Genomic DNA, 72,089 nt, shown 5'->3' on the forward strand with positions numbered 1-72,089 from the left:
ATCGCTTGTACAGGGTAAGTGGTGGAGTTCTGATCCGCGTTGATAACAATCTAAGTGCTATAATGATAAGCAAAGTAAACACACACACACACACACACACTTACGACTCTCTTTATACTGACACACACTTCTATACTGACATTACCAACAAGTTCAAAAGTAAACTACGTCTCGGCGTTATTTACACACCTCCAAAGCAAAAAGACGACAGTAAGATATTATACAATGAAATCAAAACTATAATAAACAGTAAAGAGGTTATAATAGTGGGAGACTTCAACAGTCCAAACATAAACTGGCACACTTTAACAGGTGACCGAGACGGAACAAGACTAATAGAAATTATTGAAGACACTTTTCTAGAAGTTAATGAAAAAAACAACTAGAAGTTAAAACATTCTTGATCTTGTCCTCACAGTGACACAAACTTAATCAACTCTTGCAAAGTAGGCGAGAGTTTGTCAAACAGCGATCACAGTTTGATCAGATTAGAGAGAAATTTAGATCATGAAATAAATGACAACAAACTCTTGATCCCAGACTACAGGTGAGCAAATTTTGAAAACATTAGACAAGAAATCCGCAGTACCAATTGGACAAAACTTCTTGACGTTCATACAGTAGAGGAAATGTGGAATAATTCTAAAAACACACTACTCGAGATTGAAAAAAAATTCCACGAATTACGAAGAGAACTTGCAGAGCAGCGGGGAGTCGGTGATACTTAAAAAAAAAGGAAAAAAAAAAAATAGCGGAATAACGTTTTCTTGTGAAGCTAAACTCGCCCCCCACCCCCCACTAGACAACCCAGTCGTGGGGTAGTCAGGCCTCCCGATGTCTGTCTTTCTCATGTATACAAACATTCAGTCTCTTACAGCTAGTCATCTCAGGTCTGTCAACTGCTGGAGTCAACATCGTTATGATGACAGCTGGAAATGAGGTATGACAATGTCTCTTAACTGCTGCTTAAACTCCAGGATTTTGTTTATCTTTTTTTTTGGGGGGGGGGACGAAAAATGTTGCTAGAGAACTCTGCAATACGGAGGATAAGAAAGCTTTATCTCAGTGTGCCACACAGGCTACAACATTACAGGAATTTTTAGCAATTAACTGATGACGTGAAGTTCATTTCGCCAACAGATAGGAAGGTAATCATTTCAAGTATATATCTATAAATATGTACTGTAGTAGCTGAAAACTTATCATTTTCTACAAAACATTAATTACAATAACTAGAAATTTTAACAATAAAACAGGAAACTTAAATTCTAACAAACTGGATCGATCTGGCTGCAGTGTATTAAAGGATTTTGTCAAATGAAAAAGCCTAGCTTGGTGGTATGTGTTTCCTTGATGTTCGAAGGATTTACTGATAACCTAAGTCCAGACAACCAAGGAGAATTTATGTAGTGTTTCCATCCAACACCCTGCACATGGGAACATAACATATTAAAGAAGGTTCGAAGCTGCAGTTCCTGGGCACACATCGAAACGAAGTGCCACTCCAGCACCACACAGACGAAATTGATCGTCGTGGTCTTAATCAGTATTACTTCGCTAACTGTATAACAAACACGTACAACAACATTTAACAAACATTTTGGTGTTGATAAATTCATAATTACAGGAGGAATATGGTAAATTATTAGCTTCTATAATTTTTTTTCCCCTACGGTGGCGCAGTTAAGGTGGGTCGATGGAGCGAAGCGCTTAGGCGACGTCAGTTACCAGTTGTCCTCGCGCGCCCACACCACCTCGTGCCATATGCTTGCCTGGCGTGCGTGGATCAGCTTAAACCCATGACATCGGAGCAGCTGGTAGTAGAACCAGAAGTGCTGGTAGAGCGTTTTGGGTCCCAGATCACCGGCTGACGGCAGAGAAAAAGATATCTGTTATTCATGTTGGTCTATGGCTTATCGATATTAGAATGAGTTACATCCTATGGGGTATTCACAAGCCGGCCAGGGTCGAGGGCGTGGGTTCGAAATCTTGGAAGAGGCATTTGGCCACTGAGATGGCCTGGACTTAGATTAAAGCTTTAACCGCCAGTGCCGTCTTAGTCAACATAACCAATAAATATCATGCGTAGAGAAATCGGGGTTTTTAACATTTGCCTACACTTGCGATTTCCAAGTTTATCTCCATTACTGAAAATAAATAAATAAATAAATAAATATATATATATATATATATATATATATATATATATATATATATATATATATGAACATTTGAGACAACCCATGAGTACATTTGGTATTTCTATGTAAGGCTTATTTCCTCGAGTGTGTGAAAAATGCGAGTTCCCCATGAAATAGTTCAAGGTCATTCGGGACCTTTTTGTTTCCAGAAGTCTCAGGTTCTTCTCACGCCATTATCTCCAGATTATCAACGAACTCTCACGAGTGAAATTGTTAACTAATCAAAATCGAATGATCTTGGGGTGCAATGCAGATGACATAATTCAGCTTAAAACAATGTGTTTCTGCGTTGAGTATTGTCGGTATGTATTCCATAATTCATTTTGTACTTGTCACATTGTTAGCTGTAACACAGTCTTGTGCTAGAGCGTGGATCATCACCACGTTATCTATTGTTCGAAAGATCCGAAACTTAGTTCATTTAAGTTAGTAATAATGTAATTTATCCCAGGGTAATACAAACAACTAACTTCCACCTTCCCACACCAGTTGGCAGCACCTCCCGGTGTCCATGTGTTTGTGTGTGTGTGTGTGTGTGTGTGTGTGTTCCCAAGTGCACTTTCGTATAATGACACGTCAGGGGAGATACAGGAATGAGATAGAAGACGTAGAACAGTCTGCTGATATACAAGGAAGAGACGTAGTTAAGACGTCACTGGTAAACAAGCGTTACCGGACGTTGGTGAACGGGTCATAAAATTTTCATGATGTGGACTGGAAAATAAAGTTTTAATATTTTGCCTACGACAAATCTAACCAGTTTGTGTAGAGCTTCACTAATGATAATGTCGCAATTCTTTGTGTATTTGATAACAGAAGATTCAATGATATTTCTCGTAGTAAAGAAGGTGGTCATTAATTGAATTAGCGTTACACCAGTGAATACAATGGTCATAAGTTTTAACATAATCAAACAAAGCATTTGATTCTTGTCCGGTTCTTATGCTACATTTATGTTGCTTAAGTCTACCATAAAAAATCCTAACCAGTATGCCCAACATAAAATATATTATAGTTTCTACAGGGGACTCCGTAAATACAGCCCGCAGAGTTTTCTGGTGAGTTTTTGATTAAGATATTCTTTATAGTATTGTTATTGCTGGAGGCTACATTTACACTAAAAGATTTAAGCAGCCTGGTAAGTAATGTAAAATTATCACTAAAAGGGAGAACGAAAAGATTCTTGGGAGCAAAGGGAGGTTTGAGTCTCTGTTTTGAAAATATTGTTTTACTGCTAAATCTGGAATGAAAATTGGGGATTTAGCACAAAAAAGAAAATCAAAACAGTGACAACAGCACGAATGCCAGTGTAGTATACAAGATACCATGTGCAGGATGTAGCAAATCATATCATGGCAGGTAAGGACGGGGCTCGACCAAAATATGAGGACACAAAAGGGACATACGATATCGTAGAACCTGTAATGCGACTGTCGTGCACGTGGACGAAGAATCTCACCTTCCCCAAGATGGGAAAATGCACAAGTGGTAAAGAAGGGCCTTAACAAGAGGTCAAGGAAGGCACTAGAAGCAGCATACATACGTCTAGAAAATTCCATCAGTCCGAGAGCTGGTAGCGTCACCTGGGGCAGAGGCGTGGGCAGCCTTACATGAGCGGAAGAGAGAGAGAGAGAGAGAGAGAGAGAGAGAGAGAGAGAGAGAGAGAGAGAGAGAGAGAGAGAGAGAGAGGGGGGGGGGGGGGCAGTCAGGCCGAGAGAGCCGGACCACCAATCAACGGACGGGAGACTTTGGCAAGAACACGGCTGACGGCTGGACGCCTTTCTTGACCTGTATTCTTTGCTAGTCCACTGAGGAAGTCAGCCGTCTCCAGACGTATGGGTCACACTCTCCACTCTCGCTTGTTGTTGTCAGTTATATCACCTTCCCTCCAACACAAGGAATAAAACGACCACCACATAGGCCTCGCCCACCCTTCAGTTGCCCACGGCCACGCACACACTAATCATGTGATACAACGTCTTTTTGTCAAGTAGTTTCGCTAATGGCCGGGACACGTGAGTGACAAGTTTTCGGGATGGAATCCTGAATGGTATCTACTGGGAAGAGAGGAGAATAGCAAGGCTGCGGCGGCGGTTTGACAGGAGGGTCAAATTATGAGGCTAGTCTAAACGCGTCAAATTTGCTTCGGACTCGCCTCTTGTCAAGTATGTACGTCCAGTTAAATGTGAGGGAGGTAGTACCCAAGTCAAGGACCAGTCAGTTATGCATGCATTATCAGGGCAACACCTAAGAAGAATTTTCCGCTTCAGAACGGGACTCCCAAAATCTGAAAGGCAGAATTAGATATTTGTGTACTGTGAGGTTCCTCAAATAAACGAGACGTTAATGTGGTATAAAACATAGTGGGTGATACGTATACTACTAACCCGAATCGCCGTCGTGGATCTCCATCCCAATTTGCTTAATGTTCTTGAGGAGATGCGGGGTGTTGAAGAACATGTCCTGGAAGAAGTCCAGCTCGGACCACTCCACGTCCATCTTCACGTAGTCGATGGGAGTGTGGGTGAGGTTGAGGCGTTCCAGGATCGTGACAAAGCGACTAACCTGAAAGGATTCAAACGACAGTGACGAGCTTCCAGGGCGATGGTGAGGATTAAGCTGATAATCTCTGGCGACAGTGGAACCCGGGAGTGTTCCCCAGTCTCTGACCTCGGGAACAGCGATGGATCAAGATCCTCAAAAAATGAAGGAGGGAAAAAAATCTACTTTACACAAATACAGGGCACCACGTACAGGAGGTTGGCAGAGTGCAGGGGGCTAAGAGAAGGTGGTGGTGGTGGTGGTGAGGTGTAGGGGTTACGTTATACAACGATATCAACATCGTTTACACATGTGGGAGACCACGGTCGGCAGGTGTGGTGGTGTGGACAGATGGATGGCTCCTTTATCAATCCAGAACCCAGGTGATGACATCCGCACTGGCTATGAGAGGGGGACGTGTCTCCACGGTAACTAGAACACAACAGCTGGTGTGGTAGAGGCCTGCAGGATCTCATTGAAGCTCACGAGGAGGAGTTACCATCGAAGTTCCCTCCGTCAGGAGCGTGTTGGAGCCGGATGTGGCGACGTTAGCCGAACTAGAATGACTCCTGCCGAAGACAGGACGAATGCCGTCGCCAAAATGACCAATTCTTTAAGGAATACAATCACGCCCTCGAGTATCGACTACCGCCTGAAGCACCTGGGTGACGGGGACGAGTCCAGCCAGACGACATCTTAGCAAAACGATCAGAGTAAAGACGTAAACATCCTGAAGGCAAGGTTGTACACAAAGACGTTTCCAGCCGGGAACTGAAGAGCCCTTGCCCGTCAGGAAGGTCCTCAAAGTCAATGTAGGGATGGTAAAGATACCATGGTGGTCACAAGGGTTCCCCCCTTCTTCCCCCTCAGTAAGTACGGGGTGACCCATCCACTGTGTTATCAAGGTAGGACGAGGACGCTGTGTTTATGGGAGGCCTCATACGATAGGCTGAGTTTGCCTGATCCTGGTGCTGTGGTTGGCTCAGGGGAAGTGGCACTAGGCCCCTCTAGGCGAATCAACAAGAGGAGGGTAACACACGACTTAGCGAGGTCAGCAGTGGTCATAATCAACACCGGTGTCGTGGAGTTCTAAGGGGTGAAGGGTCAGGTTAGTGTGACCTTGGGTCACGTTTTAATCTTTCTGTTGGCCGGGTCAGATTAGTGTGACCTTGGGGTCACGTTTTAAGCTTTCTGTTGGCCTGTCAAGAACATGTTATGTTGACCCCAGCTACATGTATGGATGCGGCATCTGGGTGATATGGCAAGAACCAAGAAGAGAGGATAGAAACCCTAACATACAGGATCACATTTATTGTAGAATCAAACTATCTTTTGGTCCTGGAAATTGAGGATAGTATCTTATGACGATGTCTACTTATAATGTAATATTCCATGGCGGATCTATCCATCTTAAAAATTCTATGGTGGATCTATCTATCTTAAACATTCTATGGCGGATCTATCTTAAAACATTCTATGGTGGGTCTATCTATCTTAAACATTCTATGGCGAATCTATCTTAAAACATTCTAGGGTGGGTCTATCTATCTTAAATGGAGGATCTATCTATCTTAAACATTCTATGGTGAATCTATCTTAAATATTCTATGGCGGATCTATCTATCTTAAATGGAGGATCTATCTATCTTAAACATTCTATGGTGAATCTATCTTAAAACATTCTATGGTGGGTCTATCTTAAATGGAGGATCTATCTATCTTAAACATTCTTTGGTGAATCTATCTTAAAACATTCTATGGTGGGTCTATCTTAAATGGAGGATCTATCTATCTTAAACATTCTATGGTGAATCTATCTTAAATATTCTATGGCGGATCTATCTATCTTAAAGTTTCAATCATTACGAGTCACAAAGATCTTTACAAATTATGATTCAACAATGAGTAACTGTATCGTATGACAGTTAGGGACGTATTGTGGAACAGATTACACTCTCTCTCTCTCTCTCTCTCTCTCTCTCTCTCTCTCTCTCTCTCTCTCTCTCTCTCTCTCTCTCTCAGCTGCCTGGTCATAACTTCTCACCTTATGAGGTTTGAAGTTTGCGTCCATTCCCACCGTCCTGATGCTGTCAGCGTTGCTGATCCCAAGACTGAGGAACTTGATGTTTCTGGAGCGGTCGTGGTCTTCCTTGCCCATGGTCGGGTCAAACGAGTACACCTGAGGAAGGGAGGTCAGGTCAGGTAAGTTTAAACTCAGGGTCAGGTCAGGTAAGTTTAAACTCAGGGTCAGGTCAGGTCAGGTCAGGTAAGTTTAAAATCAGGGTCAGGTCAGGTCAGGCCAAACCGGCGTGGCTGGCCCTGAAATTGAGAAGGTCGGGGTCACGTAGAGGGTAGGTCAGGTCAAACATACATAACTCCCCAGAGATGGGAAGGTGTCTACTTGATCATGCTATAGATGGAGAGGAGTTTGGCTTCCATAAGTTACCAAAGTCACTCCAGTGTTACTTGTAATGTTGGTCAACACAACAGCTGAGCGATATATATATATATATATATATATATATATATATATATATATATATATATATATATATATATATATATATATATATATATATATATGTCCCTGGGGATAGGGGAGAAAGAATACTTCCCACGTATAACCTGCGTGTCGTAGAAGGCGACTAAAAGGGGAGGGAACGGGTAGCTGAAATCCTAACCTCTCTCTCTCTCTCTTTTTTTTTCTTTTAATTTTTCAAAAGAAGGAACAGAGAAGGGGGCCAGGTGAGGATATTCCCCCAAAGGCCCAGTCCTCTGCTCTTAACGCTACCTCGCTAATGCGGGAATGTCGAATAGTATGAAAGAAAATATATATATATATATATATATATATATATATATATATATATATATATATATATATATATATATATATATATATATATATTATATTATATTATATTATACTTTGTCGCTGTCTTCCGCGTTTGCGAGGTAGCGCAAGGAAACAGACGAAAGAAATGGCCCAACCCACCCCCATACACATGTATATACATACGTCCACACACGCAAATATACACACCTACACAGCTTTCCATGGTTTACCCCAGCCGCTTCACATGCCTTGATTCAATCCACTGACAGCACGTCAACCCCGGTATACCACATCGCTCCAATTCACTCTATTCCTTGCCCTCCTTTCACCCTCCTGCATGTTCAGGCCCCGATCACACAAAATCTTTTTCACTCCATCTTTCCACCTCCAATTTGGTCTCCCTCTTCTCCTCGTTCCCTCCACCTCCGACACATATATCCTCTTGGTCAATCTTTCCTCACTCATTCTCTCCATGTGCCCAAACCACTTCAAAACACCCTCTTCTGCTCTCTCAACCACGCTCTTTTTATTTCCACACATCTCTCTTACCCTTACGTTACTCACTCGATCAAACCACCTCACACCACACATTGTCCTCAAACATCTCATTTCTAGCACATCCATCCTCCTGCGCACTATTACATTATTACACGAGAGTGCACTTGTGAACTTATCGTGTTTCATTTTCCCTGTGGACTCGTAAGAATATATATATATATATATATATATATATATATATATATATATATATATATATATATATATATATATATATATATATATATATTCTTACGAGTCCACAGGGAAAATGAAACACGATAAGTTCACAAGTGCACTCTCGTGTAATAATCACATCATCAGGGGACACACAAGAGAGAAATGTCAGATAATATACAACGAAGAGACGCAGTTAATTTCCATTTCAATAAAGAACTGAAGTTGTTGTTGAAAGGTAATGGTTCTCTTATCAAAGGTTTGTCGTCTTTGTCCACTTCATTGCCATATATGTATGGACTTATCAAAACACATAAACAAAATTTTCCAGCAAGACCTATAGTGACTTCAGTAGCCTCCATCACATATAGATTATCAAAATGGTTAGTTTCTTTATCAAGCCCTTTAGTGGGTAAGATATCTAATTCTAATATCATGAACGATGTAGATTTAGTTAAGCTTAACAATATCAATGTTAATTTTGATTTCAAACTTGTTAGCTTTGATGTTTCCTCACTTTTCACAAAAGTTTCAATTGATGACCCTTTAGAACATTTAATTGATGTTTTGGATGATATTCTTTTACCTGTTTCAAAGTCTGTTTTCATTGAACTGATAAAATTGTGTATAAAGGACTGTGTATTTCAATTCAATGGAGATTATTATGCTCAAAAATTTAGTATGGCAATGGGTAACCCTCTTTCACCTGTACTAAGTAATCTTTATATGGAATTTTTTGAAACAAAATTACTAATGGATAACTTACCTTCTAATGCAATTTGGTTTAGGTATGTTGATGATATTCTTTGTGTTTGGCCAACAAATGAAAATTTACAAGCATTTCTCCCCTTACTTAACAATTTAGTACCTTCCATCAAATTTACTGTAGAAAATGAAAATAATGGTATGTTACCATTTTTAGATTGCATGATCCATAGGCAAGGAAACAAGTTTAAGTTTAGCATATACAGAAAACCTACCAATGTATGCTCATATATCCATTATTACTCATCTCAACACGACAGAGTTAAATTATCATCATTTCAATCTGTTCCTTAGAGCATTACGTACTTGCAGTCCAGAGTATATCGATGATGAGTTTGCGAAGATATATTCTATTGGATCTAAGTTAAAGTACCCTAGATTTTTCATTGATAAATCCCTTAAATTAGCAATCATTTTATAGAGTTGAGCCCAAACCTCCTATTGACACCAAGAATCTTATAGTTCTCCCTTTTAATAATAATTTCACTTCACTTCTCATGTTGCTTAAATCCTGTAATGTAAATGTTGCCTTCAGCAACAATAATACTATAAAGAATATCTTAATCAAAAACTCACCAGAAAATTCTCCTGGGTACAGTTATAAAGTGCCATGTAGAAATTGTGCTAAGTTTTCTGTTGGGCAGATTGGTAAGGATCTTTCTGTTAGACTTAAGCAACACAAATATGGTATAAGAACGGGACAAGAATCAAATGCCTTGCTTAAACACGTTATAAACTATGATGATTGTATTGACAGGAGTAATGGCATCTCAGTTATTAACTCTAACTCCAGTACCACGAAAAACAATCGAATCTTCTATTATTGAATACACAAGGAATTATAATCTTAATAGTAGTGAAGGTCTATACAAAGTAGATAACTTTATTGTCGATTAAATTTGTAAACAATCCCCTTCTTGTCCACATAATAAGTTTATGATACGCTCGTTGTCTGTCTTGGACAATCATCTGTTTATCAAATGGCGTCCTAGCTACGTCTCTTCGTTGTATATCAACTGACTGTTATATTTCTCTCTTGTGTCTCCCCTGATGATGTGATTATTACACGAAAGTGCACTTGGGAACTTATCGTGTTTCGTTTTCCCCGTGGACTCATAGGAATATACTTGATCACGCGTAAAATTGTGATTCTTTCCAATATATATATATATATATATATATATATATATATATAATTTGGTCTCCCTCTTCTCCTCGTTCCCTCCACCTCCGACACATATATCCTCTTGGTCAATCTTTCCTCACTCATTCTCTCCATGTGACCAAACCACTTCAAAACACCCTCTTCTGCTCTCTCAACCACGCTCTTTTTATTTCCACACATCTCTCTTACCCTTACGTTACTCACTCGATCAAACCACCTCACACCACACATTGTCCTCAAACATCTCATTTCCAGCACATCCATCCTCCTGCGCACAACTCTATCCATAGCCCACGCCTCGCAACCATACAACATTGTTGGAACCACTATTCCTTCAAACATACCCATTTTTGCTTTCCGAGATAATGTTCTCGACTTCCACACATTCTTCAAGGCCCCCAGAATTTTCGCCCCCTCCCCCACCCTGTGATCCACTTCCGCTTCCATGGTTCCATCCGCTGCCAGATCCACTCCCAGATATATATATATATATATATATATATATATATATATATATATATATATATATATATATATATATTTCATACATATTCGCATTTCCCGAGGTAGCGTTAACAACAGAGGACTGAGCCTTAGAGGGGATGTCCTCATTTGGCTCCCTTCTCTGTTCCTTCTTTTGGAAAATTAAAAACGGGAGGGGAGGAATTCCAGCCCCCGCTCCCTCCCCTTTTGTCGCCTTTTACGACACACAGGGAATACCTGGGAAGTATATTTTCTCCCCTATCCCCAGAGATAATATCTGGGAGTGGATCTGGCAGCGGATGGAACCATGGAAGCGGAAGTGGGGAAGGGGGCGAAAGTCCTGGGAGCCTTGAAGAATGTATGGAAGTCGAGACCATTATCTCGGAAAGCAAAAATGGGTTTGTTTGAAGGAATAGTGGTTCTAACAATTTTGTATCGTTGCGAGGCGTGGGCTATGGATAGAGTTGTGCGCAGGAGGGTGGATGTGCTGGAAATGAAATGTTTGAGGACAATATGTGGTGTGAGGTGGTTTGATCGAGTAAGTAATGTAAGGGTAAGAGAGATGCGTGGAAATAAAAAGAGCGTGGTTGAGAGAGCAGGAGAGGGTGTTTTGAAATGGTTTGGGCACATGGAGAGAATGAGTGAGGAAAGATTGACCAAGAGGATATATGTGTTGGAGGTGGAGGGAACGAGGAGAAGTGGGAGACGAAATTGGAGGTGGAAAGATGGAGTGAAAAAGATTTTGAATGATCGGGGCCTAAACATGCAGGAGGGTGAGAGGCGTGCAAGGAATAGTGTGAATTGGTACGATGTGGTATACCGGGGTCGACGTGCTGTCAATGGATTGAACCAGGGCATGTGAAGCGTCTTGGGTAAACCATGGAAAGTTCTGTGGGGCCTGGATGTGGAAAGGGAGCTGTGGTTTCGGTGCATTATTACATGACAGCTAGAGACTGAGTGTGAACGAATGTGGCCTTTGTTGTCTTTTCCTAGCGCTACCTCGCACACATGAGGGGGTAGGGTGTTGTTATTCCATGTGTGGCGGGGTGGCGATGGGAATAAAGGCAGACAGTATGAATTATGTACATGTGTATATATGTATATGTCTGTGTGTGTACATATATATGTGTACACTGAGATGTATAGGTATGTATATTTTCATGTGTGGACGTGTATGTAAATACATGTGTATGTGGGTGGGTTGGGCCATTCTTTCGTCTGTTTCCTTGCGCTACGTCGGTAACGAGGGAGACAGCGACAAAGCAAAATAAATAAATAAATAAATAATAATAATAATATATATATATATATATATATATATATATATATATATATATATATATATATATATATATATATATAACATCACCCAGTTCTTGAAATTCGTTTATTTTGCAAAAATAAGCAAAAGCGGTGGAATAATGACACAAAAAACAAGCGCTTCTCGTTCAAGTTGGTAACCCATGAACCTTGCCAAAACCTACAGGCATCTATAGCTATTTAGAAACAAAAGAGGAATTACCCCAGTCAGCTGGTTCTTTACTCTTAGAAAACGGCTATTTGGTTGAAAACAATTGGTAAAGTTCTTAAATTATTCATTTTCCTTCGTACTTACCACTAAAGGCCCATCTCGTGGTCCACTTTTCTCCAAAACCCACTGATAACAGGGGAGAACATTTTGGACCATACTAACTTATAAGACACAATGTTATCATTAAATGAAATAAGAAGAATAAAAATGGCGAGTCTTGGATACGTTGTATCCAAGAAAAAAAAATCATACCAAATATAATGCAAGTTAAGCCTTTGACTGCCCTCCTCAGTATGTTGGTTGATACTAGGAAAATCCAACAGGATTCAAATTCTACATTATGCATCACTGGTATTCAAAACAGGGGATTTAGTCTCTGTTCGGTATTCATCGCCTAATTAGCTTAACGTTCGTAGGTGGTGAACTTACGGAAACCATCATTTAGCTGGAACAGAAATAGAATTCAAACGTCTATAATTGCAATCTGCTACAATACGTTGCTAGGCTGGGCTCAGAGATGGCAAATTATATGCTACGCTGGGCTCAGAGATGGCAAATGAAGTTTTGAGTATTGTTTGTTAAAAAAAATGAAAAGCAAATCTATGGTAAGAATTCTGTTGATTTAGTAAATATAAATTAGTTTAGAAAGACACATCTGCAACAATCTTAGATGAATGAAAGCCAAGTAGGCAGTGCAAAGAAGTATTAAAAAAGAAGAGGCGAACGAAATTCTTGGCGTAAGGCATTCGAATTCAAGGGGGGAAAAAAAAATCCCAATTTTCACAGTCTTTGTAATTCATTGGTGCTTCCCGACCTTAATCAATCTGTTCAGGTCTGGTCACTGTACTTGAGGAAAGAGAATTAATAGACAAAGTACTGAGGCGAGCTACCTAGATGATTCTAGGACTGAGGAACAAATTCTATGTGACCCCTCTATTACAGCTAAGATGATTTAACTTAAAAAAAAAAAAAAAGAAGAGTGAGAGTTGATATGAAATAGGTATTCACATGATTGAGGACTTTGCTAATCTTAATTTCGTTAGCTATATCAGTCTAGATCATTCTGATTTCCCCCGTAGTACTATTGGATTCATATAAACTCGTGGAGGACCGTTTTACTTCGAAGAATGAGAAGTACACTTTCCTCAGTGGGACTGTTAACGTATGCAGAGATTTACCAGCGAGAGCAACTGAAAGTAACGCCACAAATACGTTTAGAAAAAAGACTTGACTGAGATAATTTAGCTTCAAGTCCACGGAAGGGCGGGGGTGAGGGAATCGTTATTTACGGCTTCGCAAATTTCAAGTTTCTGAGTATTTCTCCTTTCGAATCTCGTCTACTATCACAACTATCTTGGAAAGGCATCCAACGGTACGTTTCTGTTAATATCTGCACCTCTTTTTTTCAGTTCCTTATCTGTAGCGGATTCATCTCTGGTGACAATTCCAGTCACTGATAAGCAATGCTGATAACACACAGCTCTCCTAACTTTGTGGCCCCCTCCAGAACTGGAGCGATGTGGTATACGGTGGGCGACGTGCTGTCACTAGGGTGAACCAGGGCGTATGAATCGGTCAGGGGAAACCACGCAGAGGTGTGTTGGGGGGCTAGTTGTGGGTAGCGGGCTGTGTTTTCAGTACATCACACATGACATAAGGACTGGATGTGAGTGAATGAGGGTCGTTCTTCGTCTGTTTCTGGCGTTACCCCCGATATTCGGAGGAAATTTCGAGCGAGTATAATAATAATATAAATAATAATAATAATAATAATAATAATGCTGATAATAATAATGATAATAATAATAATAATAATAATAACAATAATAATAATAAATAATAATTTTGCCGATTTTCATTACTATCAACAAGTATGTCTATAAGCAATGTGAACAGATTTAAAAATTTTCAAATACGGATGTGCACTTGTAGTTTTGATTATTTTATCGTACGTTCCTATGGGGGTAGGGGAACAGGCCTTTCGTGCTGTACAATATACAATAGATCTACTCAATGATAATGATAAATGATACATTTTAACAATCATTCTAACCCCTTTCGTTCCTCGAAAGGAAGAAGAAACGTATACCTATATATACGTAATGTTCCAGTAAGACATGCAAAGTTTATGTAGTCTTAGAATTACTATAACACCAGAAGGTGTTAGATTTGTATTTTTCGGTTGGTGGGTGTAGTAAATTACGTTGACGACCTTAATGACCCTCCCTGGCAGTTGATAGGCTTAACTAACTAAAGCCCAACCAACCAATTCACCACCCTCTCAAACCAATGACATTTTTAAGATAACGTAATTTTCTCAACCTTAATATTAAGGAGTATTATTTTGCGTCATTAAACATAACTCCGTGGTTATTGTTATGAGCTGTTTTATGTTATGTTTCATAAACTTAATTCAGAACTGGTCGTCGCCACGGCAGTCTCATGATAAACTTAATTCTGCACAACAGCTGTATTCAGTTTCATGAGAATCTGACGAATGTTAGTGATTAAATCTGATATCCAAAATTTACGCAAAAAAAAAAAAAGTTCTCGCACATACCATCCATGCTTAGTTTTCAATACCGTCTTTGCGAGTTCATGATTCGCCATACCCATCTCTCCTCACCTCACGAGACTATGGATAATGCGCCTGTAGGAACTATTTTGATACCTTAAATTCTTATTGTTATCCACTGCAGGAGTGGGGGAGCTGCAGCCCCTCCACCCCTGCTGATCCTCACTCATCCCTGGTGAAGGTAGGTTGGATCACATAAGTAAACGTGGCACAAGGTTTGGCTAGGCTTGTGATTTCCCCGATCCCGGCCATATGCTCGAAATACAGTTACCAGCCGCGAGGCAGTGTGGAGGTCAGACCGCCCAAAGTTAAGTCCTGCGTCAGGAATATACCTCTCAGAGACTCAGGGCTGGCAGGACTTCCTTACCTTGCAGCCAAATGCGTCGAAGTCGTCGTCGAAGGACCACTCATTGTCGATGCCGAAGGAAAGGACGGTGCAGTTGCCTGGCCGGATGTTAAACTTGGGGTCTAGACATACATATTTGAGGCCTCCCCACGGCGCCCCCTTGACGCCAAATTTCTCCTGGAGGGGTAAATGAGATACTTATATTGATAACTTTTTAAGTCTGCTGCTGGTTTTTATTTTGTTTTGTTTTGTTTCTAGTTTAAACATTTGCAAGTTTTGTTTTTATAAGCCATCCATAAATGAATCATACGATTACATATACATGTGGCAAAAGGAATACAGGCTGTGGATCTCTTACTGTTTTGCATTCAATCAGTCATTCATCCAAAAACCGATCCATTTAAGCAACCTGGATCTTATGACCAACACGACGTAGTGGTTCATCATGTCTGGTGTGTGTGTGGGGGGGGGGGGCAGATTTTGGCCTACTGATCATTGCTCGTGTTAGCTATAGAACACAAAATAAGTTCGAAACCTGATTGCAGCAGTCGGTCCACAGTCATCCCAGTTGTTCATCCTTTCCTAAGGGGCTGGTCAAAGTGCTGGAAGCAGTGAAAAGTTTTACATGTAAGGCATGTGTACGGGTGGGAAGAGAGGAGAGCGAATTGTTCCCACAGGAACCTAACTTAACCTAACCCACGGGAGCCTAACCTAACCCACAGGAACCTAACCCACAGGAACCTCACTTAACCCACGAATCCTAACCTAACCCATAGGAACCTAACCTAATCCACAGGAGCCTAACCTAACCTAACGAACCCACAGGAACCTAACCTAACCCACAAACCTAACCTAACCTAACCCATGGGAACCTACCTTAACCTAAGCCACGGGAACCTAACCTAACCCACAAACCTAACCTAACCTAACCCATGGGAACCTACCTTAACCTAAGCCAAGGGAACCTAACCTAACCTAACCCAAAAGAAGTCTATCATCATCATTACGGTAAGCTTCGGACTCATATTTTCCTCTGGCCTAATCCTAACCCAAAGTTATTTAGCCAAAATTAAACCCTAAATAGTATACAGTCTCGACAAATACGTACGTGGAGAACACCATGTTATTTGCCTCTCCGTCGTTGTAAAGCTTACGTTCACCATCTTACAGTGGCTACTGCTGGTGGTACGATGATAAACACCCTCACAGCTGATCCAGTGGTCTGTCTTTTGTTTGCCCTTCTTTCTAAAGCATTATATATCCAGTCAAATCATCAAGATTTTTCTCTTTTATCACCACTTTTTTTTTTTCTTTTCTTTCGCCGAGGCTTCAAGAAGAACAAACCTGAAACCCTCTATCAACCACCGACTTACAAAAGTATTTGAAATTTGTTTAACGAGTGTGAGCCTCATCCTCGTTACTCACACGCGCGGCGGAACGTTGACCAAACGCCCGCCCGTGGGTGTCATACGAGGCTACAGCGTCACATTTTTTTTTTCTTTTTTGCTGGACTTGCAAGTAATGACACCATCTAGTAATGCAACCACGTAGGGGGGGGGGGGGTTGGTATATGCAACGAGCAGAGTTCTCGTGTTTTGTTTTTGCATATGTGGTTCTGACGTGCTCGACTGGCTCACTGCTGTATGACCGGCAGCAAGTGTGTGTTAGCTTAGCTAGTTCTGCTGTTATTAGATCCACAATGAGAGTTTGTCACATGTACAATGTACCCCGGCCACCCTGTGTTATGTGTTATTATAAGCAATCAACACAACATGTGAGGATCCTGTCGCTTATATAGATTTCCCTAGTACCCCGTAACGGACCGAAACTCCACACTTCGCCAATTTTTAGTAAGACCAAAACATACTTTTCAAAGGTTTAACACCTCGACACACACACACACACCATCCAAGGCTCTGGGGTGGAACACCATGCACCACTGTCTGTGGTGGACGTGGTAGCAGTGTCCCCTAGTCTACTGACCCATCTGGAGCAGGTGCCCTCCATCTTGGTGAAGTAGTCGTGGTATTCCTTCGCGCTGAACACTGGTTGGATGAAACACCTCGGGTAGCACACCACGTCGGCAACCGCATCACCTTTTTTAGCGACTGAAAAAAAAAATGAGATTTAAGAACTAGCTGATGAAAACTAGGTAAGATCAACAGCATTTTCTTTTTCTTCTCAGCGAGATGCAAATATGAATTGTATGTATTTTGTTGAATATATACTAGGCTGAATATCATTTACCTAGAATCCGTGCTATGCACTTCAATATATACTAGGTTGAATGTCATTTACCTAGAATCCGTGCTATACACTTTCTATATATACTAGGTTGAATATCATTTACTTACAATCCGAGCTATACACTTACAGTCTTAAAGTAAAGTTAATAGAAAATAATCTACAAAGGAAAACATGATATTCCAAATACAAACTTACCAGATAGTGCATCGTTCATCTCTGAAGAAGTCTTTCTAAGAACGTTCGGCTGCTCCACAAATCTGTACATATATACATAAACAAATTCATGATGATGTTATGTGTCAGTATCATTATGTAAAATCTAATAAACCTGATATATGCATACCTTGAATCTTAATGTACTTCTGTCGTTAAATTTGATATATTTATACTATTAAATCTAACAAGACTACACTGCCAAAGACTTTAACCATTTTTACCTTCAAGTTTCATATCTTTGCCTCATTTTTCCCATCGTCTCATACTGGTATTGGTAACAGGTATTGTAACAAGTAATGGTAACAGGTAATCGGTGATTCTTATGGGATACTAAAGTAGTTAACAAGCCAAAGAATCCAAACCACTAGGGGTAGATGCCAGAATAATGAGGACATCTTTGACGTTTAACACTGCTTGACTGGCGTTTAGCCATTTCACTGAAGATTTTTGTACCACAAATTTCTGATATCAACAACTTGTATGGGGGGAGAGGGGGAGGGGTTGTGAGCGAATAATGCCACAGTTACTGATACTCCTGACTATACAGACATGCTAAGATTATGTGCTATAGGATGACAGAACATATTGGTGAGGTGATATGATGATCAATCTTGAGTGCTGTGGTTGTATGTTGTAGTCTGGCTCTGCAAAATATTGTTAAAATGTTATGGTTGTGTATCGTCGTGGTTGCGTGTGCCAAGGTTCGACAGGCTGGGCGGTGGCGTGTTGTGATCAAGTATTGCTCCGTGAGGGGAAGAAATATATGTGGCATAAATCTATTATGATCAGGTGTTCACTTCTTTGAAGACATGGCAGGGTTTATGTTGCAACGTACAGCATCACATGTGGTATAACTGTGCGAATATATATATTGTTGTTTGCTGCTGATAACGTATGTTGACCGTTTTTGTTTGTTTGTTTGTTTTTTGCTGTTTTATCTGTAGCAGTGGTTTTTTTAACAAGTCCCCCGCCTAGGAAACTTACATGATGTAGAACAAGAGGGTCATGAGTGCTGTGATTGCTGTAGGGAGAGACCTTTTCAAGGCTTGTAGGGAAGTCCTCATCTTGGTGGTTGCGTGTTTAAAACTTCCTGGGGATAGAATAAGTAAGAAACTTTAGATTAAAGCATTTTTTCTTTCTTTCTTTCTTTTACATGTAATGAAAGCACAGCGAAGGGAATGCCTCGCTAAAGCAGAGATATCGTCTCGTACAATGTGGTCAGTCACTTGGGTGCTCTCACAATCAGCACACTTCAGAATCATTTCTCCAAGAGGTGATCAACTTCACCTGTGTCGTCATCAGTCGCCCGCCACACCTGCCCCGTTACTCTCTCTCTCTCTCTCTCTCTCTCTCTCTCTCTCTCTCTCTCTCTCTCTCTCTCTCTCTCGCTTCCCTACGCCACAGCAACGCCGCTCGACTCTAAAAAGCCGTCGTAAGGCAGGCAGCGACGCCCCTCCTGCATCGCTCTTTGAGAGGATCCTTCTCACCGAAGAGCCACGGTCCACCTGGGATCTTCCCCGTGCTGGCAACACTGGTGTGGCAAGGCCTGGTGTCCCATGAGGTGTAATGTAGTCACTCCACACCGCAGTGTTCCACCACATCCACCCTCACTCCCTAGGACTCCACACCGCAGTGTTCCACCACATCCACCCTCACTCCCTAGGACTCCACACCGCAGTGTTCCACCACATCCACCCTCACTCCCTAGGACTCCACACCGCAGTGTTCCACCACATCCACCCTCACTCCCTAGGACTCCACACCGCAGTGTTCCACCACATCCACCCTCACTCCTTAGGACTCCACACCGCAGTGTTCCACCACATCCACCCTCACTCCCTAGGACTCCACACCGCAGTGTTCCACCACATCCACCCTCACTCCCTAGGATCGCCACGTAGCCCGACTCGCTCCCATCCCCACATTTCACGTCCTAGCCACACGTTACCTTCCATCTTTCCTTACGCTCTTCCTTACGCGTAGCACGCACAGTGCACACCACACCCCGCCATGAGCGGCGCAGGTGCGAGCGCTCCTGCGCAGCCCTTGCGAGACGCCCTTTGTCACCAGCGTGGTCGCAGGACCCTAACTACATACACATCAAGCACATCCCCGCCCGAAAACATCTCGGCCTCGCCTTCTGCAGTAGAAGCAGTGGTGTCTCTGCAAAGCCCCTTCTGTCTTGCAGCAGATCCATATGATCTCGGCAGCGCCATACAGTGAGTGTGGGGTGAGGGGTGTCTGGGGAGGAGAGGGGAAGGCCTCACGGGAGGAGGGGAGGCTCATGGAAGGGGAGGCAAGGGGTTGTGTAACACCTGGGGGTCGGGGGGAGGGGATGGGAGGACTGTACAAGGGGGTGGGGGTGGTGGGAAAGGGGGACGGTGTAACAGGCGGGGGGGGGGGAGGGGGGGGGGGAGTAAAGGTCATTGAATCACCAAAAAAGAACGACTCAAGCTTCGAATCCCAAAACGACCGAGGCTTCGAAGTGCAAAAAAAAGAACGAGATTTCGAAGCAGGGTTTCAGGGTCGGCAGAGGAAGCCATTAGTGTCGTAATAATAAGTAACGTAATCATAGATGACGATGCGAAGAAGAGCTTCAGGGCTACAGTGTTTTTCTTTTATATATATATATATATATATATATATATATATATATATATATATATATATATATATATATATATATATATATATATATATATGGGAATCATGTGACGTGTTTTGTGACGTTATCCTTGTATCACTGCTGGCCAGTCACCAATATGGGTTAGTAGCTGGATCAAGATTTCCAGAAATGTTTCGTTTTACCATCATCGAAAACCTCTCAGAGCAGATGTGGAAGATGAGGCCACCACCACCCCAACCCCGGACAATATGATGTGGCCACAGATCAATCCCACCAGCATCCAAACCCCAGGCAACGTGATGTGGCCACAGATCAACCCCACCAGCACCCAAACCCCAGGCAACGTGATGTGGCCACAGATCAACCCCACCAGCATCCAAACCCCAGGCAACGTGATGTGGCCACAGATCAACCCCACCAGCACCCAAACCCAAGGCAACACAGACAACATGATGGCCACAGATCAATCCCACCAGAACCCAAACCTCAGACAACATGATGGCCACCAGCACCCCAAACCCAGGCAACAGCACTGGACTAGGGGCTAGGGTAGCTAGGCTGGTGTGAGGGCGACCAACTAATCTTGTCATTCACTGGTAGGTGATGAGACCGTCTGATGCACGGGTCTCCCTCCCTACCACAAATCGCATCATAGTTAGCGTTTCACGCTACACAAGCACGATTTCCTCAACCGCTAACACCAATGGTCGATAATAATGATACAGTCCTTGCATGATGTGAACGACAGCTTTTCTTATGGAATACACACAATATAGCGTTCCTGACCGGGATGAATTCACGGGCCGGCTAGGATCGAGAGAGCATGCGTTCAAATCCTAGTCGTTGGCAGTCGGTCCACAGGCAACCCAGCTGATGATACAGCGCTGCTGGCTGATTCAAGTGAGAAACTGCAGAAGCTGGTGACTGAGTTTGGTAAAGTGTGTGAAAGAAGAAAGTTAAGAGTAAATGTGAATAAGAGCAAGGTTATTAGGTACAGTAGGGTTGAGGGTCAAGTCAATTGGGAGGTGAGTTTGAATGGAGAAAAACTGGAGGAAGTAAAGTGTTTTAGATATCTGGGAGTGGATCTGGCAGCGGATGGAACCATGGAAGCGGAAGTGGATCATAGGGTGGGGGAGGGGGCGAAAATTCTGGGAGCCTTGAAGAACGTGTGGAAGTCGAGAACATTATCTCGGAAAGCAAAAATGGGTATGTTTGAAGGAATAGTGGTTCCAACAATGTTGTATGGTTGCGAGGCGTGGGCTATGGATAGAGTGGTGCGCAGGAGGATGGATGTGCTGGAAATGAGATGTTTGAGGACAATGTGTGGTGTGAGGTGGTTTGATCGAGTAAGTAATATAAGGGTAAGAGAGATGTGTGGAAATAAAAAGAGCGTGGTTGAGAGAGCAGAAGAGGGTGTTTTGAAATGGTTTGGGCACATGGAGAGAATGAGTGAGGAAAGGTTGACCAAGAGGATATATGTGTCGGAGGTGGAGGGAACGAGGAGAAGAGGAAGACCAAATTGGAGGTGGAAAGATGGAGTGAAAAAGATTTTGTGTGATCGGGGCCTGAACATGCAGGAGGGTGAAAGGAGGGCAAGGAATAGAGTGAATTGGGGCGATGTGGTATACCGGGGTTGACGTGCCGTCAGTGGATTGAATCGGGGCATGTGAAGCGTCTGGGGTAAACCATGGAAAGCTGTGTAGGTATGTATATTTTGCGTGTGTGGACGTATGTATATACATGTGTATGGGGGTGGATTGGGCCATTTCTTTCGTCTGTTTCCTTGCGCTACCTCGCAAACGCGGGAGACAGCGACAAAGCAAAAAAAAAAAAAAAAAAAATATATATATATATATATATATATATATATATATATATATATATATATATATATATATATATATATTATACTTTGTCGCTGTCTCCCGCGTTTGCGAGGTAGCGCAAGGAAACAGACGAAAGAAATGGCCCAACCCCCCCCCATACACATGTATATACATACGTCCACACACGCACGGATTCCTCAGAGGAGTCTTTTGAGTCTAGCGAGGCTCAGTACAACTTCAACTGGGCTGTACATACCTATACATTTCAACGTATACATATATATTACATACACAGACATATACATATGTACACATATACATTATTCATACTTGCTGTCTTTATTCATTCCCGTCGCCACCCCGCCACACATGAAATGACAACCCCCTCCTCCCGCAAGCGCGCGAAGTAGCGCTTGGAAAAGACAAAAAAGGCCTCATTCGTTCACACTTAGTCTCTAGCTATCATGTATAATGCACCGAAACCAGGCCCCACAAAACTTTCCATGGTTTACCGAAGACGCTTCACATGCCCTAGTTCAATCCAATGACAGCGCGTCGACTCCGGTATACCACATCGTTCCAATTCACTCTATTCCTTGCACGCCTTCCACCCTTCTGCATGTTCAGGCTCCGATCGCTCAAAATCTTTTTCACTCCATCTTTCCACTTCCAATTTGGTCTCCCACTTCTCGTTCCCTCCACCTCTGACACAGATATCCTCTTTGTCAATCTTTCCTCACTCATTCTCTCCATGTGACCAAACCATTTCAAAACACCCTCTTCTGCTCTCTCAACCACACTCTTTTTATTACCACACATCTCTCTTAACCTTTCATTACTTACTCGATCAAACCACCTCACACCACATATTGTCCTTAAACATCTCATTTCCAGCAACCTTCTCCGCACAACTCTATCTATAGCTCACGTGTCGCAACCATATAACATTGTTGGAACCACTATTTCTTCAAACATACCCATTTTTGCTTTCCGAGATAATGTTCTCGACTTCCACACATTTTTCAACGCTCCTAAAACTTTTGCCCCCTCGCCCACCCTGTGATTCACTTCCGCTTCCATGGTTCCAAATCCACTCCCAGATATCTAAAACACTTCACTTCCTCCAGTTTTTCTCCAGTCAAACTTACCTCCCAATTGACTTGACCCTCAACCCTACTGTACCTAATAACCTTGCTCTTATTCACATTTACTCTTAACTTTCTTCTTTCACGCACTTTACCAAACTCAGTCACCAGCTTCTGCAGTTTCTCACACGAATCAGCCACCAGCGCTATATCATCAGTGAACAACAACTGACTCACTTCCCAAGCTCTCTCATCCACAACAGACTGCATACTTGCCCCTCTTTCTAAAACTCTTGCATTCACCTCCCGAACAACCCCATCCATAAACAAATTAAGTAACCATGAAGACATCATGCACCCCTGCCGCAAACAGACATTCACTGGGAACCAATCACTTTTCTCTCTTCCTACTCGTACACATGCCTTAAATCCTCGATAAAAACTTTCCACTGCTTCTAGCAACTTACCTCCCACACCACGTACTCTTAATACCTTCCACAGAGAATCTCTATCAACTCTATCATATGCCTTCTCCAGATCCATAAATGCTACATACAAATCCATTTGCTCTTCTAAGTATTTCTCATATACATCCTTCAAAGCAAACACATGATCCACACATCCTCTACCACTTCTGAAACCACACTGCTCTTCCCCAGTCTGATGCTCTGTACATGCCTTTACCCTCTCAATCAATACCCTCCAAATTGATTTCCTAGGAATACCCAACAACTTATACCTCTGTAATTTGAACACATCTTTATCCCCTTTGCCTTTGTACAATGGCACTATGCATGCATTCCGCCAATCCTCAAGCACTTCACCATGAGCCATACATGCATTGAATATACTCACCAACCAGTCAACGACACAGTCACCCCCTTTTTTAATAAATTCCACTGCAATACCATCCAAACCCGCCGCCTTGTCGGCTTTCATCTTCCGCAAAGCTATCACTACCTCTTCTCTGTTTACCAAACCTTTGTACAATCCTGACCCTCTCACTTCGCACACCACCTCGACCAAAACACCCTATATCTGCCACTCTATCATCAAAGACATTCAAAAACTTCAAAATTCTCAATCCATCTCCTCACTTCACAACTGCTTGTTATTACCTCCCCATTAGCCCCCTTCACTGATGTTCCCATTTGTTCTCTTGTCTTACGCACTATATTTACCTCCTTCCAAAACATCTTTTTATTCTCCTTAGAATTTAATGATACTCTCTCACTCCAACTCTCACTTGCCCTCTTTTTCAACTCCTGCACCTTTCTCTTGATCTACTGCCTCTTTCTTTTATACATCTCCCAGTCATTCGCACTATTTTCCTGCAAAAATCGTCCAAACGCCTCTCTCTTCTCTTTCACTAATAATCTTATTTATTCATCCCACCACTCACCAACCTTTCTCTTATCCATCTGTCTTTCTATCTATCTATCTATCTATCTATCCATATATATATATATATATATATATATATATATATATATATATATATATATATATATATATATATACGACCTCGATTAGGGATCCATATACCCCTGCCGTCTCAGATCATTTAATGTATAAAACAAATGCAAATGGCGTTTCCTCCTAACTGTGTCTACCGGTGTGTTTTCTATCTTCACTGCACAACCTTGATGTTTCCGGCTATAGACCACAGACCTCTATATATCTATGCTGCTTCTATGTTTCCCTCCAGCAGACGAGCGGTCTCACTCACCTCGGGTGGCAGGCGCGCGCGCCCCTCAGCAGCTCCTGGCCTACCCTGTAATGGACCGCGTAGGCGGTTATGGCTGGTAGACGAGTGAGGTACGGTGCCAACGCATCGCCCCTCCTCCTCTCCCCTAAGGGTGTGGCAACAGGCGCAAGAGCCAGGCAGGTGTATGATCAGACAGACGGATAGATATATAGCTATTACCACCAGAGTCATCATCATCACCTTTACGACCCGTCGCTAAGGTCACCCTACTGTTTACGACCGTCGATAAGGTCACCCAAAGGCTTTACGGTCGTCGCTAAGGTCACCCCGACGCTTTACGGTCGTCGCTAAGGTCACCCCGACGCTTTCCAACCGTCGCTAAGGTCACCCCGACGCTTTACGGTCGTCGCTAAGGTCACCCGACGCATTATGGTCGTCACTAAGTTCACCCGACGCTCTACGGTCGTCGCTAAGGTCACCCCGACGCTTTCCAACCGTCGCTAAGGTCACCCCGACGCTTTACGGTCGTCGCTAAGGTCACCCGACGCATTATGGTCGTCACTAAGTTCACCCGATGCTCTACGGTCGTCGCTAAGGTCACCCGAGTCTTTACGGCCGTCGCTAAGGTCACCCGACGCTTTCCAACCGTCGCTAAGGTCACCCCGACGCTTTACGATCGTCGCTAAGGTCATCCGACGCTTTACGGTCGTCGCTAAGGTCATCCGACGCTTTACGGTCGTCGCTAAGGTCACCCCGACGCTTTACGATCGTCGCTAAGGTCATCCGACGCTTTACGATCGTCGCTAAGGTCATCCGACGCTTTACGGTCGTCGCTAAGGTCATCCGACGCTTTACGGTCGTCGCTAAGGTCATCCGACGCTTTACGATCGTCGCTAAGGTCACCCGACGCTTTACGACCGTCGCTATGGTCACCCGACGCTTTACGGCCGTCGCTAAGGTCACCCGACGCTTTACGGTCGTCGCTAAGGTCACCCGACGCTTACGACCGTCGCTAAGGTCACCCGACGCATCATGGTCGTCGCTAAGGTCACGCGACGCTTTACGACTGTCGCTAAGGTCACCCGACGCTTACGACCGTCGCTAAGGTCACCCGACGCATTACGACCGTCGCTAAGGTCACCCGAAGCTTTCCGGCCGTCGCTAAGGTCACCCGAATCTTTACGGCCGTCGCTAAGGTCAACCGACGTTTTACGGCCGTCGCTAAGGTCACCCGACGCTTTCCGACCGTCGCTAAGGTCACCCGACGCTTTCCGACCGTCGCTAAGGTCACCCGACGCATTACGACAGTCGCTAAGGTCAACCTACGCTTTACGGCCGTCGCTAAGGTCAACCTACGCTTTACGGTCGTCGCTAAGGTCACCTGACGCATTACGACCGTCGCTAAGGTCACCCGAAGCTTTCCGACCGTCGCTAAGGTCACCCGAATCTTTCCGACCGTCGCTAAGGTTACCCGAATCTTTCCGAGCGTCGCTAAGGTCACCCGAAGCTTTAAGGCCGTCGCTAAGGTCACCTGACGCTTTTGTGTCTCTTTCTCTAAGTCATTCTAAGCGTTCCCACCCCCGCCCCCGTGTGACTTCAAGTGGTCGTGAGTAGCCAGTAAACGCAACGAAGAGCGGCCACCAGTACATACCGGTTCGTCTCGACAGGTGTGTGTGTGTGTGTGTGTGTGTGTGTGTGTGACATCTGTACGTAGCAGGTGTGCGTCGGTAGACGGAGGCCCTCCCGATCTGGACACAACCAGTTAACCTGCAGTCGCGCGCGATTGTGTGTGTGTGTGTGTGTGTGTGTGCGTGTGTGTTTCTACACCTACATCAACGTGGAGTATCCTATAGTACAAACACACACACACACACACACACACACACACACACACACCGGGCAATTCTACTGTTAAGTCAACCATAATCTACTGATGATAAGCTGTTCACCCTAGTCCGTGACCATCGTTACGAAGGTAGAAATCGCAGTTCAGGAGTTCAGACGATTCTATTGAACGTGTGGTCATTTTTTTTCTCGGCACTGCTTGTGCTACATGCTTGGCGGAGGCCGTATATATGTATATATATATATATATATATATATATATATATATATATATATATATATATATATATATATATATATCCCTGAGGATAGGGGAGAAAGAATACTTCCCACGTTTTCCCTGCGTGTCGTAGAAGGCGACTAAAAGGGGAGGGAGCGGGGGGCTGGAAATCCTCCCTTCTTATTATTTTTTTCAATTTTCCAAAAGAAGGAACAGAGAAGGGGGCCAGGTGAGGATATTCCCACAAAGGCCCAGTCCTCTGTTCTTAACGCTACCTCGCTAACGCGGGAAATGGCGAATAGTTAAAAAAAAAAAAATATATATATATATATATATATATATATATATATATATATATATATATATATATATATATATTATTTTATTTTTTTATTATACTTTGTCGCTGTCTCCCGCGTTTGCGAGGTAGCGCAAGGAAACAGACGAAAGAAATGGCCCAACCCCCAACCCCCCCCCATACACATGTATATACATACGTCCACACACGCAAATATACATACCTACACAGCTTTCCATGGTTTGCCCCAGACGCTTCACATGCCTTGATTCAATCCACTGACAGCACGTCAACCCCGGTATACCACATCGCTCCAATTCACTCTGTTCCTTGCCCTCCTTTCACCCTCCTGCATGTTCAGGCCCCGATCACACAAAATCTTTTTCACTCCATCTCTCCACCTCCAATTTGGTCTCCCACTTCTCCTCGTTCCCTCCACCTCCGACACATATATCCTCTTGGTCAATCTTTCCTCACTCATTCTCTCCATGTGACCAAACCATTTCAAAACACCCTCTTCTGCTCTCTCAACCACGCTCTTTTTATTTCCACACATCTCCCTTACCCTTACGTTACTTACTCGATCAAACCACCTCACACCACACATTGTCCTCAAACATCTCATTTCCAGCACATCCATCCTCCTGCGCACAACTCTATCCATAGTCCACGCCTCGCAACCATACAACATTGTTGGAACCACTATTCCTTCAAACATACCCATTTTTGCTTTCCGATATAATGTTCTCGACTTCCACACATTCTTCAAGGCTCCCAGAATTTTCGCCCCCTCCCCCACCCTATGATCCACTTCCGCTTCCATGGTTCCATCCGCTGACAGATCCACTCCCAGATATCTAAAACACTTCACTTCCTCCAGTTTTTCTCCATTCAAACTCACCTCCCAATTGACTTGACCCTCAACCCTACTGTACCTAATAACCTTGCTCTTATTCACATTTACTCTTAACTTTCTTCTTTCACACACTTTACCAAACTCAGTCACCAGCTTCTGCAGTTTCTCACATGAATCAGCCACCAGCGCTGTATCATCAGCGAACAACAACTGACTCACTTCCCAAGCTCTCTCATCCCCAACAGACTTCATACTTGCCCCTCTTTCCAAGACTCTTGCATTCACCTCCCTAACAACCCCATCCATAAACAAATTAAACAACCTTGGAGACATCACACACCCCTGCCGCAAACCTACATTTGTTTATCGTAAGCTTAAACTGTGTCAGTTTACGTTACTTGCTTTACGACACAAACGGTAAAGCTTGAGTGACTCAGCCTAGGGGGGGGACAGTGAGACGCAGGGCAGCACAGCACAGCAAAGCCCAGGGAAAACCCAGCACAGCACAAGGCAGATACGACACAGCACAGCACAGCACAGGGTAGACACAGCACAGCACAAGGCAGATACGGCACAGCACTGGGAGGACACAGCACAGCACAGCACAAAGTTGACCCAGCACAGCACAAGGCAGATACGGCACAGCACTGGGAAGACACAGCACAGCACAGCACAGCACAGGGTAGACATAACACAGCACAAGGCAGACACAACACAGGACAAGGTAGACACAGCACAGGTCAGACACAGCACGGACACAGCACAGCACAGAGTAGACACAACACAGCACAAGGCAGACACAACACAGCACAAGGCAGACACAACACAGCACAAGGTAGACACAGCACAGCACAGGTCAGACAGAGCACGGACACAGCACAGCACAGGGTAGACACAACACAGCACAAGGCAGATACAACACAGCACAAGGCAGACACAACACAGCACAAGGCAGACACAGCACAGCACAGGTCAGACACAGCACAGACACAGCACAGCACAGGGTAGACACAACACAGCACAAGGCAGACACAACACAGCACAAGGCAGACACAACACAGCACAAGGCAGACACAGCACAGCACAGGTCAGACACAGCACAGACACAGCACAGCACAGGGTAGACACAACACAGCACAAAGCAGACACAACACAGCAGAAGGCAGACACAGCACAGCACAGGTCAGCATAAGTAATGTGTGCATCTTTGAGAACCAGTGTTTCGTGGTGTGCGTGTGTGTGTGTGTGTGTGTGTGTGTGTGTGTGTGTGTGTGTGTGCGTGCGTGCGTGCGTGTGTGTGTGTGTGTGTGTGTGTGTGTGTGCGCGTGCGTGCGTGTGTGTGTGTGTGTGTGTGTGTGTGCTCTACTGTCCATGGTTAGGCTGGAACATTATAAGATACAGCGTCAGCATCGCACTCTGAAATAGAGCATTTACTACTACTGTACGTATGACGTCACGCAGGAAAGGCGTCGGCATGGAGGAGTGGGTGCGTGATGACACGATTTACGTACGCGCGTACGTACGTCATGGAGGGGCGGGTACGTGATGACACGATGTACGTGCGTACGTACGTCATGGAGGGGCGGGTACGTGATGACACGATGTACGTGCGTACGTACGTCATGGGGGAGTGAGTCGTAACAGCCTAATTGTCCGAGGCAAAATTTAGGAACAACAACTGTAGAGGAAGCAGACATGAACTCACAAGGTTGTTGCAACATGGACCGACGTGCTCACTAGGTTGTAACAACATGGAATGGACCGAGATGCTCACTAGGTTGTAACAACATGGAATGGACCGAGATGCTCACTAGGTTGTAACAACATGGAATGGACCGACGTGCTCACTAGGTTGTAACAACATGGAATGGACCGACGTGCTCACTAGGTTGTAACAACATGGAATGGACCGAGATGCTCACTAGGTTGTAACAACATGGAATGGACCGAGATGCTCACTAGGTTGTAACAACATGGAATGGACCGACGTGCTCACTAGGTTGTAACAACATGGAATGGACCGACGTGCTCACTAGGTTGTAACAACATGGAATGGACCGACGTGCTCACTAGGTTGTAACAACATGAACTGATACGCTCACTATCCATCATGTTCACTACACAATGCCTCCCTCCAGAGTGTCACCATCCATCATGTTCACTACACAATGCCTCCCTCCAGTGTATCAACATCCATCATGTTCACTACACAATGCCTCCCTCCAGTGTATCACTATCCATCATGTTTGTAAGACTCACGCACACTACCATTAATTTTTCATTAGCTATTTGTTATTATCATTTCACTGTGAGTCACAAAGAGTTAGATGCATGTTGCCACGGACTCACTGTTCATCAGGATGTTTGAACACGTAAGAGCTGATCTGTTATTTGAACACGTTGTTGAATGGGTGTTGACTGACTCCCAAATAACCCCTGTCAGTGTGACGTGTGGGGACACACTGGCCAGCCTCGTCAACACTGTTCACTAGAGTGTGTCGTAGTGTGTCGTAAGAATTTAGCCCAGAGTACCTCAGATGGACGTACACTTTTTTCTTTTTTTTTTGTAATACATCTACAAAGGCCGCCCGATCTTCATTGAGTATCACTCACGAAGAAGACCTGATTTCCTTCCTGTCAACACAAACTTACATGTTCACTACAGTATGGCTCCCTCCAGAGTATCACTATCCATCATGTTCACTACACAATGCCTCCCTCCAGTGTATCACTATCCATCATGTTCACTACAGTATGGCTCCCTCCAGTGTATCACTATCCATCATGTTCACTACACAATGCCTCCCTCCAGTGTATCACTATCCATCATGTTCACTACACAATGCCTCCCTCCAGTCTATCACTATCCATCATGTTCACTACACAATGCCTCCCTCCAGAATATCACCATCCTTCATGTTCACTACACAGTGCCTCCCTCCAGTGTATCACTATCCATCATGTTCACTACACAATGCCTCCCTCCAGTGTATCACCATCCTTCATGTTCACTACACAATGCCTCCCTCCAGTGTATCACTATCCACCATGTTCACTACAGTATGGCTCCCTCCAGAGTATCAGTACCCATCATGTTCACTACAAAATGCCTCCCTCCAGTGTATCACTATCCATCATGTTCACTACACAATGCCTCCCTCCAGTGTATCACTATCAATCATGTTCACTACACAATGCCTCCCTCCAGAGTATCACCATCCTTCATGTTCACTACACAATGCCTCCCTCCAGTGTATCACTATCCATCATGTTCACTACACAATGCCTCCCTCCAGAGTGTCACTATCCATCATGTTCACTACACAATGCCTCCCTCCAGTGTATCACTATCCATCATGTTCACTACACAATGCCTCCCTCCAGTGTATCACTATCCATCATGTTCACTACACAATGCCTCCCTCCAGTGTATCACTATCCATCATGTTCACTACACAATGCCTCCCTCCAGAGCATCACCATCCTTCATGTTCACTACACAATGCCTCCCTCCAGTGTATCACTATCCATCATGTTCACTACACAATGCCTCCCTCCAGTGTATCACTATCCATCATGTTCACTACACAATGCCTCCCTCCAGTGTATCACTATCCATCATCACTGCACAATGCCTCCTTCCAGAGTGTCACTATCCGTCATGTTCACTACACAATGACTCCCTCCAGTGTATCGCCGTCCTTCATGTTCACTACAGTATGCCTCCCTCCAGTGTATCACTATCCATCATGTTCACTACACAATGCCTCCCTCCAGTGTATCACTATCCGTCATGTTCACTACACAATGACTCCCTCCAGAGTATCACTATCCATCATGTTCACTACAGTATGCCTCCCTCCAGAGCATCACCATCCTTCATGTTCACTACACAATGCCTCCCTCCAGTGTATCACTATCCATCATGTTCACTACAGTATGCCTCCCTCCAGAGTATCACTATCAATCATGTTCACTACAGTATGCCTCCCTCCAGAGTATCACTATCCATCATGTTCACTACAGTATGTATACCCTCCACACTATCATCACTATCAACATTCGCAACATCTACCTTTTTCACCATCACTCAACAAGGCATTCTCAGTGGAAGGCCAAGGGCGACCCAGAATCATTCCTCCACATTGGAAGAGAGAGGAGTGAGGGATGATGTTGATCAAAGTTGACCTCTACGATGTTGAACGTTCAGTGACGAAGATCAGTGAACAGAAGTTCTTCAAGAGACGGTGAGATAGAACACCATAATACGAGATTAATAAGAGAAAATGGGGGGAGGGGGGGGAAGCCTAGGAGCAGTCAAACTCCCCATCTCCTCTCCCATTCCTTGAATTTCTCCCTTAAATCCTCACTACCCTCCCCATATCTTCACTATCTATGCTACCTCATCACTCTTCTACCTCTATCCTCACATTTCTCATTACGTCATCAGCATATCTTCCCTACGTCCACAGTATCCTCATCATATCTTCACTATCCTCGCCATACCCTCACGATCCTCCCCTACCTACCTCATCACTATCTTCCCATATCTTCTCTATCATCCCTATCCTCCCCATTACCTACGAGGAATTCCTTCCTCCATCTCTGATACCTCCCCTCCCCATCCCTCATCTTCAATATGCTCTACTTGTCATCACTTTCCTCCTTCATTTTCCTCTTTACATCATCCTCATGGTCCTCTCCAAATCTTCACTATCCTTGCCATATCCTCCTTCCTGTGCACTCACTTTCCCTCCCTATAGCTTCACTATCACCACATTCTAACTCTCCTTTCCTCTGTACCCTCCTCAACTTCAGTAACTCCACTACAACTTCATGGCCACATCCTCAACTTCAGTAACTCCACTACAACTTCATGGCCACATCCTCAACTTCAGTAACTCCACTACAACTTCATGGCCACATCCTCAACTTCAGTAACTCCATTACAACTTCATGGCCACATCCTCAACTTTAGTAACTCCACTACAACTTCATGGCCACATCCTCAACTTCAGTAACTCCACTACAACTTCATGGCCACATCCTCAACTTCAGTAACTCCATTACAACTTCATGGCCACATCCTCAACTTTAGTAACTCCACTACAACTTCATGGCCACATCCTCAACTTCAGTAACTCCACTACAACTTCATGGCCACATCCTCAACTTTAGTAACTCCACTACAACTTCACGGCCACATCCTCAACTTCAGTAACTCCACTACAACTTCATGGCCACATCGTCAACTTCAGTAACTTCACTAACTTCATGGCCACATCTTCAATAACTCCAATACAACTTCATGGCCACATCTTCAGTAACTCCACTACAATTTCGTGGCCAAACCTTCAGCTTCAGTAACCACTACTAACTTCATGGCCACATCCTCAACTTCAGTAACTCCACCACAACTTCATAGTCACATCTTCAATAACTCCACTACAACTTCGTGGCCATATACCTATCTTCAATAACACCACTATACCTAACTTAACTATTTTGACCTTATCTTTCCAGCATCTGGGATATAAGGCAAAGTGAGTACCATCAGCCACGAAGGTACCAAAACAAAACCACAATGACTCACCTCACCCGCATGACCAGATTCACCGAGGGATTGAAAGGCCTCAAACAAAGATTTGTTGGTCTCGTCAATTCTAGGAGACGCGTCGGAAGCTCAGTTGCACTTCATGCACATCTCTGGGGATCCTTCATCTTCATGGTCTTCTTCTTCATCTCAGAAGGGGACTGGATCAACGCAAATGACCTGTTCTGCGTGGACCAATCAACCGGAGACCTCCTTCCCCCACAGTACGAATCCTTCTGCTTGGGTTACCATTATGGAGTTGGCCAACCCGAAGGGCAGAAGGAGGTCAGCATCCTGTACAAGGCTTTCCCCTGGATTCTGCTCATCATCTCCCTCCTCTTCGCTTTCATCCGGGCAATGGAATACATTTCCCTCGGCAACCTTTTCCAGGACCTCCTCGTTCACGAAAACCGACACGACATCAACTCACACAGACAGCACGTGACCCAGTTTCTCTGTGACAACATCGGCTCCTTCCACAGGATCTACATCCGTAGCGTCATCCTGCATCTTGTGGCATTGGCATCCGATCTGGCAACCATTTTCATCGTCAACTACTTGGCAAGCAACCGCTTGCTGGACATCATCCTCAACTACCCCTGGAGGCGTGACATTGTTGGTTTCACAGATCCCGTCTCACAGATGTTCCCACCATTCGTAAAGTGCGACATCGACGAGACAACTCATATCATCGGCGTCGGTGGCAAGTATTACGGCTGCTTTAACCGAATGGCTTCTCTCTATGAAAAGATGACCTTAATAGGGACAATGGTTATTGCAGTCATGACCCTCCTTACCGTGTGGCAGGTCGTCTACCTCATTGTTATCCTTCCCTGCAGGAGGAGGTCTCTCATCTCCACCGGAGGAGCACTTCCTCAATGTGAACAACACATCCTTTCATGGGCATCCTACGGAGATGTCATTGTCATGAGTCACTACAGGATGGAGATTACCGGTCGCCAGTACGGCTGGGTCATCAGGCATCTGGCAACCCGCCCTGTCCTGGGTCCTGTTGCAGTGGTAGTGCAGCAGTGAAGAGCTGGTCATCATCATCCCGCCCCCCCTCCCCACACAGTGTGAGAACCCAGACGGACGCATATTACTTACTGACTTATTTATTGGCAGACATGAAGGATTTTTCATATTCACATCTTGATTTTAGTTATAAAAAAAAAATCATTACTCACTAATATTCATTAAATTGAATCTTTGTTTAATCCTGATCTTCACTAACGCATGTTAGTCATTATCTCCATTATGTCCAAACCAATTCAATACACCCTATTCCTTCAAACATACCTAATTTTGCTCTCCGAGATAACGTTCTTTCCACACATTCTTCATCGCTCCCAGAACTTTCGACCCTTCCCCTACCTTATGATTCACTTCCACTTCCATGGTCCCATTCGCTGCTAAGTCCACTCCAAGATATCTAAAACACTTCACTTCCTCCAATTTTTCTCTATTTAAACTCACATGCCAACTAATTCGTCCCACAACCATGCAGAACGTAATAACCTTGCTCTTATTCACGTGTATTCAAATTTCTCCTTTCACACGCTTTCCCAAACTCAGTCACCAACTTCTGCTGTTTCTCACTCGAGTCAGCCACCACTGCTATATCATCGGCGAACAATAACTGACTCACTTTCCAGGCTCTCTCATCCCCATCAGATTGCATACTCGCCTCTCTCTCCAACACTTGCATTTACCTCCCTAACCACCCCATCCATAAACAAACAGCCATGGGAACACCAAACACCCCTGCCACAGATCGACCTTCACTGGGAACCAATAGTAATACGCTCTCTCTCTCTCTCTCTCTCTCTCTCTCTCTCTCTCTCTCTCTCTCTCTCTCTCTCTCTCTTACTACTCGTACACATGCCTTTCGTTTTTGATAAAAGCTTTTCGCTGCTTCTAGCAGTTTACCGCCCCCCCCCCCACAATATACTCTTAAGACCTTCTACAAAGCATCTTTATCATCTATCATATGCTGTCTCCAGATCCATTAATACTACATACAAATCCGTTTTTCTATGTATTTCTCATATACATTCTTCAAAGCAAACATCTGATCCACACATCCTCTACCACTTCTGAAACCACACTGCTACTACCCAATTGGTGCTCTGTACATACCTTTACCCTCTCGATCACTACCCTCACATACAATTTTCTAGGAATACTCAACAAACTTATGCCTCTGTCGTTTGACTCTCCTTTATCCCCTTTGCCTCCGGACAATGGCATTATACATGCATTCCGCCAATCCTCAGGCGCTTCAAGATCTATATATATAATGAATACCCTTACCAATCAGTCAACAGCACAGTCAATCCCATTCTTAAAAAAAAAAAAAAGAAATCAACTGCAATACCATCCAAATCCGCCGCCTTGCCGGATTTCATCTTCCACAAGGCTTTCGCCACCTCTTCTCTCCTCACCAAACCACTCTTCTTGACATTCTCACTTCGCATACCATCCCAACCAAAACATGCTACATCTGCCGCTTTACCATCAAGTACATTCAACAAACCTTTAAAATACTCACTCCATGTCCTCCTCACTTCATCACTACCTGTTATCACTTCCCCCTTAACCCTTTCACCGATGTTCCCATTATGTTCTCGTCTTATGCACGGTATTTACCTTCCAAAGCATTTCCTTATTTTCCCTAAAGTTTATTGATATTCTCTCACTCCAACTCTCATGGTGAAGAGACTGTGGATTTGTGTGCTGAAAAAAGAGGTGATTGGAAATACCTGGTTTGAAAAGAGAAATATACACAAGTATAAGTATGTGAGCATGAAAGATGGTGAAAGGGCATTATTGGTTTACGTGTTAAATGATAGACGTGTAAAAGAGACACTTTTGGATGTCACTGCGCTGAGAGGGGCAGCTGGTGAGATGTCTGATCACTATCTTGTGGAGGCGAAGATGAAGATTTGTAGAGATTTTCAAAAAAGAGGAGAGAATGTCGGGGAGATGAGAATGGTGAAAGTGAGCTTAGAAATGAGATTTGTGTGAGGAAGTACCAGCAGAAATTGAGTGTAGAATGGCATAAGGTAAGAGCAAATTGACGTGAGGGCAGTGGGTGAGGAATGGAATGTATTTAGGGAGGCGGTGATATCTCGTGCAAGAGATGCATGTGGCATGAGGAAGGTGGGAGGTAGGCAGATTAGAAAGGGTAGTGAGTGGTGGAATGATGAAGAGAAGTTGTTAGTGAAAAAGAGAGGCCTTTGGACGATACTTGCAAAGAAAGAGGGCAAATGACTGGGAGATGTATAAGAGAAGACGGCAGGAGGTCAAGACGAAGGTGCTAGGGTTGTGTATATATATATATATATATATATATATATATATATATATATATATATATATATATATATATACAAAAAAGTATAAAAGGAGCGAGTGTACATGAGATGCAGGTAAAACCACAGGGATAATTTCCTTGTGGTTATCTAATGTCTATCATCCTGTCTCCATCTATAGTGGTGGGTGGGGAGGAGCCTTCTGCTGTATTTTACTGTCTCCATCTATAGTGGTGGGTGGGGAGGAGCCTTCTGCTGTATTGTACTGTCTCCATCTATAGTGGTGGGTGGGGAGGAACCTTCTGCTGTACTGTACTGTCTCCATCTATAGTGGTGGGTGGGGAGGAACCTTCTGCTGTACTGTACTGTCTCCATCTATAGTGGTGGGTGGGGAGGAACCTTCTGCGTACTGTACTGTCTCCATCTATAGTGGTGAGTGGGGAGGAGCCTTCTGCTGTACTGTACTGTCTCCATCTATAGTGGTGGGTGGGGAGGAACCTTCTGCGTACTGTACTGTCTCCATCTATAGTGGTGAGTGGGGAGGAGCCTTCTGCTGTACTGTACTGTCTCCATCTATAGTGGTGAGTGGGGAGGAACCTTCTGCTGTACTGTACTGTCTCTCTCCTGCAGTAGGGGGTGTTGCCTCATCATGGACCACCGGATCTTGTGTTAAATGGCTGTCCCATATCCCATGTGCAGTCCCATATCTTGTGTCACATGGCTGTCCCATATCCCATGTGTAGTCCCATGGTGCTCCCGCCCGCTTCCTCCTCACCCACTTTCTAATTCCATGATTAGCCGTTCTAACATGATCGGGGGAGGGAGGTGGAACCCCTAACATCCTATTCAACTGTTAATCATAAGACCAGACACATTCTATATTTATCTTAAAGAAAGAGAGAGAGAGAGAGAGAGAGAGAGAGAGAGAGAGAGAGAGAGAGAGAGAGGTTACTTTGATAAAGATGCGATAATTAGTGATACATAATTAAAGAGAAATAGAACTCGAATAAAAACCAATTAAAAAGAAATAAGAATTAATTTGAAACAGAAGCATTTAGCCAGACTAACACAGCAAAAAGCTAAATAATTCTATCTTTTTTCCTTCCTTTTCTGTGTCAAAAAATAAAAATCAAATTTGTCTTCTAACAGTCATTTTGTCTGTTAGTTATATTTTCTAACAACCGTTAGAGGCTACTGGATAGACAACAGTGGGAGGTGGGTGGGTTGTATGGGAGAGAGAGAGAGAGAGAGAGAGAGAGAGAGAGAGAGAGAGAGAGAGAGAGAGAGAGAGAGAAGCGATATATATATATATATATATATATATATATATATATATATATATATATATATATATATATATATATTCCGTCTGCCCGTCCAACAACAAGAACAACAACAAGAACAACTATGCAACACTGACCCAGTTCCAGGGGTCACCAGAGGCAAGGTCAGCGGCCCGGATGCTGCCAGCTAGCTGGTAACCCGCATCACACGCTCCAGTCATCCCCCCCCCCCCTAGCATTGTTCGCCTCCCACCGCCCGCCCTCACCTCACACGGGCGTCTGTCTACCCTCACACACACACACACACACACACACTACTCCACCACACACACGCTTCTCTACCACACACCACACACCCACTTCTCTACCACACACCCACTTCTCTACCACACACCCACTTCTCTACCACACACACGCTTCTCTACCACACACCCTCTTCTCTACCGCACACACGCTTCTCTACCACACACACAGAGGCGTACCTGGTCGTCTTTCTGACGGCTCATGACAAGAGCTGTGCACTGTAGGCAAGTCCTACGTAACTGGCAGCAGGTCAAGTTAATCATATACACATCAAAGTTTCAGTAATTGTGAAGTAATCTGGGGGAATTAACCCCCTCCCCTGCTTACAGAAAGATAATGCAACCACGGTGATTGAACACGACGGTACGACCCTTGAGCACGACGGGACGACCTTTGAGCACGACGGAACGACCCTTGAGCACGACGGTACGACCCTTGAGCACGACGGTACGACCCTTGAGCACGACGGTACGACCCTTGAGCACGACGGTACGACCCTTGAGCACGACGGTACGACCCTTGAGCACGACGGTACGACCCTTGAGCACGACGGTACGACCCTTGAGCACGACGGTACGACCCTTGAGCACGACGGTACGACCCTTGAGCACGACGGTACGACCCTTGAGCACGACGGTACGACCCTTGAGCACGACGGTACGACCCTTGAGCACGACGGTACGACCCTTGAGCACGACGGTACGACCCTTGAGCACGACGGTACGACCCTTGAGCACGACGGTACGACCCTTGAGCACGACGGTACGACCCTTGAGCACGACGGTACGACCCTTGAGCACGACGGTACGACCCTTGAGCACGACGGTACGACCCTTGAGCACGACGGTACGACCCTTGAGCACGACGGTACGACCCTTGAGCACGACGGTACGACCCTTGAGCACGACGGTACGACCCTTGAGCACGACGGTACGACCCTTGAGCACGACGGTACGACCCTTGAGCACGACGGTACGACCCTTGAGCACGACGGTACGACCCTTGAGCACGACGGTACGACCCTTGAGCACGACGGTACGACCCTTGAGCACGACGGTACGACCCTTGAGCACGACGGTACGACCCTTGAGCACGACGGTACGACCCTTGAGCACGACGGTACGACCCTTGAGCACGACGGTACGACCCTTGAGCACGACGGTACGACCCTTGAGCACGACGGTACGACCCTTGAGCACGACGGTACGACCCTTGAGCACGACGGTACGACCCTTGAGCACGACGGTACGACCCTTGAGCACGACGGTACGACCCTTGAGCACGACGGTACGACCCTTGAGCACGACGGTACGACCCTTGAGCACGACGGTACGACCCTTGAGCACGACGGTACGACCCTTGAGCACGACGGTACGACCCTTGAGCACGACGGTACGACCCTTGAGCACGACGGTACGACCCTTGAGCACGACGGTACGACCCTTGAGCACGACGGTACGACCCTTGAGCACGACGGTACGACCCTTGAGCACGACGGTACGACCCTTGAGCACGACGGTACGACCCTTGAGCACGACGGTACGACCCTTGAGCACGACGGTACGACCCTTGAGCACGACGGTACGACCCTTGAGCACGACGGTACGACCCTTGAGCACGACGGTACGACCCTTGAGCACGACGGTACGACCCTTGAGCACGACGGTACGACCCTTGAGCACGACGGTACGACCCTTGAGCACGACGGTACGACCCTTGAGCACGACGGTACGACCCTTGAGCACGACGGTACGACCCTTGAGCACGACGGTACGACCCTTGAGCACGACGGTACGACCCTTGAGCACGACGGTACGACCCTTGAGCACGACGGTACGACCCTTGAGCACGACGGTACGACCCTTGAGCACGACGGTACGACCCTTGAGCACGACGGTACGACCCTTGAGCACGACGGTACGACCCTTGAGCACGACGGTACGACCCTTGAGCACGACGGTACGACCCTTGAGCACGACGGTACGACCCTTGAGCACGACGGTACGACCCTTGAGCACGACGGTACGACCCTTGAGCACGACGGTACGACCCTTGAGCACGACGGTACGACCCTTGAGCACGACGGTACGACCCTTGAGCACGACGGTACGACCCTTGAGCACGACGGTACGACCCTTGAGCACGACGGTACGACCCTTGAGCACGACGGTACGACCCTTGAGCACGACGGTACGACCCTTGAGCACGACGGTACGACCCTTGAGCACGACGGTACGACCCTTGAGCACGACGGTACGACCCTTGAGCACGACGGTACGACCCTTGAGCACGACGGTACGACCCTTGAGCACGACGGTACGACCCTTGAGCACGACGGTACGACCCTTGAGCACGACGGTACGACCCTTGAGCACGACGGTACGACCCTTGAGCACGACGGTACGACCCTTGAGCACGACGGTACGACCCTTGAGCACGACGGTACGACCCTTGAGCACGACGGTACGACCCTTGAGCACGACGGTACGACCCTTGAGCACGACGGTACGACCCTTGAGCACGACGGTACGACCCTTGAGCACGACGGTACGACCCTTGAGCACGACGGTACGACCCTTGAGCACGACGGTACGACCCTTGAGCACGACGGTACGACCCTTGAGCACGACGGTACGACCCTTGAGCACGACGGTACGACCCTTGAGCACGACGGTACGACCCTTGAGCACGACGGTACGACCCTTGAGCACGACGGTACGACCCTTGAGCACGACGGTACGACCCTTGAGCACGACGGTACGACCCTTGAGCACGACGGTACGACCCTTGAGCACGACGGTACGACCCTTGAGCACGACGGTACGACCCTTGAGCACGACGGTACGACCCTTGAGCACGACGGTACGACCCTTGAGCACGACGGTACGACCCTTGAGCACGACGGTACGACCCTTGAGCACGACGGTACGACCCTTGAGCACGACGGTACGACTCGTGAGCGCGACGGTACGACCCTTGAGCATGACTGCACGACCCTTGAGCACGACGGTACACCACCTTAAGCATGACGATACGACCCTTGAGCAAGACGGTACGACCCTCGAGCACGACGGTACGACCCCTACATATGGTGGTGTTTATTTACGGGGCAGACCGAAAGCCTGACCAGATTACCTTAAGGTCGTGCTGGAGGGTCGTACTGTCGTGTACAGTGGTCGTACCGTCGTGCTCAAGGGTCGTACCGTCCTGCTCAAGGGTCGTGACCGTTTGAAAGTGTGTGTGAAAGGAGACCGATAGTAAATGTAAATAAAATCAAGGATATTAGGATTAGCAGGTGAGAGGGACAGGTTAGCTGCGAATCTGAAAAGAGAAAAACTGGAGGAAGTGAAGTGTCTTAGATATCTGGGAGTGGACTTAGCAGCAGATAGAACCATGGAAGTGAGTCACAGGGTGGGGGAGGGGGGCGAAGGTTCTCGAATCGTTGACGTGTGGAAATAGATATCATCTGGGAGGACAATATGTGGCGCGAGATGGTTTGATTAAGTAATGTAATGGTAAGAGAGATGTGTGGAAATAAAAAGCGTGTGGTTGAGATAGCTGAAGAGGGTGTGTTAAAATGGTTTGGACACATGGAGAGAATGAGTGAGGAGAGATTGCCTAAGAGAATGTGTGTGTCAGAGGTGGAGGGAACAAGGAGAAGCGGGAGACCAAATTGGAGATGGAAGGATTGGGTGAAAAAGATTTTGAGCGATCGGGGTTGAACATACAGGAGGGGTGAAAGTCGTGCAAGGAATAGAGTGAATTGGAATGATGTGGTATACCGGGGTCGACGTGCTATCAATGGATTGAACCAGGGAATGTGAAGCGTCTGGTGGTAAACCATGAAAAGGTCTGAGGGTGTGTGGATGTGGATAGGGAGGGAGCTGTGGTTTCGGTGCATTACACATGACAGCCAGAGAATGTATGTGAGCGGATGATGCGGCCCTTCATCTGTTCCGTGATTATATATATATAAGTGTGTGGAAGAAGAAAGTTAAGAGTAAATGTGAATAAGAGCAAGGTTATTAGGTACAGTAGGGTTGAGGGTCAAGTCAATTGGGAGGTGAGTTTGAATGGAGAAAAACTGGAGGAAGTGAAGTGTTTTAGATATCTGGGAGTGGATCTGGCAGCGGATGGAACCATGGAAGCGGAAGTGGATCATAGGGTGGGGGAGGGGGCGAAAATCCTGGGGGCCTTGAAGAATGTGTGGAAGTCGAGAACATTATCTCGGAAAGCAAAAATGGGTATGTTTGAAGGAATAGTGGTTCCAACAATGTTGTATGGTTGCGAGGCGTGGGCTATGGATAGAGTTGTGCGCAGGAGGATGGATGTGCTGGAAATGAGATGTTTGAGGACAATGTGTGGTGTGAGGTGGTTTGATCGAGTGAGTAACGTAAGGGTAAGAGAGATGTGTGGAAATAAAAAGAGCGTGGTTGAGAGAGCAGAAGAGGGTGTTTTGAAGTGGTCTGGGCACATGGAGAGGATGAGTGAGGAAAGATTGACCAAGAGGATATATATGTCGGAGGTGGAGGGAACAAGGAGAAGAGAGAGATCAAATTGGAGGTGGAAAGATGGAGTGAAAAAGATTTTGTGTGATCGGGGCCTGAACATGCAGGAGGGTGAAAGGAGGGCAAGGAATAGAGTGAATTGGAGCGATGTGGTATACCGGGGTTGACGTGCTGTCAGTGGATTGAAGCAGGGCATGTTAAGCGTCTGGGGTAAACCATGGAAAGCTGTGTAGGTATGTATATTTGCGTGTGTGGACGTATGTATATATATGTGTATGGGGGGGGGGGGGTTGGGCCATTTCTTTCGTCTGTTTCCTTGCGCTACCTCGCAAACGCGGGAGACAGCGACAAAGTATAATAAATAAATATAAATAAATATATATAAACACACACAATGCCTCCCATAACATTGTACACACACCACCACCAGCCTTCAGCAAAGGCCCCGCTCCAGATAACACACAAAAAACCTGAGCCACCATCTGTCCTCGCTGGGCGTGGCAAAGGTCACGGATGGTATACAGTCATGAAAGTCACGCTAACGAATGAGAACAGAACCACCGGGTCCTCACTCTGAGGTCAAATGGGGTTTATTAATATCCATTACGGAAAAAGTGTAATCTAAAACGATTATATATATATATATATATATATATATATATATATATATATAGATAGATAGATAGATAGGAAAGGATCACAATTTTGCGTGTGATCAAGATGTTCCTACGAGTCCACGGGATAAATGAAATACGATAAGTGTTTCATTTTCCCCATGGACTCGTAGGAATATATATATATATATATATATATATATATATATATATATATATATATATATATATATATATAAGAAATGGGTTGGGCCATTTCTTTCGTCTGTTTCCTTGCGCTACCTCGCAAACGCGGGAGACAGCGACAAAGCAAAAAAAAGAAAAAAAAAAAAAAAAAAAAATATATATATATATATATATATATATATATATATATATCCAGGTTTGTGGTACATACGTGTGCACTCTCCCTTTCCTAGGGATTTATCTAATATCTACTCTTAAAAGATAATTCAGAGAGTACGCTAATAATCTATTCTCGCTGTGCATATTATATCTGGCTTTTATAAGAGTTTCCCATATACAAACATTTTGGAAATTTATGACAATCGATGTAGTGGCTTGAGAAAACACTAACATAGGAGATGCTAGCTTCACTGACGCTGAATCAGCGGAAGATGTTAGCTTCACTGACGCTAAATCATTAGATGCTAGCTTCACTGACGCTGAATCAGCAGAAGATGCTAGCTTCATTGACGCTAAATCAGAAGATGCATACTTCACAGACGGTAGGTCTGCATAAGATACCAGCTTCACTGACACAAAGAAGATAGTAATCTCACTGATACTAAACTAGCAGAAGATGCTAGCCTTACCAATACTAACCTAGCAGAAAATTCTAGTCTCACCGACATTAACCTAGCAGAAAATGCTAGCTTCGCCAACACAAACCTAGCAGAAGCTGTTAACCTCAAAAACACAAACCTAGCCAAAGATGCCAACTCTAACCAATTTACAGAAAATGTTAGCCTCACCTACATTAACTTACATGACTATAAATATGTGCCTCATCATACAATATCATGATATATAAACGGTAACCAGATTAGAATTATGTACCCCATTATCATACATCATCATGGTCTATAAACAGACTATTATCATGTACCCTTGAAAAATGTGTGGAAGTCGAGAACATTATCTCGGAAAGCAAAAATGGGTATGTTTGAGGGAATAGTGGTTCCAACAATGCTGTATGGTTGCGAGGCGTGGGCTATGGATAGAGATGTGCGCAGGAGGATGGATGTGCTGGAAATGAGATGTTTGAGGACAATGTGTGGTGTGAGGTGGTTTGATCGAGTAAGTAACGTAAGGGTAAGAGAGATGTGTGGAAATAAAAAGAGCGTGGTTGAGAGAGCAGAAGAGGGTGTTTTGAAATGGTTTGGGCACATGGAGAGAATGAGTGAGGAGAGATTGACCAAGAGGATATATGTGTCGGAGGTGGAGGGAACGAGGAGAAGAGGGAGACCAAATTGGAGGTGGAAAGATGGAGTGAAAAAGATTTTGTGTGATCGGGGCCTGAACATGCAGGAGGGTGAAAGGAGGGCAAGAAATAGAGTGAATTGGAGTCATGTGGTATACAGGGGTTGACGTGCTGTCAGTGGATTGAAGCAAGGCATGTGAAGCGTCTGGGGTAAACCATGGAAAGCTGTGTAGGTATGTATATTTGCGTGTGTGGACGTGTGTATGTACATGTGTATGGGGGGGGGGGGGCCATTTCTTTCGTCTGTTTCCTTGCGCTACCTCGCAAACGCGGGAGACAGCGACAAAGTATAAAAAAAAAAGAAAAAAAAAAAAGAATTCAGTACTAGAAATAGGGAAAATAAGGTGAACTACAACAGTTTACGCCGATTTAAAAGCACCAGGATTCAGTGGAATAACAAGAAGCATGCTATTCATTCTTCCCAAAAATGCTATCAGAACATCAACAAATATACAAGGTTTACTTAGCATCAGGATTTTTACCTGACACATTAAAGAAAGCTAAAGCAACCTTCATACCAAAAGAAGGAAAAGACACAAAAATTATAAATTACAGACCCATCTCATCAGAAATAATCGGGATATTACTAAGAAAAAAATGATAAACAAGCGACTGTTAACACACATATATATAAGATTAAAACGTACTAAATTCTAGACAGCAAGGATTTAGAAAAAATACGAACTCAGCTACAGTAACAGATACACCAGCAATAGAAAAAGCAAAGAACAATCAGGTAAACATAGTATTAAGAGAAGTTTCCAAAGCATTTGATAAAGTATGGCATATAGGACTCAATCATACAATATTACAACAAGGACTAGCAACATCATACGAACAACTACTCTATCTGGGAGACAAGAAACAAAAAATTGTATAGGAAATCTTATACAACAACAGAGTGTGAAGTGCCACAAGCCGGACGCCTTTAACCAATTTTTTTTATAATATACACATCAGATATGTCACACCAACACAGTATAGTGAGTATATTAAGTATGCTGATAACACAAATATCATATCCAGGAAAATAAAAATAATGGCAAAACACAGTGCAATAGAAAATAATACGCTCGAATACAAATGGAAAATCAAATATAAACATTCATAATACCAATTGCAAAATTCAAAAATGACCCAATAACAGTCCAAGACCTGTATCCATAGAAAAGGTATATTACTGGGATCGAAAGTTACAAAGTAAAACCAACTTGAGAGAAAAAGTTCGAAGAACAAAATAGATATTGGCTAAATTACAGAAATTCAGAAACATTTGCTCAGAAATTAGAGACTATACACAATAATGATAAGATCAGTGATAGAATATCCAGCGATATCTTTACATACAATAAAGTTGACCAATATGAGGAAAGTACAACGTGTATAAAGCTCTGAAATTTATATTAATCAGATATCCAAAATTTATCATAAGTGAAGAACTACATCAAAGAACAAATTCACCATCAATAAATACACTACTTCACGACAGAGCAAAAACAATATGGGTAAAAACTGAAGAACAAAATACAGAAACATATCAAAAATGGGTAGAGAAGATAATCTAGAAAAAAGCCATTACTGGTTCTCAAGTGATAAATTATAAAATCAAATTATTAGACACCAAAATTTAAACCAAAAACAAATCAAAAAACTAAAAACAATGTAGTTCTCTAGTTGATCCCAGTGTCTTACATACTTTTTCTATAATTCCCATTCAGTACTTATCCTCAAACCCTATCCCCACAATCCCCACCCACAAATCCTCCCAAACTCCTCCATTCCTTAAACCTCCAATCAATGCCAAGCAAGAGTGACAAGGTTACTACAGCCATCACCACCACCACTGTCCAACACCACACTAACACCACAATTTGTGTCAATCTTCTCCAGTCCGACCTTACATCATCACTTTCATGGCTACTTTTCTCCTACCACCGCCAATTGGCACATTGCTATACCAGGAAACAAAAATACAATGTAAATTTTATGATAAAATTGTTTACCTGGAACAGTCAAATAGGAAGCGTCGGCAGCCTTCCCACCGTCGCTACACTCATCCCTCGGCCAAGGTCACGGGAGCCCCTATGATTGGCCTGACGTCACACGCCGGAGAACCGAAAGACCTTGTCGCCATCTGCATAAAAACTCCCCGACAACCAACAGCCTTTTAAACCCATACTGACACATGCACTGAGCACTCGTCTTTTAACTCAGGCTTCCACAGAGAAACCCCAAAGCTTTTGTCATTAGAATATCAGTAATTAGATTCTAAACAAGGCATTTCACGTCATTTCTTTTAAGGAATAGTCGTGACGCATTCTGTAAGTGAAAATCACTCAGCTTCTAGTTAAATAATTATCGAATATCGTCGGTTCATAATCCTGGTCAAGAATCATGACGCCAGCCAATCAGCTGATCATCCTCCTCTGCGCATGCGTCATGGGGCAGGTCGCCAGCTTCGTTAATGGTAAGTACCAAACAATTATATTTCTTACAAACTACACGAAAACAGCATATCTATAATGTACTATATTATACGCACATTACGCTACGAACCACATGGGTATACTTTGAGCAAGAAACTAGAGTAGATATACTGCTACATATACCATCCCAGGTATACCGAGCTGGAAATACCAAGATGTACTCTACGCTATAAACAGTAGCATAGGTATACTGTACTCTAGAAACCTATAGCTGTTATGTTGTACGCAAGAAACAATAGCATAGGTATACGGCACTTTTATAGCTATAGCACTAGTGTGCTGCACGATAGAAACAGTTGTACTGTACATTGTAAACAATAGCATAGCTGTACTGTACACTGAAAACTAAGCATAGTTGCTCTGTACACTAGAAACAATAGATTGGCTGTAATGTACGCTATAAATAATAGCACATCAGTAATGCTCTAGAAGGATAACGATGTTGTAGGTTAGAAAAAAAAATGGCAACCATTGTGTGCTAACAACGATACGTACCTTGTGTTTGCTACGATAACATACTGTACATCAGAAGTTAGCGTAGCCACATTGCACGATAGAAACTGTAGCATAGCTATATGTACGATAGAAACATCGTAGGTATTTGTACGTTAAAAAAATAGCATAGTTACTATACTGTTCGCTAGAAATTGTTATACTGCACTCTAGAAACAATAGCATAGCTATACTGGACGCTAGAAATGATATACGTGTGTATGCTGGAAACATTTGCATAGACATATTCGATGCTAGAAACAATAACATCCATATTGTACGGTAAAAAAAAAAAACCTACCTACACTCCGCTAGAAAATAGCAAAATCCTGTATGCTAGAAACAATACTATAGTAATACTGTACGCTACAATCAAAACAGCTATATATGCGCTAGAAACATTATAGCTATTCTGTATTAGAAAAAATACTGGATACCAGAAACATTAGCATAGCTAAACTGTACGCTGGAATCGATCGCAAAGGCATATTCGCATATTGTATTCTAGAGTGCTTATCTTCAGTACATTCCCCTACACACATGTCGACCTCCTAACCCACGAATGATTATAGCTCTTCATATTTAGGAAACATGTTGCCTAGCTCCTCCGTTCGGTCATAGTTGCCATACTGTCCACGAGTGGAAACTCCATTACCTGGATGAACATTTTACAATTTATGTCGGTAAACATGTTTAGAATCTTAGCCATTCACCAAATCTTTAAAAAGATTTGCTATATTCTGTACCTTCATTCCTCGGTGTTCTTGTATGCAAATGTGTGACTATCTGTAAAGGCAAGAACATATATATATATATATATATATATATATATATATATATATATATATATATATATATATATTTTCTTTCTTCTTTCAAACTATTCGCCATTTCCCGCATTAGCGAGGTAGCGTTAAGAACAGAGGACTGGGCCATTCCCTGGGGATAGGGGAGAAAGAATACTTCCCACGTATTCCCTGCGTGTCGTAGAAGGCGACTAAAAGGGGAGGGAGCGGGGGGCTGGAAATCCTCCCCTCTCGTTTTTTTTTAATTTTCCAAAAGAAGGAACAGAGAATTGGGCCAGGTGAGGGTATTCCCTCAAAGGCCCAGTCCTCTGTTCTTAACGCTACCTCGCTAATATATATATATATATATATATATATATATATATATATATATATATATATATATATATATATATATATCCACTGAAGCAACTAGCAAGCGTTACCACTAGTGGGGTCCGGGGTACAAGGATCCCAGACTTTGACCTTCACAGCCAATATGGACAACCCTCGAGGATGACCATAGATGTCAGTCGCACAAAATATGTTAATCTAAGAATTCATTAAAGAGTAACGAGTAATTTTAATTACATATTTAGAAGATCCAAGGCTAATGAAGCTTAATTAGAATAGGTCATTACAGGGTACAAAGTTTAGTTTTTAATCAGATTCACTTCATGGGTCACATGCATAGTGTGTATTTGGTCTCAGAATTATCTTCACCGCCTGAAGGTGTTAAAGATTCTTTGGTTGTTGGATGTAGCTTACATTAACTGCCTTAATGGCCCTCCCTGGCAGTTGATAGGCTTAAAGCCCAAACTGATCCATCATTTCATGGGGAATATCTATTAAACTTGCTTAATCTATCATTTTCGAGATTTAAAGCAATTTTATGCAAATTATTTGGTTCATTGGCATCCATTGCAAAAGTCTTACTTTAGGTAACCATTCTAACCGCAACTTTCGTAGTTTAGGCGATTAAAAAAAAAAAAAAAAAAGCAAATTAATGTATTGGGCACTTATTTATCCAACCCATTGCTAAAGTCCTAGTTACCATACCGAAAAATAAAGCAGGATAGTATGAAAGTGAAGGTATTCTATAAAATTTATTAGTGAAAATGCTCAAATTTTCTAATACAGTCTGGATTTTCCTAAAAAAATTCTACACCATGCAGCGATATTTTGTGGCGAAACATATGTTAACTGCAGTAACTGACCACTTTAATCCAATTCTCAAATTTAAGCCTTAAAAAGGCCACAGTCATACAATATTCTACACTACAGTGTCACCAAAATACAAATATATCAAGTGCATATGACCAAAAATTTTCTTTTCGAAATTTCAGTTAACAGTTCAGTGGTCAATGTGACTAGTCTGTTACCTTAACATGTTCATGTCTTGTACACTGACTAGGCTGTGTTACCTTAATCTTTTCATGCCTTGGTAACAACCTGGACAGCATACTTTACAAATCACACACTTTCTATATTATAAGTATGGTAAATTTTTCCAAGTTTGATCTCAAAATACCTCTCAACACAGCGTACTGGATCAGCTCAAACCATCATACTAAATTTGATTTTGTGAAAAAGCCACGTACTTGAGCTGGTTGCGCCTTGTATACACAATTCACATCAATAATCCCCAAATCTAAAACCATTCACACTTTCCTAGGTACCTTTACTAGCATGTACTAAGCAGATGTAGTTTAAAATTTCTTAAAATACAGAGTAATCTATAATCAGGACTGGTAGTACCAACGTAATACAGTCGTTAGCTAACAGCTGGTTGCGCTAGAGTCAGGGTTGGTTAGCTCATCCTAGGCTAAGTTACAGCTGCGCCTTCCCTCTGGTAGTGAGGAAGACTACCACACCTGAGGAGGAGGAAGAGAACAAGGGAGTGTTAGCTTGTGTCGCTTTGACGTGTTGAGCGGAATGGCTTAAAATACTGGAAGCCAAGATCGACTAATAGTACACAAATGTTTATTTACGCGGAACAATAGCGATGTAATTATTCATCAAGTCGTATTGGAAAATATACAAGTCGCATCGCGTTTATAAACAATCGTGCAGTTACTTAAGTTGAACAGATCAAAAGCTTTCATTGCAAATGATATAACATATGAAGTATACATATTGTAATACATATAGAGAACGCTGTCCATTCAAATCTGAAATATGACTTGTGTATAGTGGACCACAAACCACCACAATACGCCAGCTAATTAGCACTTTACCGTGACATACTGGAAACAAGGAAACTCTCCCTGGTGTGGTCGAGGACGTACCTGTAGTAGCCACAGGACACTCCCTGTGCGGCGTCCCTGGCCACCTCCAGGAGGCTCCTAATGTAGCCCGGCACCATGTAATTAATGGCCGTCAGCACCAGGGAGGTACTGGGGTAGTACCTGCCCGCTATCTCCCCAGCTTCACACACTGTTCGCTCCATGCACTCCTGCTCCCCCTGGTAACCTGCATCAAAGGGGCGACCACAAGACGTTAGCACCAGGGAGTCGGGAGGGAGGGAGAAGGGGGATTATACGTTAGCGGCCTGCACAAGGGGGGAAGAGGGAGCGGAGAGGAGACTAGACGTTAGAAAAAAAAAAGTTACAGAAGTTGGAAAAAAGATTAGCAACCTCTACAAGATACAGGGGGGTGAGGACAGGTCGTTAGCAACATCTACAAGATACAGGGGGGTGAGGACAGGTCGTTAGCAACATCTACAAGATACAGGGGGGTGAGGACAGGTCGTTAGCAACATCTACAAGATACAGGGGGGTGAGGACAGGTCGTTAGCAACATCTACAAGATACAGGGGGATAAGGACAGGTCGTTAGCAACCTCTACAAGGTGTTGACGGGGCATTGGCAAGTAGTACTACCTCCAGAAAACCTACGTAGGTAGGCCTACACTGGAGGACCACCTCACCCATATAAGCCATGAGTCCGAGCTTCACAGAATCCCTGGCCAGTATGGACGCCTCAAAGTCCGTCGTCTCTCTCGTGAAGCGGTGGGTGTAGTCATGCAGCAGCCGCAGGAACTCCCGCGCCACTGCCACGCCCAGCCTGGCGCGGGGTACTCCTTGCAAGACGTCCACCGACTTGCCGGCGACGCGCGCCGCCACATCGGGAGGTACGGCCGCTTTATCCGTGGGACTATGGTCAGACCAGCGACCACTCTGAAACACGAGCGTCGTGGTGCAATGTAGCAGATTCAGTTCTTGACATTTTAATATATCGAGGCTTTATATATATATATATATATATATATATATATATATATATATATATATATATATATATATATAATATATATATATATTCCTACGAGTCCACGAGGAAATGAAACACTAAGTTCCCAAGTGCGCTTTCGTGTAACAATCACATCAGGGGGGAGACGAGAGAGAAATACAAGTCAGTTGATATACATCGAAGAGACGAAGCTAGGACGCCATTTGGGGATGGGGGAAAATACTGCCCACGTATTCCCCGAGTGTCGTAGTTTTTACTTTTTCAAAGAAACAGAACAGCGGACCAAGTGAAGTTTTTCCTCAGGCTCAGTCATCTGTTCTGGAACGCTACCTCGCTAACGCGGGAAATTATACATTTTCCTAAGATTTCACGGAAAAAAAAACTTCAAGTGCACTTTCGAGAAAATTGTGGTCCTACAACTACATTCAATACCACAGAAAAGAGTTGATTTGACCGCATTTAACGACCTTGTCAGTTTATATGCTTAAAGCGCAAACCAACAGACCAAACTTTGAATCTTCACCGAAATGGCAATTCCAGCTGAACGCGCTGTGACGACCTTCAAATCGGATTATATTCAACCACAAAATGAAATGCTAAAACAGTGACTACTCAACTAGTCTCGACTCTTTTAGCTTCTGTTTTCCTCTTAAAAGGCACGTCACGTCCCGGTAATGGATCTGTTTATGAACAAAGAATTTAGTAATCTTGAGAAATGTTGCTTCGGTCTCTTATCCCGCCATTACCATCTCTGTCCATCCTCTGCAAAGTCAACTGTTTTCAAATATTTCGAAATTCCTAGTATAGAAAGATCCTTAAATGTAGTGAGGGAATTAGCTCTTAAAGTTGCCCTAGGCACTTGGTGTCAAAGATTTTAGACTGTCCATTACGAAGTAAATGGGCTTATTGACCCTGACAATTGACAGGTCCAAGGCCTATACAAAGCATGATAATATACTGCTAATAAGACCCCTGAAATGAATAGTTCTATCGCAAGGGTCGTGCAAAAATTTGGACCCGAATGATATATATAAAGCTACAGAGGTACATTTTCATATTTACTAAAATATTCAAACTAAATCAAGATTCTTCACTAACTATACGAAGCAATTCTCTCAATGTAACACTAAGTCAACAGAAGGAGCGAGAAGTTTCAACAGCTCGCATCCAGATTCAAAACGCTATCACCGTCCACTCGTCAAATATGCCATTTCGATTTGCTCAAATTCTGGATAAGTACAAGATTCCCGAGACAATCTTTCTTTCCTTACACTTTACAATCACAGTCTGTCCATAAGAAAGCCACAGTCTTCATCCACGAACTCTCACAGTACATATTTACAACTCACCGCCAATTTGATTAGAATTAAGAAACTCAAGATTATTCTGGTTTCTGCCGCTGACGCCATAGCCCTAACCAGACGTTACGACCCACACCGTCCAGATGGCAGCACGAAACTGATTCGTTGCCTTTTGCTTTCCAACGTTGGGTTTTCCCGCCATGAAATGATAGTAGCAGTTGTAGTTACGGCTTTAGACGTTGGGTGATTTGGTAGTTACTACATCCTAGTGGTCCGGATAGTCGACAAGTCTATAGATATATAATGATAAAGAGGGTCTTGTGATCGAGAAGGAGTGTGTCTGTCTTCTCTTTTCAACTCCAGGATTTCATTTCTATTGGTTTTCTCTTTCTTTTTACATCTATGACAAAAATGAATACACTGTATGTAGTAGAGGCTTCAAATAAGGCAATTGAGTTCGTCCCCATTGCACTCATTCCAACGGAGTTTTGACCATGATTTGAATTTTATCTTAGAAATGTGAAAACTAATATTTTCCGGAGCCAAGCTTGTAGATATTACCTGTTTTCAGAAAGTGCCGAAGATCTTCAATACATACATCATTAGAGATCAACTGAAGGATAAAAACGGTGGATATTGCAAAAGTTCATAATGCAAGTACAATCCCAGAATATTGTAAAGTTTCATCGTCCTGAATTTCATTATTTCGTTCGATGATAATTTCTATCCAAACTGAACTACAAATTTTGTTTTCTATAACTCGGTCTTCTGATCCATTTTGACTACTTTTTAATCCTGTTCTACGATGATTTGTCTCGTCTTCTCCGATTAATCTATAATCTTTAGGTTATTTTTTGATCTTATTTACCACTCTAATACCTTCTTAAGCTACTCATTCTTAATACAAGAATTTCTGAACTTACTTCACTGGAGTTCCGAACCCTGGTTCACATTAATTCCACACTTTAACCAAACATTTTGACAAGTATTTCCCACTTAACAGTAATTCCATGTACTGGACTCTCTTTTCTACTCACGTTTGATTTCAGTTTATGACCTTGTTTGACTGTTATTTCCGTTCTTGCCTGCCTGTCATTTGAAGCCATGTTCTACATTTGACAAATGTAATGTTCATCAGTAAAGTATCATCTTGTTCACCTGTAGCCTGTAATCTTTTTCATCTGTAACCTATAATCTTGCTCATATGTAATCTCTTATTTATCTGTAGCTTATAATCTTGTTCACTTGTAATCTATGATTATGTTCACCGCTAATCTATAATCTTGTTCATCTGTAACCTGTAACTATGTTCACCTGTAGTCTATAACCGTGTTCACCTGCATGTCCCATAACCTTGCTCACCTGTAACCTATAGTCATGTTCACCTGTAAACTATAACTTTGTTCACTTGTAATCTATGATCACATTCCGTAATCTGTAATCTAGTTCACCCGCGTCCTACAACCTTGTCACCTTCGATTATAATCTCGCCCAGCTATAACCTGTAATCTTATCTCGGAAAGCAAAAATGGGTATGTTTGAAGGAATAGTGGTTCCAACAATGTTGTATGGTTGCGAGGCATGGGCTATGGATAGAGTTGTGCGCAGGAGGGTGGATGTGCTGGAAATGAGATGTTTGAGGACAATGTGTGGTGTGAGGTGGTTTGATCGAGTAAGTAACGCAAGGGTAAGAGAGATGTGTGGAAATAAAAAGAGCGTGGTTGAGAGAGCAGAAGAGGGTGTTTTGAAATGGTTTGGGCACATGGAGAGAATGAGTGAGGAAAGATTGACCAAGAGGATATATGTGTCGGAGGTGGAGGGAACGAGGAGAAGTGGGAGACCAAATTGGAGGTGGAAAGATGGAGTGAAAAAGATTTTGTGTGATCGGGGCCTGAACATGCAGGAGGGTGAAAGGAGGGCAAGTAATAGAGTGAATTGGATCGATGTGGTATACCGGGGTTGACGTGCTGTCAGTGGATTGAATCAGGGCATGTGAAGCGTCTGGGGTAAACCATGGAAAGCTGTGTAGGTATGTATATTTGCGTGTGTGGACGTATGTATATACATGTGTATGGGGGTGGGTTGGGCCATTTCTTTCGTCTGTTTCCTTGCGCTACCTCGCAAACGCGGGAGACAGCGACAAAGCAAAAGCAAACAGCGACAAAGCAAAAAGAAAATATATATATATATATATATATATATATATATATATATATATATATATATATATATATATATATATATATATATATGTATATATATATTTATTTATTTTTTTTTCTTTCAAACTATTCGCCATTTCCCGCATTAGCGAGGTAGCGTTAAGAACAGAGAACTGGGCCTTTGAGGGAAATCCTCACCTGGCCCCCTTCTCTGTTCCTTCTTTTGGATAATTAAAAAAAAGAATGAAAAATAATATATATGTATATATGTGTGTGTGTGTGTGTGTGTGTGTGTGTGTGTGTGTGAGTGTGTGTATGTATATCCTGCCAGAAGCCAGTTATCCAGTTAATCGAAGAGGCCATAGGTGCGGAAGGACGGTAGGGGTAGACTTAGGGACCGACCTTATCTACAGCAAATGTCTCATCTGCATATTCCAGTTGTCAGTCACAAAGCATATCAACTTCATATTTGCTTTCCCCGGCGAGTCCACACGCACAGCGAGGGGTGCATGTGGTCGTAGGATGATCCCGGATACATGGAGGTGCTCAGATCTTGACGGTTGTTGGGTTGTGATGTAACGATGACGCTCTGAACTAACCCGAGCAGTTGACGTTCCTGAATCCCAGATGGAACCACCTGACCGTCTTCCCTCTTCCAGAGTCTTATGATCATTCATTATCAGTGGCTTCGCTTTCCGAGCTTTTTCGTATCTGTATGATACATGCCTCATGACTATTCCTCTTATGTAAATAAAACTACCAATTCAATTAAAACAGAATAATCATACCATTTAAGATTCGTAAACATATATCAAACAAATCATATATATATATCCTGTAAAATGATAACAGTAATACGTACAAAGGGGGAAAAAAAGAAGTCAAGTTGAGCGCCAAGGGCAAGGCCATATATACGGGCGTTCAGTATGTTGGCCAAGGTCGGCGCGGTAGCCACTAGGCTGAAGAATGACTCGATTCCGTGCAATATTGAGGGCGGGATCGACCAGCCGGGTACCGGTGCAAAGCCAGTGTCAAGGTTGGCGTCCGGTAAGGCCATTGTCGAGGTCACTGTCATAGCTGTTAGGGAGAGAGAGAGAGAGAGAGAGAGAGAGAGTTTTGCTTATTTGTCCTTACGTGCTGGGAGTTTATACTCGTGTGTGTTCAAATATCATGCGCAAGATGAGATCATTAACCTGTTGAACCTTCTCACTAGGTATAGACCTGTTACATCTAATAATTACAAACTCAAAGCAACCACGATCAGAAAAGGTAAAGTGGGATCGAAATGCATAGAAAAGGCTCGGTTTAAATAATAGAGTTACCCACCACATTACGAGGAACAGAAAACGTGCCTCGTCGTTTGTTTTGATAATATGATGGTCGGACCTCTGCTTGGTCAGACACGGGCTTTTGCCTGTTGGCCGCCCGTTCCCTGGGCTAGTCAGCGACCTCATGATGTTTCCTCTAATCTTTTGTTCGTTGGCGAAGATACTGAAGGTGCGTCCTGATGCTGAGGCATTGGTCAAACCACACTCCAAGACACTGGTGGGTGCCGGGCCCAGACTACCGGCGTTCCCTGAATGGATAGGCTCTGTATGGCTGGTGGCCTCGTGGAGCAGAGGGGCCATCTATCACCCTTGTTTTGGTAGGGTTGATCTTGAGGCTCCGGTCTGTTGCACTCGCTCTCAACCAGCTTGAGTGCGTCGTGTTGGGCGTTGGCGAATCTTGATGCGCCCTCGGCGCTATCAGCTGGAGACCATGGGCGTAGCAGAGGCTTAAAGGGATCTTCACTTAGTTCTCCATCAGGATGCTGAAGAGTGTAGGGCCGAGGTTGCCTCCTTGTGGGGATGCCTTTTTCAAGGGGCTTGTATGACGAGGCGACTCCTTGGCATCGCACTCGTTCCTGGCGATGCATCAGGTAGTCCTGGATCCTCCCTCCACCCGATGGGCCTGCCCTGGACTGCCTTCTTAGCTAGAGTCTCTAGTATCGCCAGCGGACTGGCGAGCTCGAAGGCTTCTTCCAGGTCCAGGAAGACCGCTGTAGCCGGTTTGCTGTCGATGATGCTCAGTGTCTCCGTTATGTTCGTTGTTGACCCCGGCGGTTTCTTTGTGGGCGAAGATATCGGGGTGCGGGTGGCCGACTTTCCACTTGAGCCTGTTGAGAACCATCGTCTCTGCCGTCTGGACGGTCCAACTGAGGAGGGAGATGGGTCGTGGTTTCTCTGGTTCCCTGGGCTTGGGAATGGGCTGGATGTCTTGTCTTTTTCCATTCCAGTAGAAGTATGTGCGCTGTCCACGAGGCGTTGATGACCTGCGGCAGCGCCTCGTGTCTAGCTTCTCCAATGTGGCGCAGCATGGAGTAAGTTATTGTGTCGGACCATTCCCTTGGTGCCGTGTCCCTGCTCCGTTTCACTGGGGTTCACTTTGCGGGTGGAGTGCACCTCGGCCGTTGCTCATTCTGTTCTAGTGCGGGTGTGTGTGTGTGTGTGTGGGGGGGGGGGGGGGGGGGGGGGGTTGGTCGTTGACTGGAATGGAGGGCTGTGGCCACTCGTCCACTCACGCTCCCCATCAGGGTGAAGAGCTGCGTCGCTTGGATCCTGTGGCCCAGCAGTGCTGCAAAGGCCTTCTCCACCTAATCCCCATCTTCCATACGAATCCCCAACACCCCCTGTTTCCCCAGGCCTCCTGGGCGCCCCACGCCTACCATCATTGCTCATATACACTCTTCGTCTGCATCTGTCCTTATTAGTTTACTATTATCATTCTCTTGCCACTCCTTCATCCATGATTCTCCTGCCACAACCTCATCCATGATTCTTCTGCCACTCCTTCATCCATGATTCTCTGCCACAACCTCATCCATGATTCTTCTGCCACTCCTTCATCCATGATTCTTCTGCCACACCTTCATCCATGATTCTTCTGCCACACCTCATCCATGATTCTTCTGCCACTCCTTCATCCATGATACTCCTGCCACTCCCTCATCCATGATTCTCCTGCCACTACCTCATCCATGATTCTCCTGCCACAACCTCATTCATGATTCTTCTGCCACTCCTTCATCCATGATTCTTCTTGTCACTCCCACATCTATGATACTTCTGCCACTCCCTCATCCATGATTCTTCTGCCACTCCCTCGTCCATGATTCTCCTGCCACTACCTCATCCATGATTCTCCTGCCACTCCCTCATCCATGATTCTCCTGCCACAACCTCATTCATGATTCCTCTGCCACTCCTTCATCCATGATTCTTCTGCCACTCCTTCATCCATGATACTCCTGCCACTCCCTCGTCCATGATTCTCCTGCCACTACCTCATCCATGATTCTCCTGCCACTCCCTCATCCATGATTCTCCTGCCACAACCTCATTCATGATTCTTCTGCCACTCTCTCATCCATGATTCTTCTGTCACTCCCACATCCATGATACTCCTGCCACTCTCTCATCCATGATTCTTCTGCCACTCCCTCATCCATGATTCTTCTGCCACTCCCTCATCCATGATTCTCCTGCCACTACCTCATTCATGATCCTCCTGCCACTTCCTCATCCATCATTCTCCTGCCATTACCTCAGTATTGCTTCTCTTGCCACTTTCTCATCCTCTCCCCTTCGTTTTCATTTTTTTACACTCAAAAACATTCTTCTCCTATGCAGAATTATATGATAATGATTCAGATAGACTCGCTATTGTTGCTATATAACAACTGATAGGATAGACTGCTATTGATTTTCCAATAATGTTTAATGTGTTCCCGGTCAATTCACCATAACCAGCTGCGATTGAATATGTAGTTACTCATGAATCACTGACCTAAATCTTTCTTGTTCATTCATTGTTAATCAGATGGGCATACCGCTTGAAGTTCTTACATAAGCAGAATTATAGACAGCTATCATCTCATTGAATTAAATGAGCTGGATCTAGGCATATCCGCCTTCACTTGAAGACGTGTTTACAATTCTCTGAGACTGGTGGAAGAACTGATATATGGCAATTATTTCTGTCGCCACTGTGGAATTAGTGACATATAGCATGAATTCTGTTGTGCTCCGCCCTTAGAACTGAGTTGACCAATCACCTGGTGCTAAGAGATGACGTCACAGTAGAGCTCCACCTCTACGTATGAGTCGACCAATCATTAGGTAGTATTCTGTGACGTCACATGTAAACACGCCTCAGCTGTGTCCTGGTTGTTGTGCTGGCTATACCACCACTGTTGCATAGTTCAGTATTTCCATGTTCTGCCGTATTTGTCATAAATCCCACAAAATACAGAGGACTTGGCTGATTTTGACACATTAACTAAAATTAAAATGACATTCGTATTTCACTCATGAACATATTTCACCAGCTGTTATCTAAGAAATAGATAGATTGAAAAAGTATAAGCTGTAGTGGACAAAGCGAATACAGAATAACAACAAGCCAATGGCGTATTTCAAATTCCATTAGCTGTTCTTGTTGTCGCTGATTTCAGTTTCTAATGTCTCTAATTACATCTGTAATGTCTAACGATTGCGTTCCGGACACCACTGATTTTTTTTTTTTCAGTTTTGGAATCTTATGTGTGGGCTAACGTAGTAACGAAAAGAAAGTCTTCGACATAGTATGCATACGGAAGGGCAATTACTGTTTGCCTGTCTATTAAGTCATTACTACAGAGTCCAAGCGATAATTGACAAAATAATTTTGATGAAGCAGGCTTTAGCTGCATGTGGTCATACACAGCTTTCTGGGAAAGAGAGAGGCGGAGCTGGACGTGTCATAAAGCAATATGTGGAACTGTACGAGTGGGTCGCCTTACGTTAACATACGTTTTCTATTCGTACTTGATTTACCTGTTGCCCTTCTCACTTTCCCTGTCTGTTTCTTCTCTGTCGGTCTTCATTACTCTTAATGATCGTCCAATCTTGTCTTCGTTAAAATGCAGTAAAGTGGGGGAGGGGGGGAGGGGGGCAAGGCATCTTGCAGAACTCCCAGACAAAACCACAAGCTATGATCCTTTTTGAGAGCACGGCAGACTCAAGTAAAAATATAGATAGCTAGAAGAAAGTATAGTTTGCATGTATGGTGTGCGTTTTTGCTTCAGTGGTCATTTAACAGTCGACAACACATATATCAACTATACATATATACATAGACAAGTCTTCAGATCATGATCATGATATAATGATATTAGATATATCACGAACATGCACATCTGTCAGCATGATACACGTCATTTACATATTTCATACCTACTGGCTGTTATTCTAAGCAATTACTCCAAAGTTGAGAAAACATTATACATCGTAATGACACTGGATATGGACATACAAGACACATAAAGAACAGGAAGAGACACAGGAGCGATTATGTCAAATCCAAACGTCCTGCATAGACATGGGACCTCCGCTCTGTAACCTGAACGTCTCACTAATTCCCGGTCAGATGATAGCATATAATGAGAACTTTAAAAAAAAAAAATCTCACCTCTGAAATTCATGATAAAAACACAAGATACCAGTAGACAGAGACACAAGGACATCTTAAAACACTCTCGGATTATCCGTCAGCTGCAGCAGCAACACCAGTAGATAATAAGTAGATATGAAAACATGGGTTTCTAGGTGTTTCACATAACCATCAATAATTTATTAACACTGAAAGGACACAAAAGAAAAATAGCAGTTTAGAAACTGTTCTCGTGTGTAAGAACGAAACAACTGATGGAGAAATAAGGGAAAAACAGAAGAAAGGAAGAATGTGAGTGAGTGAGAATGAGAGGAGACTGTGGTGGGAGGCAACGCGTTTTATGCGTTGCTGTTGGTTTTTGTGCCTGGACCGGGCTGTAGACACTCTCTTCCCCAACGTGCTTCTTGTTTACTTAACTACTCACGCGCCTCCCGTTATTTTTATTTTTCTCCCCTCCTCGTGTGCTGCACCCGTGTCCTCCTCCTGCCTCCCGCACCAGGTGTGAAGGGAGGGGAACACAGTCGCAGCAAGCGCTGAGGACGTGCTTTCTTTTTTTACCCTCTCGTATAATGCAAGGGGAGGGAAGGGAGTAGTGCCCGAATGAAAAATTCATTACCAAAGTCTGGAACGTGTATGTAATTTTAGTGTATCGATCGATAATCCTCTTCTGGCTTGAGGCAACGCCGTGTTTCGTAATGTGTGCTGGGCGGCGGTGGAAGCTTGTGTAACTTACCCACATGTGCAGTACGGAGAGAGAGGGCTGGGGCCCTCATTTCTGTGTGTGCATGTGTCAAGAAATAATTGGTACTGCTCAGCTGCAATAGTATGTGTAAGAAGGCGTTGTATATATATATATATATATATATATATATATATACACACATATATGTACACAGCCCTGTATGCTTAGTAGCTATATATCGCCGGGTTCTGAACAGCTAAAATTTGATTTTGAGTTGTGTCACAAGCTCGTTGAATGTTTCGTGCACTGCTACCCCATCCTGTGGGAGGTGGAGCAAAAGAGAATAACATTCTTAAAAGGTCCAGGACCTCAGTGACTTGGAAATCATAAGTAAAATAATGAAAGAAACTTAACAAGTTTACATGGTAGATGGACTAAATGTTTACAAGAATTGAAAAACAGTGAATTGATCATGTATCAAGATAATATAAAACTTAAGACAATGACAATAAGCAAAATTAGGAAACTTTTTAAGTATCCTAGGTAAAACACTGTAACGCTAAGGAAGAATAATTTCCGAACTACCTAGTCTTATAAACAATCAAACATATCGTTGCAGGGTGTAGGAATGAGTTTGTTGTCAAATTTTACATTTGTTCTGTTCATTATCAACAGGAGGGACGAACATTATCAATAGCCTAGCCCGTGCCGGCCGACGGCAACATTATGGTGCCTACTGGTCGTGTTGGTGGGACCATATACAAGGATGTGGTTCGTCTTGCGTGACATCATGGTGATGGTTGCATTAGCTGGCCTTAATTTCACGTCTTAAGACAGATTTTTCTTATTCAATGTTCTCTCTGTCTTCAGAGAACTCGCAAGTAGACGTAGGAGGTAATTAACTTCATCAGTCAAGACAAAAGTTTCTGCTAAATTCATTATCTTTAGCAAACATTTGACACGTGTGTGTGTGTGTGTGTGTGTGTGTGTGTGTGTGTATTAGTTGATTATGATATGCTTGTCTTTCCCAGGTTGGTAGTGAGCAAAGACGTTACTAGCCTGTTTAACTTCATTCTGATTTTCGAGTTAAGTTCCTCGCTAACCAGTGTTTCATAGACAGTGTTACGGTCCTGTGCAAGTATACAACATACGCGCCTCACGCACTTAACGCACTCCGGAAACACAGACGAAACGTGAGAGATATGTGCGTCCGAAGATAGATCTTGATAGGAGGCATTTCGTCGCCAGATGTCCCGAGGCTATATCAAATATATGTCAAATTCACAGAAATAAAGGAAAATACAAGAACTGCAACAGGATCATCCAGTACAACCGCTGCAGCAAGTTGATTATAATGTCCAATGTTAGGTGTCCCGCCCACCCGTTGCCATGTCACATATGCCAGGTGTCCCTGTCCGCACACCTGCTGGCTTGCTGCTGTTGTCTAACCTCACTCACTCTCCCACTTGGGAATGACATATAACAGCGGCACATTAAGCGGCGGGGTAAACGACCGTACAACTGATGGTAAAATGAAGTTCTCTCACTCGCTAACTTGCTGTGAAACAACACCTTTGTTAGGTGCTGTGTTAAACATAATTCTAACCAGATGCGAACACGCTCTCTCTCTCTCTCTCTCTCTCTCTCTCTCTCTCTCTCTCTCTCTCTCTCTCTCTCTCTCTCTCTCTCTCTCTCTCTCTAGTGTGTGTGGCTTAAGATCACTAAAATTGTCAGACATGGTCACTGATGTTCTGGAGTAAAAATTTTGGTATACGGATATACAGTTCGTTGGGATTAAGCCTCTGAAACACGGACTAACACACACACACACACACACACACACACACACACACGACTCATAAACGCACAAACAGCGAAATATATTATGGTTCCAAGTTTATATTTATCCAGATAAACACAGCCAAATTAGAAAGACATTCAGAGATACAGACATCGTGGACACTGGCTAAATCTCCATACACTCGGACTTATAAACAATCTTGTCTTGTTAGAGTCCATGACTTGTAGCTATGATTTTGGATTGAAGTTAGACACGATGACCAACCACGAACACATATACAGTACACTAGCGAACGATTCGACGCTCTTTTTAAACTGAAAAGAAGCATTTGTCAACTTTGTTAAACACATGAATTAATCACAAACGAAGAGGCGCAAAATGCGTGTTCTGACGTTAATAAGAATAAAAATAAAAGTGGTAGAATATGATTTTCAAATAAGGTTTTTGATTGACTTATGACCGCTCGAACTGAAGAGTTCGAACGGCCAAGATTCATAATGATATAGAGTTTATGTGATTGTACACGATGTACTGTGGCTGCCAGTTGCTTATTTGGTGTGGCAGACGACTGTCGATTGCGAGAGACGGAGTGATGGCAACATCAGTAACGGACTTTCCCAGGGTAGGATTATTTAGATTGGACTCGCCCGTTTCATTGTTCTATCGGTATTGTAAGTAAAACCTTTAATACTGGATACTAATTCAGCTACGTACTATAGAACTTAATGGTGCGAACCGCTAGATGTTCATAGCGTAAAGTCATATAGCGAAAACTTTAAGCATGTTTACTTTTAGTGTTGCTGACATTACTGGCTTCGAATTATTGATAGGTTATTATTCCCGGGGTCCTCAGTGTACGTTACACAATAATCACCTATTTGCAGTTATAGATTCGTACTGTACGAGGGAGGAATTATATATATTCAAGCGGGCCCCATCTCTTGAACTTTTTTGTGCTAATAGTGAGTGATTGCGTATGTATGTTCATGGTTGCAGTTACCCTCTACTGATTATCACCATTCCAAAGTTAGAAATGCATATCAGATATCTATATTGACGCTAAATCCGTTAACTTATTTTCTAAACTGTCTTGTCAATAAGGTTAAGTTCAAATCCTGTTCGGTCGCCTACTTTATTCTTGCTTGGTGCTGTCTGATTATATCATGCCTATGTCGTTCGATTTGGTGACTTTCAACTGCCCAGTGGTCATGGCATACAGAAATCGCTACATACATGTTTGATATACATGTGTGATGAACTGTATATGTATGTTGGTGGATTCGGTGGGTTATCTCGAGCCAGACTGTTAACTTATCGCAAACATTCAGGATGGAAAACATGGTGACTGAATTGAAGGTTTATGCTATGATACATTATCAATCATACTATGATCTGTAAGAATATTCGAACGTGCAATGAGGAGTTTCTTGGTTCTGTGGCTTTGAGATATATTATGGCCTGTGACAACGTCGGTTTAAAACCACCAACCGAAAAAAGGGAAAAAATCAAACACCTTCTTCAGGCTTTCACTGTTCAAATAGCTCTAGACATGAAAGTGAAATATTTAGTGTATGCATTTTCATGTTATCTGATTGAAGACTCTCGTTCAGATTTTATTGCAGCCAGTATGAGGAAGATTAAATCAGTCCCACATACTAATCAAATCTATATGATGATGCACGCACTTCCTCAGTCACTGAAATATATTGCAAATCATATCTAGCTTTTAGATACATGGTTATATAAATGAATATATATATATATATATATATATATATATATATATATATATATATATATATATATATATATATATATATTGTGTGTGTGGGTGTGTAAATACACTAAGAAATGAAGTGATATAAGATACTAATGTCACTGGGATATGCAGTTTATAATGATTAACTAGCATCAAGACCATTGTCATAATATCGTAGCAAACACTAAGTACATTTCTCATTTTTAATCACGTAACTTTGTGATCGAAGAGCGTGAACATTCTATTGAGTTTTATAACCTCCCTCGTTTAGCAAGCAGCCCTTGGAAGCCGGGAGCCAGGCCTAGGGGGAGCCGGGAGCCTAGGGGAGCCGGGAGCCTGCCTGGGGGAGCCCGGAGCCTGGGGGAGCCCGGAGCCCGGGGAAGCCGGAGGGGTGCCGGCGGGAGCGTCGCCCTCATGAGAGAGACGCGGCTTATGGCGCCCTGTTGTGGGAAGGCTGTTGGGGTCGCGTTAGGGTCCTCGTGGGACACTGGTCACGATGTTTACCTGCCTACCGGTCGGTGTGGGAGGGAGGGAGGAAAGCTGCCACTGAGTGCCAACCAAGGCGTGCCAGCCAGTGCCGGTGGTGGTGGTGGTGAGGGGGTGGGGAGTGATGTGGGGGTGAAGCTTCCCCCACCCACATCCTCCTCCCCCAACCGAGCCGCTATGAATGGACTCTCTCTCTCCCCTCTCATCCCCCCCCCCCCTCCCTCTCCTCCGACTGCTGTAGTTTGAACGTACCTGTAATTTTGTAATTTCGTCCCTGAGTGATTGCCGTTAACAACCTGGTCGTGACACAGAGTCAATTTGATATCCAAGGAGAGACTATATTTGACCTTTGGTGTGATGATGATCATTATATACTACAGGTTCAATCATCTCTATCCTTTGATTTCCCCTTCAATTGATTTTCTAAGACTTTTTTTTCGCTTGCATCTCAATTTAACTTTTTCTTCAGTCATATAATGTTAGTTGTTTTATGCTAAAACGTTTGATCAACACAAAACTGTGACTCGATGATTGAACTTTCTATAAAAATTCGATCGCTACACTGGGCTGGGCTGGGCTGGGCTGACGACCATGGCTGGGGCCAAGAACGCGTGCGTGGCGGAGTGCAAGCAATTCATTCTTCCCTGAAGCTTCTTCAGATTACCGTGGATGCCTCCTTGACCGCGCTGGAATTTAACTTTCATGGAGAGATTTTAGCAACTGTTAACGTGTAAATAATAACAATAATGAGAGTGATAATGACTGATAAGAATTATGATAATAAAAAAAATAGTAACACTAACAATATACTGCTACTACTACTAGTAGTAGTAGTAGTAGTAGTAATGATAATAATAACGATAAATAATGACAATAATAGTTAAACCATATTACTGAAGGAATTACAGGATGTTTATGTACACGTCAATTGACCCCCAGCTGGTGTGAGAGGGAGGGGGTTGCTGGCTTCGTTCCTCACACCAGCTGCTGTCTTCACGCAAACAGAACGTTATGAACAACAGACCAAAGATCTGTACATCTTTGTCATCTCATTGCAAAGAAAGATATATTCTCTTAACTGTAAGCAAAATAGTGATGTATTCTATCGAGAGCAATTACTCTTTCATCTTGCGTTTCTCCTCAACCATGTTCTATTAGAATCACAGCAGTAGGAGTGATTGAGGGTTGATGGTTGTGTTGTCTTGTTTGAGGATAGGCTCAATATATATATATATATATATATATATATATATATATATATATATATATATATATATATATATATATATATATATATAGATAGATAGATATAGATAGATATCCCCGTATCATCATCTATCTGTTTCCCATGTATTCTTTTGATCTAAAATCGTTTTGTCTCACAACAATACACAGTTATCATCTCTCCCTGTTCATTATTGTCGTCACCTTATCGGTACATCAACGTTGATCTCTTTCGTAAATCGTCTGATTGTTATCTCTCATCTCAGTTTTCCGACTCCACCATCTTAGCTAACATGAAAGGCATCGTATCTAAGGGTTACTATTTTCAATCAATAAGAAAGTTAAAAGATAGAAAATGACTTCAGCGAAACATAAGAACGATCATAATATTATTAAGAAATTTCCAGCGAAACATAAGAATGATCATAATATTATTAAGAAATTTCCAGCGAAACATAAGAATGATCATAATATTATTAAGAAGTTTCCAGGGAAACATAAGAATGATCATATCAAGAAGTTTGCAGACTTTTTACATAAGTTATTTCTTGTAAGAGAATGTGAAACTACCTCCACTGCCAACTCTTCAGGGAAGAGGGAATTTTTCCCAATTACCGTAGTTATACAAAAACATATGATAACTGAAGAACGACTCTCAAAGATATTCATGATGAAACGCTTCTCCTCAGCTGAATTGGACTGATGTCGGGACATCATTTACACGGGTTGCTGGAGCGTGTGTATATAGACAGCCGTGACATAGTTGTGGGCCGAGGGTTATGTTGTCCTGTTGAGGAAAGGTTGTTAGGTCGCCTCCTTGGTCCCAGTGCTGTACACGTGGAGGAGTGAAGGAGGAGGAGGAGCATCGACCACATGTGTGTGTGTGTGTGTGTGTGTGTGTGTGTGTGTGTGTGTGTGTTCAATTTCCTGTACGTGTTGTTGGCTGTGGATCAGTACTGTCTCACGTCGATCGGTCACTTTTGTCATCTACTCTCCAGGTGTAATTGATTGATCATTGTCTCGTACCATCCACAATCATTCCTTATCTATTTATATTTGACCTCACTACACCCCATCCTTCTTCATCAGCGACTACACATCATCTCTCTCTTCCATTAACTCTCTAACTAATCCCCAAGTGTCATTTAAAACGCTTAATATTTGTCTTCTGACTTTATATGAAAATAAATGACAATAGATTGACGGCTAAGTTGGTACCTGCCTGAATCAATTTTCGAGGAAAAACTGGATTCAATTACAGGACTGAAAGATGTTGACAACGAATTCAAATATTCTTAAAATCTTATCATGTTAGTAAATGTTTTATAGTCATTTCGCACACAAAACTTATGTATAAACATTCCAAATTTTCTGTCAGCAGCACCACACTACTAGATAGGAAGACTTATTTCTTCATAGGTGTGATCAACATCAAAATACAAATATTTGTCGTACATAATTTCAAATATTTGTCGACGATAATTTCCCTACCCTACATTCCCTACATTCATGTCATCTGAGTTATATTTCATCACATTCGAAAGAGTGTATCAAAGTTGCTGGATCGTGTTTATAGGCCCGTGACATGGTTGAGAGTGAGGGAGGATGGTTATGCCGTCCTGTTGGAGATGGGTTGTGACGTCGCCTCTCTGGACCAGTGAGTGACATGTGCCAGTCGGAGGAGGAGGAGGAGGCAGACGGTCAGTTGAACATGGGTGCTACGTGGGGGAGTTTTTTTTTTTTTTTTATTCATGTGGCCTCAATTATTATTTCATATACTTCATATTTCATCATCTTCATCATACATATGTACCATCTAGGCTCTCAATATGTCAAACTACGGTGAGGGATACCACCAAACAGTGTGTCACGTTGCCAACTAGATCAATCATTACTTACTAGAAGTATCAAATATTCTAGATATCTTAACTTCGGTAAAACACATCCTTTAATGCTAGACAAAAGAAAAAAAGATCGTGATAATGTATCATATCCAGCAACTTTATTGACAGTAATGAATTAATGCTCGTCAAAAGACGCATTTTTTTTTTTCAGCAAATTCCATAAATATCATAGCTTTAATATAGCTGCTGAAGCGTATATACAGTTGTGGGTCGATTGGTTATGTTGTCCTGTTGGATAAGGTTGTGAGGTCGCCTCCTTCTGTCAGCGTTGGACACGTGGGTGTGAGGGAGGACTGCACTACGTATGTGTGTAAAATGAATAAGCAGATATATATAGCAGTTTATTGGGTGTAGGCAGCCGTTTGTGTGTGTGTGTGTGTGTGTGTGTGTGTGTGTGTGTTTTGCTCTCAGTTCCTGATATATATATAACTCCCCAGATTTTCAATTCCCACGATTTCTTTACTATCTGCTAAACATACATTTCTCCAAATCATCCTCCATGTCTATATTCACAGTTTACATTAGCCAGCCATACACCATCTAATCTCATTACAGACCATAGCCACCATCTCTCCCAACTCACTATTCCGCAATAGTCTTCATCTTCTATCAACCAGTTACCACCTGTTCATATCTGTTTCCTCACTCTCCAGTCCCATCTAAGTTCCTCAATACTCCATCTGTTTGTTGTCAACTTTGCCAAAGAACAGTAAACTTGAAGTCTTCGGCTATCTGCATCAGTAATAGAATTCATGTTAGGCTATAATCTCAAACTTCGGTAAAACATATTCTTCAACAGGAATATAACAGGAAAATATGTTTTCAATGTTTAGTAGTTATTCCAGTGCATTTGCTGAAAATCCCTCCGTTGGCAACTTATTACCGGGAGAGAATGCCTTCCTAACAACTCCTACAGAGGCACAACAAAGTATAATGAATATTTTGTTCTGATTATAATGAATTACGAACAAAAGAAAATCATCGAAATCAGAACGATGTCAAAGTTGCTGATTCATTCATGTATTGAGCGGAAGAGACAATGGTTGAGGCTCAACAGTTATGTTGTCCTGTTGGAGAGAGGCTATGACGTCGTCTCTTTATCCCAGTGTACGACATGTGCCAGCGAAAGAAAGTGCGTGCGTTCCATCTAACAGAAAAGTCGTCGGGTGTCGTCTGTCAAGTTACAGTGAAGTACAGCATATTTACATGTCTTGATGCCAACGGGTTCAGTCAGTCTGTACGAAAGAATATTGCGAGAATATTTTTCAAACTTTGATTCACCTTAACCTTCGATAGTGAGAGAATAGCTGAGGATATTTACGGCATTTATTATCATTATTATATTATTATTATTATCATCATTATTATTATTATTAGTATTATTATTATTATTATTATCATTATTATTATTATTAATATTAGTATTATTATTATCATTATTATTATTATTTTCATTATCATCATTATAGTTTTAATGTACAAGTTATTCCACTTATAAAGTGGTTACATCTAAATATAAGAATACTTTTGCTGTCAACTCGCGGGGATATAATTCCTTCCTCCTGACTTTCGCACTGGTACCAATAACTTATAACAAAGAACCTCCAAACGTCTTCAGTATTTTTCTTCAAGAGAGACTTACATACTTGGCATTATTTACAATGGTAGCTGGAGAGTGTGTATTGACCCGTGATATGATCGTGGGCCGAGGGTTGTTATGCTTTCCTGTTGAAGAAAGCCCGTGAGGTCGACTCCTTAGCCCAATGTTGAGCACGTGGGGAGGTTCCAACGTTGAATATATATATATATATATATATATATATATATATATATATATATATATATATATATATATATATATATATATATATATATATATATATATACCCCTAGAGTATGCGAGAAAGAATTCTACCTCCGTATTCCCTGCGTGTCGCAGAAGGGAGACTGAAGGAAGCGAAAGTGGTGGGTGTTGGAAACCCACTCCTCCCCCAACCCCTTCTTGTATTTTAGTTCCTAAAAGATTATACAGAAGGAGGAGGCAAGCATGGACGCTTATTCTCCTCGACGTGCGGTCAGTGGACTCAGAGCATGTGAAGCGCCCGGGGTAAACCATGGAAAGGTGTGTGTGGCCTGGATGTGGATAAGGGAGCTGTGGTGGTGGTTTCCGTGCATTACACATGACGGCTGGAGACGGAGTGTCAGAGGATGATGGGGCTTTTCTTCATCTGTTCCTGTTATCTTGGTAACGCGGGGAAACAGCGACTGTGGAAAAAATTTATCTACTTTTCTGTCTATCTATCTATCTATCTATCAGACTATCTCCTTTACCCCGTTTCTCCCTCTGTTTCCTCTTAAAACCAGTTTCTTGGTATTCGTTGTTTCAATCTATGATATCAGTATATCACTCGAGCAATCTCTTAGTATTTATGTCTTGCTAATATCACCTTTGCTAACCATTGCTATGATGTCATCCACGTCAACCATTCGTAGTCACTACCTCATCAATCGTCTCCTTTTTCAAACATCTCCCCTCACCATCTCCTGTGCCATTTGCATCTTAGGATGTCATACGTCTGGCAACTTATGGTACCAGGAATGACGTAACATTTAGGTGATAGCGTTGCCAACTAGATCAGTAACCTCAGGAAATCATTCAGTGAAACCGAAATCCACGACAGTACAATAACATAAATGTTTATGACATCAATACTGTCTTCCAGTTATCATACACATAATATTTACATTATTATTATCTGAAATTCAACCAACCTGTAGAGTTCATTATTCATTTTTACCTTCCGCACAACAGATCAAATGTGATTAAGATCAAAGCATTATCAAGATCACTGGAGTGTGTTTACAGAATGATGATTTGATTGAGGGTTGATGGTTATGTTGTCCTGTTGGAGATAGGCTATGACGTCGCCTCTTTGGCCCAGCTGTCGTCGACATGCCTGTAAGACGACGACCAGGGGGAGGAGGAGGAGGAGGAGGAGGAGCGGGAGGAGGCGCTAAGTGGAATAATTGTATGGGTGAGGGGTGGGTGGAAGGGGTTTAGTTGGGCATCCTCGCTTGTGCTTCGTCTCCTAACCCTGATATATC

The 72,089-nt window shown here is 43.3% G+C and overlaps 2 protein-coding genes across 5 annotated transcripts; both read right to left on the bottom strand.

Moving 5' to 3' along the window:
* Nucleotides 1–1,332: 1,332 nt before the first annotated feature.
* LOC139759017 (uncharacterized) lies at nt 1,333–47,322 on the bottom strand. Of its 4 annotated transcripts, none has more exons than XM_071680918.1 (8): nt 47,186–47,322; nt 18,605–18,710; nt 17,600–17,661; nt 17,141–17,265; nt 15,179–15,334; nt 6,787–6,921; nt 4,589–4,766; nt 1,333–1,867 (listed from the first exon to the last, which is right to left on the bottom strand). In XM_071680918.1, the coding sequence occupies exons 2-8, from the start codon at nt 18,682–18,684 to the stop codon at nt 1,725–1,727; spliced, it is 879 nt and encodes a 292-aa protein (XP_071537019.1). In that variant the 5' UTR covers nt 18,685–18,710; nt 47,186–47,322; the 3' UTR covers nt 1,333–1,724. The 4 variants fall into 4 exon arrangements, with proteins under 4 accessions (XP_071537019.1, XP_071537029.1, XP_071537011.1 ...); XM_071680928.1 differs by lacking the exon at nt 47,186–47,322 and adding an exon at nt 26,397–26,443; XM_071680910.1 differs by lacking the exon at nt 47,186–47,322 and adding an exon at nt 24,887–25,039.
* A 2,716-nt stretch (nt 47,323–50,038) lies between these two features.
* Nucleotides 50,039–53,699, bottom strand: LOC139759009 (uncharacterized). The gene is made up of 4 exons (XM_071680896.1): nt 53,546–53,699; nt 51,874–52,123; nt 51,234–51,417; nt 50,039–50,819 (listed from the first exon to the last, which is right to left on the bottom strand). The coding sequence occupies exons 1-4, from the start codon at nt 53,603–53,605 to the stop codon at nt 50,771–50,773; spliced, it is 543 nt and encodes a 180-aa protein (XP_071536997.1). The 5' UTR covers nt 53,606–53,699; the 3' UTR covers nt 50,039–50,770.
* Between the last annotated feature and the right edge of the window lie 18,390 nt (nt 53,700–72,089).

Source organism: Panulirus ornatus, chromosome 2, assembly GCF_036320965.1.
Source record: "Panulirus ornatus isolate Po-2019 chromosome 2, ASM3632096v1, whole genome shotgun sequence".
Classification (NCBI taxonomy): Eukaryota; Metazoa; Arthropoda; class Malacostraca; order Decapoda; family Palinuridae; genus Panulirus; species Panulirus ornatus.

Bases quoted from the DNA above. Each gene is read 5' to 3' on its own strand.
- LOC139759017 (XM_071680918.1), bottom strand. From the start codon at position 18,684: ATGAGGACTTCCCTACAAGCCTTGAAAAGGTCTCTCCCTACAGCAATC. The intron at 6,922-15,178 runs GTAAGGAAGTCC...TCCCTTCCTCAG, and splicing joins TCGACGCATTTGGCTGCAAG to GTGTACTCGTTTGACCCGAC. The intron at 1,868-4,588 runs GTTAGTAGTATA...CTCTGCCGTCAG, and splicing joins GATCCACGACGGCGATTCGG to CCGGTGATCTGGGACCCAAA.
- LOC139759009 (XM_071680896.1), bottom strand. From the start codon at position 53,605: ATGGCGTCAGCGGCAGAAACCAGAATAATCTTGAGTTTCTTAATTCTA. The intron at 52,124-53,545 runs GTGAGTTGTAAA...CTCGTGTTTCAG, and splicing joins TAATTCTAATCAAATTGGCG to AGTGGTCGCTGGTCTGACCA. The intron at 51,418-51,873 runs GTGAGGTGGTCC...CCTTTGATGCAG, and splicing joins CGGACTCATGGCTTATATGG to GTTACCAGGGGGAGCAGGAG.